Genomic DNA, 72089 nt, shown 5'->3' on the forward strand with positions numbered 1-72089 from the left:
TGCTCTGTGCAAAGGACTGACCCTTCTACTAATCTCTTCCCAGAGTCATATTAGGTCTTAATTTTTGCGGGACAAATTTTTCTTCATGATGCTACCATTAATTATTCTATATAATGTACTGGGAAGCAGGGAAAAAAATTCAAAATGGGGTGGATTTAAAAAAAAAAATGCATTTCTGCGACTTTCTTACGGGCTTTGGTTTTACGGCGTTCACTGTGCAACCAAAATGACATGTCCCCTGTATTCTGTGTTTCGTTACGATTCCGGGGATACCAAATTTATATGGTTTTAGTTACATTTTGACCCTTTAAAAACAAATCCAAAACTGTTAAAAAATTTTTTTTTGAAAAGTCGCCATATTCCGACAGCCTTAACTTTTTTATACGTGCATGTACGGGGATGTATAGGGCGTCTTTTTTTGCGGGACTGGGTGTACTTTGTAGTTCTACCATTTTTGGGAAATGTTATTGCTTTGATCACTTTTTATTCAAATTTTTATCAGAATCACAACAGTGAAAAAACGGCGGTTTGGCACTTTTGACCATTTTTCCCGCTACGGCGTTTACCGAACAGGAAAAATATTTGTATAGCTTTGTAGAGCGGGCGATTTTGGACGTGGGGATACCTAACATGTATGTGTTTCACAGTTTTTAACTACTTTTATATGTGTTCTAGGGAAAGGGGGGTGATTTGAATTTTTAATCCTTTTTTTTTGTTTTTAATATTTTTTTTACCTTTTTTAAACTTTTTTTTTGCATTTATTAGACCTCCTAGGGGTATTGACATGGGTGGGCGGTGTCGCGGATTGTCAGAGCGGTGGGGGTTGGCAAACATGGCTGCTCCGGAGCGTTAAAGAGAGCTTCCTGGAGTATCGTTAAGGTGAGGGGTAAAGTATATGTATATGTGAGTGTGTGGGGTTAGGGGTGAAGCTGCAGAGGGCAATATGAATTTTGTGGCTTGCTATAGTGCAAAGTGTGTGAGATTGCAGAGATGGTGATGTGAGTTTGGGGTTTGTGGGGGTCCTGGGAAAAACGTATGTGCGCTATTGTGACGAAAAGTAGCCTATTGCGCAATGGGGTGTATTAACTATGTTTGTGGAAAATTTCAGCCAAATCGGTCGAGCGGGTTTTGCGTGATTGACTAACAAACATCCGAACACACAAACCCACAAACATCCAAACTCACAAACTTTCACATTTATAATATTAATAGGATTCAATGTTCCTGTATCTCCTACAATATGGTCATTTGGGCTTTTCTCAGCTATTTGTTTGCTATTGTACAGTTACTTCTGGCAGATTTACAAGTAAATAAACCAACCTAGTTATAATAGAACATTATATATAAGGACTTATGCAGTCACAGAACAGACTATTCAGCAAAACGCTGTAGAGATTTTCATGAAAACTCAGGTACTCTTTAAATTTACTAAATAAAACGATAAAACAATAAAACATTACATATACACAGCATACAGCCATACTTGCACTTGTACATATACGTATTGACAAACATAGACAAACTTTGAGTTTAGTTCTGACACTCTTATAATTCTGACCAAATATTATAATATATATATATACTATCTGCTCATGCCATGTCTGTCCACTGACTAGCACTAAAACAAGACTAAGTACTTTGGCAAATAAAGCTCACTGCCTTATAGAGAGTCAGTGAGTAAGTCGTTGGCGTGTAAGCTCATTTCTTCCTTTTTTCACTTATGTTCCAAAGAACAGGTCTACTAATAAGAAGTGCATTGTGCTTCCAGGGCCCAGATCTGACTTATTTATTATGGCTAGAGATGAGCGAACACTAAAATGTTCGAGGTTCGAAATTCGATTCGAACAGCCGCTCACTGTTCGAGTGTTCGAATGGGTTTCGAACCCCATTATAGTCTATGGGGAACATAAACTCGTTAAGGGGGAAACCCAAATTCGTGTCTGGAGGGTCACCAAGTCCACTATGACACCCCAGGAAATGATACCAACACCCTGGAATGACACTGGGACAGCAGGGGAAGCATGTCTGGGGGCATAAAAGTCACTTTATTTCATGGAAATCCCTGTCAGTTTGCGATTTTCGCAAGCTAACTTTTCCCCATAGAAATGCATTGGCCAGTGCTGATTGGCCAGAGTACGGAACTCGACCAATCAGCGCTGGCTCTGCTGGAGGAGGCGGAGTCTAAGATCGCTCCACACCAGTCTCCATTCAGGTCCGACCTTAGACTCCGCCTCCTCCGGCAGAGCCAGCGCTGATTGGCCGAAGGCTGGCCAATGCATTCCTATGCGAATGCAGACTTAGCAGTGCTGAGTCAGTTTTGCTCAACTACACATCTGATGCACACTCGGCACTGCTACATCAGATGTAGCAATCTGATGTAGCAGAGCCGAGGGTGCACTAGAACCCCTGTGCAAACTCAGTTCACGCTAATAGAATGCATTGGCCAGCGCTGATTGGCCAATGCATTCTATTAGCCCGATGAAGTAGAGCTGAATGTGTGTGCTAAGCACACACATTCAGCACTGCTTCATCACGCCAATACAATGCATTAGCCAGTGCTGATTGGCCAGAGTACGGAATTCGGCCAATCAGCGCTGGCCAATGCATTCTATTAGCCCGATGAAGTAGAGCTGAATGTGTGTGCTAAGCACACACATTCAGCACTGCTTCATCACGCCAATACAATGCATTAGCCAGTGCTGATTGGCCAGAGTACGGAATTCGGCCAATCAGCGCTGGCTCTGCTGGAGGAGGCGGAGTCTAAGATCGCTCCACACCAGTCTCCATTCAGGTCCGACCTTAGACTCCGCCTCCTCCGGCAGAGCCAGCGCTGATTGGCCGAAGGCTGGCCAATGCATTCCTATGCGAATGCAGACTTAGCAGTGCTGAGTCAGTTTTGCTCAACTACACATCTGATGCACACTCGGCACTGCTACATCAGATGTAGCAATCTGATGTAGCAGAGCCGAGGGTGCACTAGAACCCCTGTGCAAACTCAGTTCACGCTAATAGAATGCATTGGCCAGCGCTGATTGGCCAATGCATTCTATTAGCCCGATGAAGTAGAGCTGAATGTGTGTGCTAAGCACACTCATTCAGCACTGCTTCATCACGCCAATACAATGCATTAGCCAGTGCTGATTGGCCAGAGTACGGAATTCGGCCAATCAGCGCTGGCCAATGCATTCTATTAGCCCGATGAAGTAGAGCTGAATGTGTGTGCTAAGCACACACATTCAGCACTGCTTCATCACGCCAATACAATGCATTAGCCAGTGCTGATTGGCCAGAGTACGGAATTCGGCCAATCAGCGCTGGCTCTGCTGGAGGAGGCGGAGTCTAAGGTCGGACCTGAATGGAGACTGGTGTGGAGCGATCTTAGACTCCGCCTCCTCCAGCAGAGCCAGCGCTGATTGGCCGAATTCCGTACTCTGGCCAATCAGCACTGGCTAATGCATTGTATTGGCGTGATGAAGCAGTGCTGAATGTGTGTGCTTAGCACACACATTCAGCTCTACTTCATCGGGCTAATAGAATGCATTGGCCAGCGCTGATTGGCCGAATTCCGTACTCTGGCCAATCAGTGCTGGCCAATGCATTCTATTAGCTTGATGAAGCAGAGTGTGCACAAGGGTTCAAGCGCACCCTCGGCTCTGATGTAGCAGAGCTGAGGCTGCACAAGGGTTCAAGCGCACCCTCGGCTCTGATGTAGGAGAGCCGAGGGTGCACTTGAACCCTTGTGCACCCTCAGCTCTGCTACATCAGAGCCGAGGGTGCGCTTGAACCCTTGTGCACACTCTGCTTCATCAAGCTAATAGAATGCATTGGCCAGCGCTGATTGGCCAATGTATTCTATTAGCCTGATGAAGTAGAGCTGAATGTGTGTGCTAAGCACACACATTCAGCTCTACTTCATCGGGCTAATAGAATGCATTGGCCAGCGCTGATTGGCCAGAGTACGGAACTCGACCAATCAGCGCTGGCTCTGCTGGAGGAGGCGGAGTCTAAGATCGCTCCACACCAGTCTCCATTCAGGTCCGACCTTAGACTCCGCCTCCTCCAGCAGAGCCAGCGCTGATTGGCCGAATTCCGTACTCTGGCCAATCAGCACTGGCTAATGCATTGTATTGGCGTGATGAAGCAGTGCTGAATGTGTGTGCTTAGCACACACATTCAGCTCTACTTCATCGGGCTAATAGAATGCATTGGCCAATCAGCGCTGGCCAATGCATTCTATTAGCGTGAACTGAGTTTGCACAGGGGTTCTAGTGCACCCTCGGCTCTGCTACATCAGATTGCTACATCTGATGTAGCAGTGCCGAGTGTGCATCAGATGTGTAGTTGAGCAAAACTGACTCAGCACTGCTAAGTCTCTGCATTCGCATAGGAATGCATTGGCCAGCCTTCGGCCAATCAGCGCTGGCTCTGCCGGAGGAGGCGGAGTCTAAGGTCGGACCTGAATGGAGACTGGTGTGGAGCGATCTTAGACTCCGCCTCCTCCAGCAGAGCCAGCGCTGATTGGTCGAGTTCCGTACTCTGGCCAATCAGCGCTGGCCAATGCATTCTATTAGCCCGATGAAGTAGAGCTGAATGTGTGTGCTTAGCACACACATTCAGCTCTACTTCATCAGGTTAATAGAATACATTGGCCAATCAGCGCTGGCCAATGCATTCTATTAGCTTGATGAAGCAGAGTGTGCACAAGGGTTCAAGCGCACCCTCGGCTCTGATGTAGCAGAGCTGAGGGTGCACAAGGGTTCAAGTGCACCCTCGGCTCTCCTACATCAGAGCCGAGGGTGCGCTTGAACCCTTGTGCAGCCTCGGCTCTGCTACATCAGAGCCGAGGGTGCGCTTGAACCCTTGTGCACACTCTGCTTCATCAAGCTAATAGAATGCATTGGCCAGCACTGATTGGCCAGAGTACGGAATTCGGCCAATCAGCGCTGGCCAATGCATCCCTATGGGAAAAAGTTTATCTCACAAAAATCACAATTACACACCCGATAGAGCCCCAAAAAGTTATTTTTAATAACATTCCCCCCTAAATAAAGGTTATCCCTAGCTATCCCTGCCTGTACAGCTATCCCTGTCTCATAGTCACAAAGTTCACATTCTCATATGACCCGGATTTGAAATCCACTATTCGTCTAAAATGGAGGTCACCTGATTTCGGCAGCCAATGACTTTTTCCAATTTTTTTCAATGCCCCCGGTGTCGTAGTTCCTGTCCCACCTCCCCTGCGCTGTTATTGGTGCAAAAAAGGCGCCAGGGAAGGTGGGAGGGGAATCGAATTTTGGCGCACTTTACCACGTGGTGTTCGATTCGATTCGAACATGGCGAACACCCTGATATCCGATCGAACATGTGTTCGATAGAACACTGTTCGCTCATCTCTAATTATGGCTCATTGATGTCAACCTATTAAGTGCTGAAAGTACCTGCAGAGAATTTATGTAAATGGCAAAGAAACTTCATATGCCAAACGGTTGGAAATACTTTATTTCAATTTTGGCTGCCCTATTAAGCAAAAGGTATTGTTTGATAAGTGCGTGAAAAGTAACAGTTCCGCCAATTTTTTGCCTAAGAGGAGACAGGAGACTTTTTTGCATGTTGGCTGTGTGGATAGGTTGGAAAACCATGCCAGGAACCCCCCATCAAAATGGTAGTAGGCGTAAAAGACATGAAACAAACTACTTTTAGGACCTTCACGCACAAAACTACCTTAGTTGGTGGCCACATATATAACCATTGACTATAATAAGCCAACCATTCAGTCCCTACAAAATCCACGCAAAGCCCTCATAACCTTCCCTATCCATCCTACTCCTCCATTAGCCAGAGCAAGGGCTTATTGAGACAAGTGTATGTCAAGTCCCTGTGCTGTCTGCCCACAGGCCCACTGTTATTTAGCATACGTTAGGTTCACATCTGCATTGGAGTTTCCGTTCTTCGGGACCACTTGAGGACCCGGGAAATGGAAACCCATAATAGACTATAATGGGGTCTGCGGAGTTTCCATCCAGTTTCCACACAAAAAATGCAGAAAATTTTTTCAAGCAGATTCGGGAATGGAATCCCTGAACGGAATCCAGGCGCAGATGTGAACCTAGCCTTACTTATATAGCAGCATATTCCGCAGCGCTTATAGGGCTCACAATCTACATTCCCTATCAGTATGTCTTTGGAGTGTGGGAGGAAACCAGAGAACCTGAAGGAAACCCTTGCAAAACACAGAGAGAATATACAAACTCCTTGCAGATGGAGGATGGCAAGATTCACTGCTTTTATCCATTTTACATCATAGACTCAGCCTTTCAAGTCTATGGAGAAGTAAAGGAAACAGAGCGCTTGTGGACAATGCCCATGAAAATTGGGTGTACCCCCTTCTGTTAACACCCAGAAGACAAATACCAGGCCCATCTCAGTCACACGGAACCCAAACAGACCTTCAAAAGGATGGTAAATGGGCACGCTCATCTGATTAATAATAATAATTATTAATTAATAAGAGCTTATTGTTTATTATTTTTCTTGCTTATATAACATTAACACGTCAGTTTGCAGACATTGGCCCAGATTTACCAGTGATAGTGGCCAAAAATGCTAATGGATGGAACTTACAGCATCATAAGGATCTATGATTTTACAAGTTTGGGATGGGATTTATGGCTGTAACTAGCTATAACCCGCGACTTCGTCCGCTGTCCCGTCACACTTGCTCGAACCACCTGCAGCGTGGCCCCCCACGGCCCTTTCCTTGCAGCCGTCGCTGGGCCCTCCCACAGCATCGTGGGCCGGGACCCCACGGCCCTGCTGCTGCACCTCGGACCCTCCCCTTTCCCCCCACCCGCGCCCCCGGCCTCCTTCCCCCCCTTTAGAGATCACAGTCACCTCTTACATCTACTCCTTCCCCCACCACCACCTAACCGTGACCCCGGTTACACTCCCCCTTCCTTTCCACATGTGCAATCTGGCTCCCCTCCCCCCTACTTACCTTCTGTCCTCTGGTGTCAAACCCCCCCTCAGCCTCCCTAACCCCCACCACCATTTTTCCTTCCTGGCCAATATGTAGGTGTGTGTCAAATTTCTATGAAATCCATTTAGCCGTTCCGGTGTGATTGAGGAACAAACATCCAAACACACAAACCCACAAACATCCAAATACACAAACTTTCACATTTATAATATTAATAGGATACACTCTGTATAATACCATTGTAATAGAGTGTAATATAATCCAGCCTGAGTGTGAGTAGTGCCTACTCCAACCTTGAAATAAAAGACCTGTATAAGATATTAAAGGAATTGTCCAGGCTAAAATATTAGGTAGGGGGGTGAAACCCCCACCCTCTCAAAACATACCTGTCCCTGATGATCCGGTGTCCACCCAGCATGGTTCGATCCTACTGCTTGGCTTTCTTCTTGCAGTGGAATTCCTCGTAGGATGTCACGTCCCCTGACCGCTGAGATAACACACGGTCCTGAGGAAGGGTCCTGGGAACGTCATAGGGAGTCACATGTGGCGGGGACTTCTACTGGAAGACAACAACGGATCTGCAGCACTGGACCGCGCTAGGAGGAGTCGGAGCACTGGGGACAGGTATGTTCTTTTTTTTTTTTTCATCTCTCCTGGCTTGATTAAAAAATACAATTTTAGCTTGGACAACCCCTTTAAGTGGGGGCTATTTTTTTTAAAAAACAAAATAGGTGTAAGTGTATTGGAAGCAGAAAGTCCACAAAGTCTCTGCGCACTTAATGTGAAAAACTGCAATGCCTTTGCGGTTTTTCCCACAGCGTTTTTTTGCTGCGGCACGCTACGTAGGTCCATAGACTTCTGGGAATTTTAGCATAGTGATGTCTATATTGCTGCCGGGCAGTGATGTGAGTCAGGTCGGCTTAGACACAGAGTAATCTTAATAATTATATCATTAAGCAATATAACACATGCTATAGAAACAAAAGCTCTGCTCATACAAGTCTACAGCCTAAAGGGATCCGACTATAATTAATGGTACAAATGCTTCAAGTCTATGAAAGTTAATTCGGGTTTAATATGGGTAACCACAATAGTCTATAAAGATGACAACAGTTGGAATGGAGAGGTGCCCACGAAATATGTAAATAGTCTCAGTAGACAGAACTGGAACGTTACATGAGCAAGAACTTTCCTGTAACCTATTCATTTCCAAATTCAGTTTATTCTATGACAACATTCAACTCGTATCTCCTTGTCATAACAACTCCAAAAACATTCTCATACACATAGCAGTAGCATTTGTAGTGCTGGGGTCCGGAATGGGCATGGATTTTGTGTGTTATCATGTTTATAAAAATTCCGTAAATTCAGCTGTCCGTAGTGTGGTGTTAATGTCCATTGTTGTCATCCTATGACAGATGACAACTGTTAGAGTCTGAGCCGAAGCCTCCGCTGTGATGCGATGATTCCAGCGCCATGTCCCGCGCTTCTGGTCCCCGGAGGGGGAGGACCGGAACCTCCACAATAGTCTGCGGCAGTTGCCAGTCTCCTCCTGGGACCGGAACCGGCGCTTCTGGAGTCAGCAGCAGGCCAGAGGCTATTTAGGCCTCATTCTAGCTCCATCCCACCTCTGGTTATTTCCCTGCCTTCCTGCTGTGTTCCTGTTTTGCCTGCAGACTACCTCTCCTTGACTTGTGATTTGGATACCTCATGACCTCCAGTGAATGACCCTGGATTATCTGATTACTCTTCTGCTGCAGCCTCTGTTACCTTGTGACCTCCTGTGTACCGACCCAGCCTGCTTGACTATGTCCTGACTATCCCTGGATACTGCGTGACCTCCTGTATGCCGACTTGGCCTGTACGACTACCTAGCGGTGCTTCCACCATCCCCTGGTGATAATCCGTTACTGCACACAACTCTGCTGCCCAGCTTCTCCTGTTTCTTCAACCACCTAGGTGAGTGGTTTTCGGGTTTTCTGGTTCGACTGCAACTTGGGGTGCACTGTGCGTGTGACATTCTCTAGACATCTGCAGTTCTGGGTTGCAGAATTAAACAATCCAACTCCACCATCAGGAGCTCTGGCATAGACTTCTGGGGCTTGATTCCACTCCGGTTTGGAGAGCGTTGGACGCTCAGTGCTGTTTTGCCTTGGTGTGAGAGGTTTTTTTTGGGTCCCCCAGTGGACCTGAAAAACAGAAAGCGAGCTCAGGTATGAAGTTAGATATTTTGTCAAATAGCTTTCTCAACATCTTAAAACACATGCACACTTAGCTCAGCTGTGGCTTATCTTCTCAAGGTAGTTGAAACTCCATATACATGAGATGACCGGCCAAAGCCACCAAAATTGGCTGACACATGGCTGACTCACATCTAATGTGTATGCCCAAGCTTCGTCTTAGGGTTGGTTCACACTAGCGCTTGTATTCCGTCCGCAAGGAGTCTGTCAAATGAATTGTGCGGGCAGTGCGCGGTAAGCACACGGAGCCCATTATAGTCTATGGGCTCCGTGTGCTTAACTGCACAGCGCTTGCATTAGCGTTGGTATTCCGTTCGGGGGGGGGGGGGGGGTGTGTGTCTTCATGCGGACTCCTTGCGGACGGAATACAAGCGCTAGTGTGAACCAACCCTTAGGGTCTGTTCCCACGATGTAACGCGGCGTTGATTCTGACACGTAAACTCGTGTCAGAGTCAGCGCTGCAAAACAGAATCCCATTGACTACAATGGGTTCCGTTTAGCGCACGTAACACATTGAAATCAATGGGAGGCTTTTTAACTTCGACACAAGTTTACTGACTCTGACACAAACGTGTCAGAATCAATACCGTGTTACATCATAGGAACGGACCCTTAGGTTCATCAATGGGATACCTAAATTTTCCGACCCTGATTTATCTATACACAGCCATGAGTGATCAGTGACTTTCTTCTAATCTGTAACCAGGGTTATTGAAGGTAATTCTTCTAGTTACTGCAGGATACAGATTCCTATAGAGAACGACTAAAGACAATATATTATTTATTAATTTCACGTTGCAATTTCTGTTCCACTATTCGAGCGTTCTATGATGGGTAATAGAAAATCTACAATAGTTCTGCGCACTCTGTCCCTCTTGCTAAATCAATGCTAGCAGTTGCACAGAGATGAAATATATGCAGAGTCATGGATTTCGCCTTCCAGCGTAGGCTGTTTTTTTATTAAAGCTCCCTTCTGCATAAGTTTCATATTGCCAGTCATGAGAACAAGTTCAGAGGATCTGGCTTTGACGGTCAGCCACAGCAAGCTGCTTCAGCCAGGCCGGAGCCAGAAGAGAGAGGACCTCCTATGAAAGCCCTCTCTGTACAAACTAGTGCGGCCATTGTGCCAGCTGGCACTCGTGTCCTGTTCATGGATTGTCCCTGACTTTCTGGTAAAAAAATGTCACATACAGTTCTCTCTTTCGAAATAGGAATGTTGGTTTACAACATATCATGGCAATCTTTCCTCTGCTTTCTAAGACCTTTATTACATTTGGGACCAACAAGGCTTATATAATAGCAACATAGAAGGCAAAAAACACAAATGTGACTGTAACAAAATATCACAAAAACATATATTACTAGGGGTTTTATTATCAGGGTATCCCTATTACTGAGGATAAGATATCACTTATTGGTCATTGTGGTAAGACTACAGAGATTTACCCCATTCGCAAGTATAAAGGTGGTTTAGAATATAAGGGTACATGCACACAATCAGGTTTATGTGCGGCTTTTATATGCAAATTTCAATGCACTTGCCTTGGTCGTGTGCATTAGTTCTTATCCTAAAACCCCATGTTGCAGAAACACTTTGTGGCTGCAGATCACTATAGGGGGCCTTAGCCTTAAGGGGTGTTCCAGGTTAAATAACTGATAACTTATCCTTAGGACAGATCATCACTGTGAGTGGGGTTCTTATACCCTGGACCGCAGTCGATTCACTGGATAAACAGGCTTCAGGATTTGGGTTAGCAGAAAACCAAGCACAACACCTATATTGTACAGCAGCTGTACATTGTATTTGAATGGGACTGAGCATTTACTTGAATGGGACTGAGCTATGAACAGGCTAGGTTACCAAATGACACTACATCACATGGCCTGTGAAGCTTCAAACTGCTGATCAGCAGAGGTCCTAGGTATAAGACCCTGCTGATCTTCAGTTGATGACCTAATCCAAAGGATAGGTCATCAATTAGTAAGTCTGGAAATTTAATCTCATTTTGAACTACCAAAAAATGGGCAAATTTATGGTGATAAATTTAGTGTGGCTAAATCCGTCTGGTGCAGGTGCAATCCGTCTGGTGCAGGGGTTCCCCTGTAAGGTCTAAGCCTTCCGTATCCACCCATTGTATGTGCACACATTCGTGACAGGATCCTGGTACGCTCTATGTTACAGGTCTGCATTCTTTAAATAAGTGTCGACTAAGACTGAGACATTTGGAAGCGGAATGTGATCACCTGTATGGACGGTTTATTTTTAGAAAGCATGCATGCTAACCCCTAAGCAATGAAGAAAATGGATACACAGGGCAATAGTGCGGAATTTGACATTCACCCCTGTATGTCTGCTTTCTGCCCTTGAAGGAAAATTGTAGAACTCGGTCCTGATACTCGGCATAGTGTTAATATATCTCTGCACTGCTCAGATATTATTATTATTATTGTTTATTTATATAGCACCATTTATTCCATGGTGCTTTACATTTACATACAATACACAAAATATACAGGTAGATATAATACTGACAGTGATCGGCTGGCACAGTGGGGTAGAGGGCCCTGCCCGGGAGGGCTTACAATCTATGAGGGAAGAGGGGTAGAGACAGAAGGAGAGGGGGAGACTGTACAGATGGCAGTGCGGTGATAGTCTTATTGGAGGTTGTAGGCTTTCCTGAATAGGTGAGTCTTCGGGGCCTTCTTGAAGCCTGTGATTGTGGGGTCAGTCTTATGTGTCTTGGTAAGGAGTTCCAGAGTATGGGGGATGCACGGGAGAAATCTTGGAGACGGTTGTGTGAGGAGCGGATGAGGGCAGAGCGGAGTAGGAGGTCATTGGAGGATCTGAGGTTACGTGTGGGCAGGTAGTGGGAGATTAGATCAGAGATATATGGAGGGGCCAGGTTGTGGATGGCTTTGTATGTTAGCGTTATTAGCTTGAACACAATTCGCTGGGCTATAGGTAGCCAGTGGAGGGACTGGCAGAGGGGAGCAGCCGATGAAGATCGGGAGGAGAGGTAAGCAGCACAGTTTAGGGTGGACTGGAGGGGGGCGAGGGTGTTAGCTGGGAGTCCATGGAGAAGGGTGTTGCAGTAGTCTAAGCGGGAGATTATGAGGGTCTGGACGAGCATCTTGGTAGTTTCAGGGGTGAGGAAGGAGTGGATTCGATGGATGTTCTTGAGTTGGAGGCGTTTGAATGTGTGACTTGAAGGATAGGTGAGAGTCCAGGGTTATCTCAAGGTATCGGGCTTTTGGGACAGGGGTAAGTGGGGTTCGATTAACTTTGATAGATGGGTCAGGTGGAGGGGCCATACAGGGTGGGGTGAAGATGATGAACTCCGTTTTCTCCATATTGACTTTGAGAAAGTGGGAGGAGAGGAAGGAGGCTACAGCTGCTAAACATTCAGGAACTCTGGTCAGCAGAGAGGTAATGTCTGGTCCAGAGATGTAGATTTGGGTGTCATCGGCATAGCAATGGTACTGGAAACCATGAGATTCTATGAGTTGTCCCAGGCTGAGGGTGTAGATGGAGAACAGGAGGAGTCCTAGGACGGAGCCCTGGGGGACACCTACAGAGAATGGAATATGTCAGCCCTATACAAGTAAGAGAAATAAAATAAATGCCTGTATATTGTCTCTGCAATGTGACATCACTGTGTGCATTATTCATATGACACTATGACATCTCAAAAAACACATCACATGATGATATTCACTTGAATAGTGTGGTAGCGGTAAAACAGCATCATATTGCAGTGCTTTGTTCACACTACATGTTCCTTATGTGCCAGTAAAGCTCCCAGTATACAGTACATACTGTACACATATACACATCCAGTCCATATATACATACTGTACACATATACACATCCAGTCCATATATACATACTGTACACATACACACATACAGTACATATATACATACTATACACATCCAGTCCATATATACATACTGTACACATACACACATCCAGTACATATATACATACTGTACACATATACACATACAGTCCATATATACATACTGTACACATATACACATACAGTCCATATATACATACTATACACATCCAGTCCATATATACATACTGTACACATATACACATCCAGTCCATATATACATACTGTACACATACAGTCCATATATACATACTGTACACATTATATATACATACAGTCCATATATACATACTGTAATACAGTGCCTATAGCGGGAGACCTGAGGGTAAATGTTGGGAGTTGTATATTATATACAGTGTTGACAGTATTGTGTATGACTAGGATTCTATTCGTCCTATTTACTATCACGGGGCACACGCGTGCTGAGAGGCCAGCCGCCTTATCTGCCGGGGTCATTCCCCTCTCTGCTCTTTGGATAGCGCCGGCTGTTTGTGGCCAGGACTGCAGACACGTTGCACGCAAGGGACATAAACAAACCGCACTGCTCCGTCCCACACACAACCATAATAATAATAACATGGGATCGGCCGGCGCTCACTGTTAACCCCGTCCGTGCCGGCGGAGAGCTAGCTAAGCCAATCACAAGGCGTCCTCGACAAGCGAGAGACTGCGGCGACAGGGTTAATCTAGTGACGTCGCTTTTTCCCGTCTCCGCCCACTCAGTGGCAGCACTAAGTAAAGTTAGGAGGGTGGAGAGGGGGAGGAGACAGCGGTAGGACGCTGGGATTGGGCGCTGTTCTGTCAGGGAGATCCCGCCCTCCCCCTTCCTTCTTTGTAGAAGTGGGCGGGTCCGGCTCGTGACGGTGGGTTCCAGTAAACTGCAGCTTGTTGCCGGGGGGGCCGGTCGGACATTCAACAGGCGGCTGCCGAGGAGTGAGGAGCTGGAGCGCTGTCGGAGTGCCGCGGATTGACGCACAGCCTCGGTGGAGTGACGCAGACTTCTTGTCAGTGTGTGGCAGGAGCGTGACGCAGATTTCCTCCCCACGCAGCGCCGCCTCATGAAGTGACTGAAACTTTTTGCGGCAAAGTTACTGCGTAGTCCCGGGACTGAGTGCCGAGTCATGGCTGAAGCCCCGCAGCCTCCTCCGCCCCCGGTGGTGGAGATAGACCCGGATTTCGAGCCTTTATCCCGGCCTCGGTCTTGCACTTGGCCGCTGCCCCGTCCCGAGTTTAACCCCAGTAATTCGGCCAACTCGTCCCCTGCCCCTTCCCTGCAGCCCGAGCCCTCCGCCGGTAATGTGGACTTCATGAGCCTGCTGGAGGAGAGCGAGGACTATGAGCAGTGCAGAGACTTCCAGTGCCAGGACGTCCTCCAGCTGCAGCAGCAGCACCCCCACAGCCAGCAGCAGCAGCACCCCCAGCCCGGGGCACTGCATGCACCCCCCAGTGTGCCTGCCCTGTCCCCTGCATCCTCCCCGTCCCCCCTGGGAGCCCAACAGCCCCGCAAGAGCAGCTCCTCCCGCCGCAACGCCTGGGGCAACCTGTCCTACGCCGACCTGATCAGCCAGGCTATAAAGAGCTCCCCGGAGAAGAGGCTGACCCTGTCCCAAATCTACGACTGGATGGTCAAGAGTGTCCCCTACTTCAAGGACAAGGGGGACAGCAACAGCTCTGCCGGCTGGAAGGTGAGGACACTTTACTTACTCTTGTCACCTGCTGTCATCTCACATCAAACTGTGATCGGGGATCTCCATGATGTCACTGTGACTAAGGTTAGGGCGACTTGGCGTTGTGACATTCGTTCAATAATCGGTGACATTCGCCAACCGTTTATGGTTGTGAGCGACTTTGCCGCACATGGCTAGGATTCTCATATCAATTGGGTTTTCTCCTTTTTTTTTTAACACCTTTAAAAAAAAAAAGTTGTACGACCACAAGTTTGATGTCACGTGATCAAAGTCGCGGCGTAGCCTTAGCCTAAGTGCATGGGGTTGTGCGGCACACAAAGGTGGGCAAAGTCCCATATTACTGTCTAAGGGGTAACCCTTCATAAGTCTAGGGCTCTGAGAGGTTACCCTTTAAATATGATGATATAGGTGAGTTGACGCATGCGTTATGATGTCACCTATCACTATGACGATTACCAAACACTGCGAGTAATGGTCAGCCATAAAGATAAGGGGTGGTGGGACCCTCTAGCCATCATTATTGGTTGGTACCTTGTGAGTCTTGGTATATAATGGTATAAATCAGTGCGCTGACACAATGCCTGATGTGTAGCCAGCAGTTCAGTGTCAGATTACCCCAGCCATAATCTGCTGCCATAACCTGCTGCGAGGTGTCAGTGCCATGAGGTAACCCAACTCCTTGTAGTGAACCTGCAGTGCCGCTTCCTGACAATGGGATGATCTTGACTAAGGGGATTGTCTGGATTGGATGAGACGCTGGGGACCACGTCTGTGTCTGCGCAGCTATTAGACGGGCTCCAAGGCTCAGGGCTGATTAGAGGAGCCATCCCCATGATAATCCCAAATTTAATATAATAGGGCTCAGAGGAGTAGCCTCAAGCTGTATACATGCCATGCTCGCATTGCTGTACACTGCTCATAGGCATAGTATACAGGATGTACACCTTGGTCGCACTGCTTACAGTCATATGCTATATACTTCATACTCTCTGATATAGACTACCTATATGTACACTGTGTATAGTCGTATTGTACAATATATACACCATGCGCACATTTCATAGTCATATGTACAACGTGCTTGCTCTGTACACTGTGTATAGTCGTATGATACAGTATATACACTATAATCACAATTCCTATAGTTATATGTACTCAATTCTCACCACTGTACATTTGATAGACATATTTCACTGTACACTACGTTCACCTTGTATGGCGTATTATACAGTATATACACCATGCTCACACTGCCTGCAGTTATATGTACACCTTGCTTGTGTGGCGTATAGTCATATTATACAGTATATACACCAAGCTCACACTGCGATATACTACTTCTAGTCATATTTTATATACTTGCTTACACTTCTATAGATTACTTATAGTCTTATGTACGCTATGTCTGCACTGCTATAAGTGGGTACAGTCATATTTTATATACACTTGCTGTAGACTGCTTATAGACATGGTTCACATATACCATGGTCAGTGCTATAGACTGCTTCTAGTATATTTTATATACACCATGTGTGATCTGCCCTGACTACTCCTGGGACTGTATGTGTGATCCTACACCGTACCAGTGCTTTCTATGGGTGCCATGCTCTGTGTTGTATGTATGGTTACTACTATGTATTTATGGTTGTTGTATGTATGACAGACTCTCTGCCATGAGTACTACTTACGGTAGATTGGTTGTATGGCATATTCTTTATGCTATGGCTAGTACTTTTCCTATAGGTACTTCTAGTGGGTTGTAAGTGTGGCAGACTGTTAATCCTTACACCGGACAGTATATACTTCTACATTGGGACTGTCTTAGTACTTGTAGTTGGTTATACGTACAAGTATAGCATCCTCCCATGGTGGTATTGTATATGTATGCTGCGCCTATGGACGTAGATCCTCATTGTGTCGTGACATTTTCTCTCCACTCTTCATTTCCTCCTCGGTATATCCTGAGGAAGAGCTCATTGTCAGGTTACACTTTTCTGAGAAACACATGGACTATACGTGGAATCAAACAACCTTTGCTGTCCCTGTAGAGGGTAGAGACACAGGCACCCAGCAGAGTCCTGTTTTTCCCCTCTCAGTAGTGTTTTATTAGGTTGTTTGTGCTACATTTGGCGGTATTATACACACAGAGGCCTTACTTGACCTGTTAGATGTGTTTGGTGTCCTGAGGCGTCTCATTGTCTCCTCTCGGACCGGTTCCCATTTGTAACATGGTTTTTTTTTTTTGATTTGTTTTTTTTTATGCGTTCATGTAATGTGTGGACTCCAACCTGTGACTCTCCTGTTATCAGTACATGCTAGGAATTGTCATTTTGCAACAAGACCCCCTACAGACCCTCATGTCAATAGCCAAGATGTGCTGCTTAGTGGTCTGGTATTGCTCCACACTGTAGTATAGGTTACTTATGGCTGGTATATCGCTTCTCTCTGATCATATTTGTTGGCACGGTCTTTGGACAACCTCCGATTACCAAGATCATGTGAAATACTTTCTCACACATGGTTGCCCCCCCCCCCATATATCTGTTTAGTTACATCATGTATTCCTAAAAGGGACACTTTGAAGTTTTAACAACCCCTCGGCAAGTGTAACATAGGACATGTACGTGCACACTGGTGACGCTTGACATGTTGGCCTTATAGCGGTACTTAGTGTTTTCTACAAATGACTTTGGTCTTGGTTCTTCATTTATAAAAACATCGTTAAAGGGACTCTCGACAATCTGACCTAATATGCTAATAACACTGGATTTCCCCTGTCACCAATACTGGATGAGTGATGACTGGCTTATGACTAGACAAGTGTGGGTTTGTTTTGCTCTCCTCCTACCTGGACCATCTGTGATGTGGAACCTGGTCTGACACCACACAAATCTAGTGAGAAGAGTCCTGAACCATCATTGAAGGTGACTCAGAGGGTCTTGATCCACCCATGAATCTGTGTTACGTTTCCTATTTTGTGATGTTTTTGGTGTAAATGTGATCTTCCAAGTGTCTCAATGACTTAGGTGACGAGTGAATGATCTACAGGCTATGCCCGGTATCTTCAGGGGGTCTTCCCTTCCAATGGCTATAAATATAGACTTTATTGGTGCCAAACAGTCCTGTTCCATAGAAAGTGACTCCTGGTGTGGCATGGAATGACTGTCTACAGTACTTGGTGCCCCTTCTTGCTGAGCACTCGCCTCGTGTCTTTTCTCCTTCCAGAGAACTCACCAGGTTCTTCAGTCAGAAGGTTCTCCTACATTCCTCCAGGGATTAATCTTCACACGCCATCCAAGAAACAAAGGCAGATTGTGTCCTCACCTTTCTTTTTTTCTTTTTTTTTTTTGCGCCAGGAGGGTCAACAGTATTTAGTAGAGCAATTAATTTTTCTGAGCTGGCAAAATGCTGAATAATTATGGCTGCTGGTCCGCCTCGCTACCTGTAATGACACGAAGATCGCATTGTAAAACCTCTATGAATGGAGGCTGAGGCTTACCCTGAAGTTTTTATAACAATAGCAGCAAATGCTCCTGACGACAAATAGCTTGTAAAAGTAATGAGGTACTAAATGGAAAATAATTAGCACGCGAGTGTGCCGATAGTGTGCGAGGTCGGTGCTTCCCCCCACCAGCCTCCTGTCCATGTCTGTGATATGTGTTTAATACAGCCTATGTATAATACTATATATAACTTATATACAGAGCTCAGGTTCTGTGTATTGCTACTGACTGAGATTGCAATGAATGGCTGTATAGCATCCTTAGTAGTGATGAGACTTGGTATCATCTGATATATCCCCCCCTGGACGAAAAAGTCCTGGATGCGCCACTTTCGGTTTTAAAACAAAGGACTCCCAACGGGCCACATTATAATCAATGGGATCCGCGGGGGTCTGTATATAACCAATATTTTAGCAGGCAGTCTGTCCATTGTTCTGGTCCTTCTCCGAACCAGAACAACGGACAGGCGACACTAGTGCGAACCGAGTGTAATAAGTGGGGCAACCGCTATTAAGTGATCCAGTTCTGGAGTGTTTTTGTTGTTTTTGCGCTTTTATTTTGCTATTTTTTTTATTCTGCCACAAATAGTTTTTAATAATTTTTTTAATTTTTTTTTTGTCTGGTAAAAATTGTGGGCAAAATAGTCTAGAAATTTTATTGCGCTATATATTTTTTCAGTTTATATAAATATTATTTATTATTATTTATATTTTTGTTGGCTTTAATTTTTATTTTATTGCCTGGACCCCAGAGGTAAGAGAAGATCACTTGGGTACATTGTTATTTTACAATTTACTGGACCTGGGTATTTGACTGTAACTAAGAGCGCCCTGCGAGGGAAACTTGTCATTGTTGGGTCTAGTAAAGTCCTGCAGATGCCGTTGAGCCCAGATGACATGAGTAGTCATGTGATCACCAGGGTTGTGGAATTAGAGCCAAGTGACTGTAAAATTAATTAGCATTATAAATATTTAATGACGATCTTACTACAGTAAACTTGTAATGACTATTATACATGAACCATTAGTGAAGGCGATGGAGTCAGACGTTTGGCCAGCTGCTGCCTTACTGTGGTGTAATCCAGGGGGTGTCTCTCCTCTGTTAATCTAATAGAAGGGGGTCAGACAAGATTATTGGAGAGCAGCTTGATTCACTGAAAAGTGGGCTGAACTGCAATGACTTGGTTCAGCCACTGCACAGTGAATGGCGCTGTCTATCTATCAGCTGTTGATCAGTGGTGGTGTCACCGGTCAGACCCCACCAAACTGAAATTGATTGCCTATGCCTAGGATAGGTCATTGATCTTTTCAGCCGTGTAAGGTTAGATTCCCGTGTGGCGGGTGTTGTATGAAGCCGATCACCTACAGAGGTGGCAGAGTTATCCCGAACCTCTGCTGCAGTGTGATATCTATCACCGAAGATGGTAAAAGCTCCTTAGAAAATAACCCTTCATTGTTTTTTGGTGTCTTTTGAGTTAAGGGATCACTGCCGCAGTTTAACCCATTGTAGAATGGTGGGTTACCTCTGCTGTATATCCTGTCACTACCTGTATATGGAGCCGGTAAAGCTTTTGTCCCCTTATCACTATTGCCTGGTATAATACAGCAGCAAATGTTGTTTTGTAACATTGCAATGGGTGGAATACAAGTCTAAATGTAAAAAAGTGTAAACCGGAGTGCGGGACCATTGCTAGTCTCAGCAGAGGAAATAGCAGGGGTGGAGCAGACTGACAGAAACCCACAAGTGTGGCAGATGTGAATAATCTGAGCCTCACTCATACTATGACTAATTCCCCAAAACTCAGATAACTGTCCCTGTAGAGATGTGAGATTTGCATAGGTTACTCACGCCAGTGTTTGGAGTCTGATAGTGAGTGTGTGTGTGTGTGTGGGGACTGCTGTGTAAGCTGTATGGTGTCCTACTGAAGGTGCTGGGGGTACTACTGACCTCTCCTGACAGGTGGATTCAGTCCATGGGGGTTACATGCTGGGGAAGGGGCTTAGACTGCTGATCTGGAACTGCCAGCTTACTGCAAGAACCCATCCAAATTCTTATAGACATTGTATCAAGTAAAGACTTGTGTACATTATATACAGTATGTATATGGTGATGTGGTCACATGACTTGAGAGCAGCCTACCTAATGGCAAAGAACGGGGTCACCTTAAAATCTGAGAGGTTCTGTTAGAGATCCAAGCCTTCTGCATTCTCGTTAGTTGTGACCGTCCTACGTTTATTGAATATGTAAAACTTTATTAAGACAATCTGTTCTACTTTAGCCCAGTTAGTGGTAGTTGTCCGTCTCGCATGACTTACTGGCGCTAAGTTGGTAGAACATCCCGTTTCCCTTTCCCGTGCAGAGTTCCCATTTCTGCAGGTCGCATGAGTTTTTTTTGCAGCCTGTTCAGTGTCTTGTCAGTCATGTATAGGACCGCGGGTCTGTGTGCACATGTACCGTATGTATATAATGTTGTGTGTTTTATAATCCCAGAGGTTTGTGGATCAACACGCCTGACTGGCTGAGCGATGAAAGATCCCGTCCTATAGCCGTGTTTGCCGGATCAACTGCTTTGTAGTGCATGCGTCATTGTGTCGGTAGTTTCTGTCGACTGTTCATGAGACTGTGTGTTTGTTGTTGTTTTTTTTTTTTTTTTTTTTTTTTTTTTTAATGGATTCCCTTTGAAATGTTAACCTGTGGATGTCTCCAGTAATGGACTGACTTGTCATCTAGCCCAAGGCGTAGTGTGTCATCTAGAAATGACCCTCTGCTTCACCTAGTAACCATTGTAGTGTTTGAGGTTTCAGGTTCAGACTGCCTATGACCTGTACCGTATGTATGTCCTGTATGGGCATCAGGCTAGTTACATGAACCTGCTATTATACAACTATGTATAGTGGATATATTATAGGTGCTGACTTGTCTGTATTGGTCTGAGTTTTGTTCTTTATTCGGCTTGGTTTGCTACTCTTTTGTAGTTTGCATTTGGTGTATACATTTGGAAAAGTTTTTGGCGTATATTCCAAGCCTATTCATAGAGCTCTGCCTACCAGATGAGGCTGTAAGAGGGTCCTTATGGCTTTGGTTGGGCCGATTATACTGTACATCAGTGTTCTCTTATACTATGGAGTGATCTGCAGATAGTGAATATTGTACAGTAGGGGTCCGTGGACCAGTATTGGGCTGCGGGGCATGTTGCACCGGTCCGCACTCGCCTAACAAACTTTGGGCAACTTCTTCTTCTGCTTTACACTTCCTGCCTCCATACTATCCCCTTGACATCCTTTGATGTCTTAATCATACCACTGTCGCAGTTCTTCTGCCATGCGTTCCACTGTGGAACGCATGCGCTACTTCCGGTCGTCGGCAATGCTGATACAGGAGGTGCTTTTCTACACCCCATGCTTAACTCCGCCCCCCATCCACACTCCTTTCCTGCCCCCAATCATACCCCTTCCCCGCCCCCACCGGGCCATAGAAAAATTGTCTTGCTGAAACTGGTCCCCGGTGGGAAAAAAGGTTGGGGACCACTGTTGTACAGCATAATGGTTACTGCGTTACCGTATATATTTATAGTCCTGGACTATATACTAATATAATAGTCACAAGATTTAGTGCTTACTGTGTTGTACCATTCTTCTCTTGTTCCTGCTAGAAACATATGAACAAATTACCGTAACAATCGCTTTAGGTGCTGCAGCAATGTCCTCAAGTCTTTTTGGGGGCTGTACGATGACTGAGGGACTCAAATCCTGGCATGTAAAGATTATCAAGACCTGCGCTGTCCTGGATAAACTCATCTGTGACTGTTGGATCCCCGCAGATCTCATATTCATAGGACAGGCTGGCTGACAGTATTACACAGGTGAAAACCCCTTAAACACAGATGTAAAATTATCTCTGTTTCCAGGAAGAGTAACGTAGGATCAAAACAAGAATTCTAAGAAATTTCCCAGAATCATTTGATAGGGATATAAATATCACTTCAGACCTTGTACTGTGGTAGTTGAAGCCATACAATGTGAAAGACAGGTTACAAGAAACCCTGTAGAAGTCTAAAATGTGTTTTAGATGATTTTCACAATCTCCTCCACATCTGTGGTGGCAGCGAATACGTCAGCACTGGGATCCATTCTCCAGGAATGAAAATGCAGAAGTGTATCCTGCGGCAGTGTCCTCAGACCCAGCCAAGTAATAAGGCCGAGAATTATGCAACATTAACCATGCTTGGAAGAGTTCAACTAGAAGGCCTCGGACTAGGGATCACCGAGTATAACAAAGCAGTTTATTCTATCCCTCGAGCACGCAACGTGGACTCGTCTGCTTAAAGGGGAATGTTGGAGTGTGCAGCGTTATAGAGCTTAAATGTGTTTCTGAACATAGGCTTTATTTTATGTACCAGGAAAGTTTTGATTATTACATGGCCCAATTCTAGGACATCTCCTCCCGTGGTTCGGAGAACAGAATGCCTCTTGGAGGAAAGGCTACATATGTGTGTCATACACGTGAGGATGGGACTGGTTATAACCCTACTCAGAATCTTACTCTCTTGTTCTCATCACAGAAGCGTTACAGAGAGAAAACCCTTAAACTGTGGGCCTGTATTTAAATGGACATGGTGTAATTCTTCATTCCTCCTGCGGGGGTGCTGCAGGGACATTTGAATGTTTCTGCTGTTTATTTTCTAATGCTCCCAGCAAGATTATTTGTGCTTAGCTTGTTGTCAATGGACCCTTCTTATAAGTACGGATTGGCCAAACCAGGGGACCCATTTAGTTCACCATGGATGTAAACATAGTCCTTTGTGTTTTTAGGCTACTCGTGCTGGTCATCTGTAGTACTGCACTAAAGAAAAAAAAAAAATTCCAGTGTTTCTCACAGTAACTAGTTGCCGTCTTGTCATAACTAGAGCCAAAGGATAGGTCATCCTTATTAGCTTAGAAAATCTCTTTAAAATCGTAGGTTAGCTTTTCCACTAGATTGGATACTGTAAAATATTGCACTTAAGTAGCATTTCCTAGTCCTATCCTTAAAGAAGCCCAACAGGTCTTGTCTTGAGGGACCTTGAATTGACAGTGTGTCGTGTGATAGGTGGGTGCTTATCTTCAGGGGCAGTCTCTGATCAGCAGAACAGAGGCTATGAGATTTGCACAGTGCCATATGTAGGAGTGTGGTTGTAACTGGTACTGCAGCCTGTAATGGAGATATCTGGCGGCCAAATTGGTCCCTTGCCCAGCATAACTTACACTTTATACTTGTTGCTTTGCTGGCTCTTCTCCTCGGGATTTGATGAAAGAAGATTCCCGGCGGCTTTTCCATTTCAGCATTTGGAGTAAGGTCACATTAACAATGTACAAATCACTTTTAGGGTGCATTCACACTGAGTAAACGCTAGCTTATTTTGTAGAGTAAAATTACACTTGTAAATTTTGCTATCCCATTGACTTCAATGACATTTTACAGGCGTATTTTTACAGGCGTATTTTTTACAGGCGTATTTTTTGCAGGCGTATTTTTACACTTGTAAAAAAATATCATTGAAGTCAATGGGATAGCAAAATTTACAAGTGTAATTTTACTCCACAAAATAAGGTAGCGTTTACTCAGTGTGAATGCACCCTTACACACTTTTTTTCCATCTATAATAAGGTTAGGGCTGAAGTTTCCAGTGCTGTTAAAGCCTCTTCATATTAGACCATTCAGCAGCTTATCGTCACCGCAGCAGCACATGACCAGCGAAGCAAATATCCTAACCTTTAACCCAAAAACTGCACAACTATCTAACACTCTTTAACTTTTCCTGAGAAATTGGCAGCTGGGGAAAATGGTCAGTAAAGAGGAAGCTCGAGCGAGTAGTCTTGTGGTACGTGAGGTTGTGCGTATAGATAGACAGGAGGGGAAGGAATGAAGTGCACAAGTCACCCGGCAAGTGAAAATGGGACAAATAGTACAAGATTTACCCAAATGACGTCTTTCTGTAGGCTTCTTATGACTATCCTAACCACTTCCATTTTGTAGACGCCTTGCAGAACTCTTGAGGTAGATGAAGAGGGCCTAAGACTCCGTACACTTGAGGCATCCCATGTAGTGTGTTCTCGCTGTATGTTGCTTGGTGTACACAAGAACTCTTAGCCAACAGCAGCGACCTCTTCAAGGAAAGGATTTATCTTCAGTTTCTAAGTGCAACTTTGTTCATTATACGTATGTTTGCTTTATTGCTATTATAGTATATAGTATATTCCATATGCCACTGTTATTTAAAATATAAGGCAATAAAAAAGATGTCTACAAAAAGAGACCTGGCCCGCACATCACAACCTTATACATTGATCTAATGCTTCTCAGCAAATTCTACAATACTGAACATGAGGTTCTTAGTATACATGTTGATCAACATAAGCCCACTAGCCACTTCACGGCGACCTCTTTATAGTGGGTCCCAACTCTACTGGGTGCAGCGCTGCACAACGGCCGCCACAAACGCAACACAGCGCCCACTGGGGGAGGTGGAAACACACTCACTCACTGGCTATCCTCTATACTGGTGATTCGCAACCTTTTCAATTAGAATACCCCTTAGTGAGAGTCCCAACGGAGTACCCCCAAAGAATAATAATATAGACCAGTGACTCTTAGCTGCATCGTATATACCACTTGAGTCACTGCTATATACCACCCTCAGTAGTGCACTGGCTGTGAAACCAAAATTGAAACATGAAAATCAGTGAAAAGTGAAGGATTATTCATAGATAACTTCTATCGGGTGGAAATCAAAAGCTTTGGGCCTGGCCTGGAACCCATAATCCTTATGTGCATCAAAGTCCACATCACGACTGGCTATTTATACGTGTATTGGGTGGGATTTGTCTTGTAACCTCAAACACTGACTTCTCATGGAAGAAATAATATTAGATAAAAGCTGTGACCCCTGGCAATGTTGGCACAGGCTTCTCTGTATGGGGTCTACTTTGCTCTGGCAGCTGCTAAACTGGGATCTGACAGCCATTATGTATATGTTCAGCTTAAAGGGGTTGTCCAGGATAAAATCTATATATTTAGGCTGGGAAAGGCGAAGGAAAAAAAAAACACACAAAAAAACAAACTACTCACCTGCCCGCAGAGCTCAGGTATTTCCCAGCACAACCTGGTCCTGCCGCTCACATGTTTTCTTCCAGCGGAAGTCCCTACTGCACGTGACTGTAGAAACCAAACGGCGGCCTTAGGAAATGGACACGGGATGTGGCACCGAACGAGGACCGGACCACGCTGGGAGCCACTGGCGCACCAGGGATATCTGAATGTGCTTTGGGATTTTTTCTTCACCTTCCTTTACCTAATATAAAAATGTTCTTTTTCTCCTAGTTATAAACTGAGCGGTATATGTAATACACACAATAAAAAGTCCTTTTAGCAGGTTATAAACAGATGTCAGGTCTTAGCTGGATAACTGTAAATCCTGCCATGCCTTAAACACAAGAATGTATGTGGTTAACCCTTTTATTGCTCGTTTCAGAAGATTCTTAAAGACGTTTGGAAAAGTGTTAACTCATCCCAAGCCAAGTTATCACCCTGGGAAGGTATTCTAGAATAGTTTCCATCACACACCAATGTTTCCCAACCTGTAGCTCTCCACGTGTTGTGTCCTACACCAAGCTGAACAGTCTTCATCGGCTCGCCATATATAGATTGGGAATGGCTACTCAGCAGGGTGAGATTCCCATCAAGTGAATCCTTCCATCTCTTCAGGGGCATCAGTAGGCTATATACTGTCTGATAACCTAGCAGAAGTCTGTCTGGTATATAAAAGCAGATGTTACAGACTTCTTACGTTTATCAACTGGTTAAAGAGACAAAGGGAAATTCCATAGAAGTAAAAGGAACCGTGTCCATTAACATGTAGCAGATTCTAGGCATGATGTGGGCCTTCGTGCTAAACTTGTGGGCTCATCGTTACCTTAAAGGAACCTGTCTCATTAAACATCCAGTCTGATCAGTCAGTGGGTTGTTATAGAGCAGGTAGAGATAAGCAAATTGATGGAAAAGACTCGGGGTAAATTCTAACGCATTGACTGCAATCTGTGCTTTTTCTATGCTTAGGAGTCCAGTGGGCGGTCCTAATTGGTGATTGACAGCCACTTGTGTATGCAAGCTTATACAGAAAAGCCGCCAATCATGTAGCAGGATCGCCCATTGGACTCCTAAAAGCAGCAGTTTCAATAAGTCAATGATAAGTTTTGACAACCTGAGCAAATCTATATCTCAGACTCCTCCTGCTTAAAGGGGTTGTTGATGGGAGAAGGTAAAAATGCCCTGCTAATTGTCTGCATCCTCCTGCAAATTTAGGTCAGTGCTTGCTACCATAAAAAATAAATACATTTCAACCACCTGTTAATCCATAAAATTACAGAGCAATAAAAGATTTCATGACGTAAAGGTCCGATATATGATTAGACGTGTCCTATCACAGCCATGGTGGTCATAGGGGTAATGTAGAGGCTGTATGGCTCTAGCTACACAGGCCCCACAACCTCTCCTTTTAGTCTCCTCCCCCACCCAAAACTTTACCAGTGGTTAGACGTCACCTCAAGCATGAAATTTAGTTTGAGAACTTTCCAGAAGTCTAGTTGGGTGTTGGTTGTGATCACTAGGTGCTTGGAACGTGGGAAAATGTTGGTGCTATCGTGGGTATCTTGTTCAATATATTTTTTGGGGGGGGGGCCATGACTGCAGCTCTGCCTCCTCCTCTTATCTGTGATCTTCAGGGAAATATTTCATAGTATCTTGCCATATTTTTAATTTTTTTTTTTTTTGCTTTTCTAGCTTTCCTAAGAATCTAACACTCTGCAGGCCATGTTTATTTGGCCATGGAGCCTTCCATCAGAGGTGCATGATGGGAAACGTTCCCCATGTATACACCCGCGAAAGGCTTCGGTATATTGTACAGAGGGCCTAATCGGCTAGTAGTGGTGGTGGCCTAAACCAGACTGGTAATAGAGCAGTCAAGAAACTCCTCAGTTTCGTAGTCCGTTTTTCTTGTTTTATTGGGCCATTGAAATGATGTTGAGACCTGGTGGCTAGTCTAGTCCAGGGGTTGGCAACCTTCAGCACTCCAGCTGTTGTAAAACTACAACTCCCAGCATACATACTTTCTCTATGGAAGTAAATGGAGTATGTTGGGAGTTGTAGTTTCATAGCATCTGGAGTGCCGAATGTTGCTGACCCCTGGTCTAGGGGATCCTGGAAAGGGCAATGTTAATCCATTCTTTAGAAGCCCCATCCCCAAATCATTGCTATTGAGGTCCCAGTACCAGGTGTGCTCCTAACTAGATATAGGTTGGGTACCTTCTTTGCACAGACATCTGTATACTCTTACAGAATGCCACGGGTCAAACATGGCGGGTGACGGCATCAAGGAACTGATGGGCCCATGCAGTCCGTCCAAATACGAATAATCTCACGATACAATTGGGTTATTTTGGTTTTTTCCTTCATAACAAAGGGTCGGCTACAAAAATAGGCAGCAGTTGTTTATGTTCCTGCGCCGATCAATTAAGTTCTTTTTGGCACCCTTATATGCTTGTTCTCTCGCTCCGTTTTCCCTCCAAGCTGTTTGTCTTGGTGTTTTTTGTTTTTTTCTTCATGTGCCGTACATTGTACTATTAATTTTTTTCTTTCCAAGTCTATACTGCGAAAACACTTCTTCGTGCGCCATGGTTTTGCCGGGGTCTTTGTTAATGAGAAATAAAATTACTGCAGCAGAATGAGTTAGTTATTTTTATATTTTCCTGTAAAAACAGCCCGGCCACCCATCCACAATAAGGCCATGATGTGTTTCCTCCACAAGCGCAGAGAATGGCCCATGTATTATTCCAGCCCTGACTCAACTTGAACTTGCTGACACCGAGATGTTTTAGAGCCTAAATCACAAGGAACAGGTTGGGGCAGACACGATGGGCGCCAGGTCTGGGATTACCTGCTTAGTCTAGCGTTCACCTGACTACGTCTCCATGTAGTCAATGATATTGCACTCTTAACACGATTTAAGCTTTTGATGTGTATATTACCAGGAATGTTTTTGTAATTTACGACGGGCCCTTGCGAGGTTGGAATCTGTAATTTTACAATCGCTGATCATAGCTGCGACGCTTTCTAGGACCCTACTGGAAGCTCATTAAATCCAATGAGGTGCCAAGTTATTAGCGTTTTACATGATCCGGGTGTGGATATTGGCCTGCCATTACTTAATGAGGAGTGACTAAGGACAATGACAAGATGATGAGTGTCGGCTGAGGAACAGGGATTCTCAGTGTGTTGGATGCAGTTTATGTAATGGTGACATAATTCTTCTCTGCCCTGTTGTGAAGCTGTCAAGTGGAACATGTGCTTAGAAGTCGGAAGTCCAGAACCTCTTTTATTTCAATTTTAATATATATATTCCTTAGGCTCTTAAAAAAAATAATCCATAAAGATTTTTTTCTATTTTTTTTTTTTTTTTTTTTCTGATAAAGGGGTTTTCTGAGCTAAAAATATTGATCTAGCCTAAAAACCTATCAATAATATCAGTTCGCTGTGAGTCTGACACTGGGTCCCCTCACCAATAAGCTGTTCTCAGCACCTCTTGCAGAGATAATGCAGCAGGAAGTGAATAGCTCTGTTCTATTTAGTGGCCGAGGCAGGTACTGCAGATGACTTTCACCAGTTAAAGGGGTATTCCCATAACCTTTACTTTTTGCTGGTATTCCCATAACCCTTGTTCACCAACCTGCAGGCTGTCTGCTCTGTACACTTCCTGGATTTCTCAGGACATTGGTGGGCGTGGTTTCACTTGCTCTGCTATGTTTGCAGTCAGTAATGAGGGATTGGTTGTAAATGCATTACCACAGTATGAAGCTGATGTAGCAGAGCTGGATTTGAGGCAGCTTGCATTACATACAGAGGTAACGGACTCCTTATCTCAGCCCTTATCAGCCAAATTAAATTGAACCAGAATCAGAAATGCTGGAGCTCTCACCTTCCCCTCCCCTATCTGAGGAGCTCCATTACTTGTCAGACATAAACGGCTCAGAGCTGCTGCTGAGCACTCAACCCCTCCCTCCCCCTGAGAGCAGGCAGCTACATCACTTGGGAACTGAGCAGATAAGTCCAGTGGCCATAGAAACTGAGTGTAAACAATGAAGTGAATAAATGAAGATAGCGGCCAAACAAAGCAGTGTATTTAGGAAAAGTCTTAAATCCACATAAACTAGCAGTATAGATATGATGCTTTTCATGGGACAACCCCTTTAATTGATGGGGAATGCAGATGTCAGACCTCCACTAATCTGAAACTAGTGACAAATTCCTCACCATTTTCCTCCGTGTGAATGGACCCTTAAGCCGGTCACCCCATCCTAGCTTTTATTCGCTTCATTTTTTAAGGCAAGGGCTACCTGATAGTATATGTGGCATAAAAAGTTGCGCAACAAAAATTTGTTCAGTATATTGTAACATACTGCTACGCAACAGTCGCAGAAACTACAAAGGTGTTACTTGCAACTTTTTTCTTCACCATAGACTTCAGCGGAGTCTCATGCAAAATGTGTGACATAACAGCCAAACATCAGCTTTGCAAAAGTAACACGGTTAAGTCACCGAGCAGAGCAGTCGCACAAGTTTGACATATGTCGCTATGTAACTCTACTATAAGCAGGACCTCCTGCCTGAAGGCTTAAATCACACAGACAGGTGTTTGTGGCAGATCAATAACTTTGTGCCTCCATTTCAAGCAACTTTTGGCTTTAAGAAAAAAACAAACCAGCAACAAAATCTATGACCAAAAACATTTTTTACACAACCTCCGCCATAGAGGGGTTGTCTGGACTCTAAAGGATCTTTCATTCACATGTCTATGGTGGGTGGGAATACAGAAACCTGTAAGGTATGGCTTATTCTTATTTAATGCCATTCTAAGCCCTTTCAGAAATCATTAACTTGGCCTTTAAGGGGAGGTCCAGCTATCTTTACAGTTTCCCTTACTGGCACTTTGTGATCGGACATGTTGGACTGTAGATGTACTTGGTGACTTATTTTCAGCCCATAGTCCTTGTGAAAGTGGATTACATCAATCCTAGTGGAGTTAGCAGATACTATAGATATATATATATTTTTTCCTTTGGTTTAATTCCTCCTCATATGGAGATAGAGATATGATCTATAATATATTTTATAGTTTAGTTTGTTTTCATCCTATGCATTATAAACTTAATTTCCTATTGCCATTTTCGATTTCCCTTAGCATAGTTAATGTAACATATATTCACATTTTGACTGGTTTCCATGAGAGCTCTGCCTAAAAGTGCTGATTTTGGCTTTAAAAAAAATTGATTGTCATATAGTTCCCAATATTGTATGATTAAAGGAGTTTTCCCAACTCACCCGCTCACCCACTACAGGCTGTGTGCTCTGTTCACTTCCTGGTTTTCTCGGTAAATTGGTGAGCGGGGTTTCACTTGCTCTGGTTAGCTCTCTTCATAGCAGTACATGATTGCAGTCAGTAATGAGGGATGGTTGTAAATAAATTACCAGTGTCCCTGGAAGATGTAGTAGTTGGATTTGATAGGTGATGAGAGTCCCAAATTTACGTCCCACAGGACCAAGAGTCAGCTTGCAATAAACTCTCTTTTCGGTCTGTTCTTACATACAGAGGTAACAGACTCCCTGTCACAGCCCTTATCAGCTAAATTCAATTAGCTGACCTGATAACTGGAAGAGCCGGAGATAAACAGCTCAGAAATACAAGCTACTCCAAGCACTCAGCTCCCCCTCCCTCCTGAGAGCAGGGAGCTACGTCACTGGGCGGAGAGATCAGACCATGCCCAGGTCCGTGGTTATGGAGACGCAGTGTAAACAATGAAGTGAATAATCTCAGCAGCCAAACAAAGCAGTTTTTCTGAAGCAATGTATTTAGGAAAAGTCTTAAATCCACTTAAGCTAGCAGTATAGATAGGATCCTTGAGATGGTACAACCCTGTTAAGGCTCCTTGCATGTGAGTGTGAACTAGGCCAGTTTGCTATCTGCCACAAAACTTATGACAGGTCCTATTCCTGTCAGATTTTGTGGTAGTGTTTTTTGTGGCCCTCATTCATTCATTCATGGGTGGACGGGCAGCATACGGATGGCCTCGTCGTGCTCAGCGGTCCTAAATCTGTAGTTTGTTACTTATTTTTATTTGGAATTCCATCATGGCTTTCGTGCATTACGCTAAGTTCACAGTAGTGTTCGGGTCCGCATGGGAACCAGAAAGACTGTGACTGTCCACTTAATAATCGGTTACACCCAGAAAACCACAGACCCCATAGACTATAATGGGCTCCTCCTTGCAGGTGTAGTTTCCTACAGAGACTCCAACTCTGAGTGAACCTCGCCTTAGAGAAGCCTTGTAGGTCCAGTCTGACACTAGCTGTCAGCTATGTATGAAGGAATTGGGGTCGGGCTGAGGCTTGGCCTAGGAACCAAACAGTCCTGCCACCCAACCTATTCCTTCCCAGTCGCTGCACATACGTATATCAGTCTGTTTATGGCGACAGTGGAAGTTTTGCAAATATTTTTCTCGCAGTGATAACGTAAGAGATAGTAAAAATGTAACCAATTACATTTTTTGTTTTGCTATTTTGTTCTTTTACACTTGTACGTAGCCTTGGGAGCGGTGCACTGTCCATAGCCGCTGTGCCAGGGGTCATTGGCAGGTAGGTTTTCGTGACATAGTTGGATAAGATCTCTGCGCTGACCTACGTAACACATGCACCGGCGACTGTTTGCTGTTTACTGAGTCCTGGTTAGAAATTCCTGACCTCTGACCATGTGTAAAACAGGTCTGTGTTTTTCTTTTTTTATTATTATTCCCCTCCAGGTCTTTGGGATTAAAAATTTTAGCCAAGGTAATCTGAACCGGAAAAGGTTGGCACCTGTTACCCTCCCGGCCCTGGTCTGTGATCAGGATCGCTCCTATGTTAGCATATGTATGTGTTCAGCCATGAAGAGTGGAGCTTTATGACCGCTCTGAATCTCTGCAGCGCTGACACATTCACTAGATATGCTAAATATCATTAAAGTAAGGTGTGGCAAGGGCTGCCTCCGTGTTTGTCAAGCTGTCATCCACAGGCGGCCATGACAATTAATTACTTTCATTTTTAATTTTTTTTTACTAGGTAATAATCTCATCTGAGCGTGATCAAAGTACGGTACATTAGGGCACTTCAGGACAGGCCGCTTTACATATGGAAAATGAGAGGTGCTCGCTGTAACGCCGGCTTGTACTATCCTCAGTGTTTGCTATAGAGATGGCACATGGATTTATCAAAGAGAATAGAAATAGTCAGTGCATGTATTGTAATATAGAGCCCAGCTTCTTCTACATAACCCTCATGCAGCATCCTGCGTATCTCTTCTGCACAGCAGTTGCCACTTTGAAACACCTTTAAAAACGCAGGTGTTTTTTTTTTTTTTTTTTTCCAGCATTCACTTTGTGGTAGAAATGACACATTACCTGTATTGAGTCGGTGTGGTTACGGCGGGCGATAGCAGATCAGATTTTTATCATGTTTTAGCACCTTTGCAAAAATTTTCTGTCATCCATAGCAACTTTTTTTTTTTTTTTTACATTTCCATGATGTAATGGAACGCTAAAGGGTTAATAAGGCACGGCCATATCACACATCTGTGGTGTTCTCATCCTGAACGTATAGTATACGGTGTGTGGTGCTGTTCTCCTATGGAAGCGCACATTACATCTTATGTTAAGGCTCTCAAAAGACGATATGTTTTGCACAGTAAATTTGGGCCGGGCGATTTTTGCCACATCGGAGCTTGGAGGGCAGTTGGCACAGTGGTCTGTGTAAGTCAATGTCTCCTATGGGTGAAATGTTGCCCAAGGTGTATCTGAGGGTCTGTGGGTTTTAAGGTAATATGTGCCGTGGGTAGGAAAAAACAAAACTTAAGTGTTTGATTTTTGTTGCTTTGTATGTCAGGTCTGTTCCATAACAGGACTCAGTCAGAAGATCTGCTTATAGGGGTTAACAGTTTAAAGGGATATTTCCCTTTTGGAAAAAAAAGGGTTGTCTGTGCGGTGCGAATACAGTAGTAACAGTGCTGACCTTTTCTTTTTGTTATCTCAATAATATCCTGCTTTTTAGTGGCCAATCTCATCATCCAGTTTCCTTCCTTTCGGTCTTTTTACTGCAGATCTTCGGTGGAGACATCAGCCATAATATTGTATGAAGTGTGTTATCTCTAAACTAAACCAACATTGCCCCGCTATACTCTCCCCTTACCATGGGCACTGCGCTCACATTGGCCCGTTTTACTGCTATGAAATGCTCCCTCTCCTCAGTAATATTGTCAGGCTACTGTAAATCTTTGATTTCATGTGACCTGGAATTTCCTTGGTCTCGCTGTGAAAGTTTGAGGTCAGTACAAGGAACTACTTTCATATCTATATAGTAACTGGCAATGGACTGTGGTGAGCTGTGGTGAGTATTTTACAGCAAAAAGTTGGTTCTTGAACGTTACGCTGCCCATACAGCTTCAGTAGTCAGCAAAACCTTATTTGGCCAAAAGGGGATTCCTTTCGCCATCCCTATACACACTCATGTTTTGTTGAACCAGAGTTTCCTGCGTCACTTTTGCACTTTCTGTTTTGTTTGTAGTATACATTGGTTTTTATGCGCTCATTCTGAACAAGTTTTATGTTCAGAATGAGCGGAGCGTATACTCTGTGTGAAGGCTCCCTTAACTTTGCTAAAGTTCTCCCTAGCAAGGCTCCAACCTTTTCTTTGCATCATTGTCTCCCATATTCATTTTGCCAAATATCCCAAGAATAATTTTTTTTGGTAAAAAACCTTCAGCTATTTGACATGCTATATCCTATCTTTACATCCTAGCCATACACAGTGAATACTGACAGTTCTCTTGTTTCGTTAGTTTTGCTAGGTAGAACGTTGGAGCCTGTTTTCTACTAAAAAGGAGTAGGCCTATAAAGTATATTACAAAAATGTTTACACACCGACCGTTACCCTAAGTGATGTCAATGGGGAAGGGTAATATGTGCCAGACACCCAACAGCCAATCCTTGCTGGCCTGGCAGGTGCAACAATGGTTTCTAAAGCCACTTTCTTCCATGACCCATGTTTCAGCTGGAGATGACCACTGTATGCATGTCGTGTGACTTCCCTGTGGTCATGAAAGGGTTACACTGGATGGCTGGGACAGTCATAAGTCCTGGTATTACACACATTGGGCTTTGCTTTGTTTTTGAGCCGCCACATTCTTTGTACCAGTAGGGCAAAGGTTGCGAGGAATGAAACTTCAAAGGCCGGTTCTGATGTTAATGCTGACAGGAAGCTAATGAGAGCGAACCGGGCATTCCATAGCTGGATATACATCGCTACGCGCTGCTCCCCACCCCCATACAGGGGGCACAGGAACTTTTTAATGAAGAAAATATGCTAAGAAGGTGGACGTCACTGGGGCAGGTCTCTAAAAAGTGTCTAAAAGTATTTGCTGTATGTGGTAACCGGTCACAACATGGCTCTTATGTTTCAAATGGTTTTGTTTTTTTTTTTTTTTTTTTTCCATTTTGTGCCCCACTCGCCACTTTTTGAAGAACTGGGCAAGGTAGAAATAAAATAAATAAAAAAATAAAAAAAGGATAAGTGTTATATTTATCTCATATAATTTTTGTATGTATATAGTGATATTGTCACTCCTTAGGGAGAGACCACCATGTAGGTGTGTGGAATCTTACTAAGCCATTTACGCTCCACTGTGAGGGATCATGGGAAGAATATGCAAGTCTGTCTCCCATGATGTAATTAGGGAGACAGTGCCTCAGTCATGCTGCCCACTAGGGGGAGCTCCCTTTAACATCATGCCTGACCTTCCCAGAGGCCTTTGCTGCAGTGTTGTGGGATTTTACCAAGTCAGTCTCTCTAAGGAGTGACAATATCCCCTTAACCTGGTCTAGAAGCCTCTCACCTCTGCTAAGTCAGTCTTCTCAGAGCCTGGCTGAAGAGATCCAATCAGATAGAAACAGCTTTCCTCTGCTGAGAGGCTGACTTGGTAAAATCCCATATCGTTGTAGCAAAGACCTCTGGGAAGGTCAGGCATGATGTTAAAGGGTGACAGACAAATTTGCATATTCTTCCCATGTACACACACACACACACACACACACACACACACACACACACACACACACACACACACACACACACACACTTTCTGTCTGCCTGTTCTTTATGTACGACCAAACGACTAGACCGATCTTCACCAAATTTGGCATACAGGTACATCAGTTGTCCGGGAATGTTTTAGACTGAGTTTCTGCTCTCTCTGACATACTGTTCCTGAGATACAGTATTTCCAAAAAATGACCTACATCAGCCAATATAAGCCTGCAAGTCTTTTACTCATATTCCAACAAGCAATGAGAAGACTTTTATAATGCTGATTCACCAGTAAACCAAGTGTACTAAGGCCTCATGCTTACAACTCCGATAACATAAAGTATAAGCACCCAATCCCCAGTACTTTTGCGGCCGTCGCCCTGTGTGGCTGTATCCAGAATGTTCTGTGTGTTTGTTTTCTTTGTCATGTTATTGCACATCACATTTCTAGTTCAGGCCTTTGCAATGTTTTTGCCTGTGAATGACTTTTGGCCTTATCCCCCATACACCCACTCCCTCACGTTTTTAAGGTGAGGGGAAATGACCTGTTTGGGTTATTGATCCCTTCATGAACTTTGTGCCGGGACAATTTTGTAATATGTTTTTGTGTCAAAATGTTTTACCAGTGAAAAGTGAAAGCAGATATTTGTCTCGGACTATATTGACCTAGATGAGGTTTTCATTAATAAGTATATGGGGGGAGGGGGGCTCGTCCTGTCAGTCAGAAGTTTTCGTTCCTGTTTACAACGGTCGCTCTGTCGTCTACACCTGCAGATGTATTTTTATGTCGTCTGTTTGGTCATACATGAGTGACCATTGGTAGCGGCAATGTTTATCTGGAGAACAGCTGTCCAAGGATGAATGAACTTCTGGAAATAACTTAACTGAACTTCTTAAAGTATCACAGCTGTGTTTTTGGAGGGGACAGAAAAAGCAGAGATACTATATTGTGATGCAATAGAAATGGGCAACTCCCATGTATATAATTTGCTATGGGGAACTATTGTATCATGAATTGGCATTATTATATTAAAAAAAAAAAAAATCAAAAGGCAAACCTTGTATTTAGACAGGTAGTCATGTACTGGAGGGGAAAAAAAAAGAGAAATATATATATATATATATATATATATATATATATATATATATATATATATATATATATATATATATATATATATATATGTGTGTTTCTTTTTTTTTTTTTTTTCTTTGGAAACTTTCAAACGTACACATCTAGTAGGAAGTGAATAGACAGATGAAAGTGATTTCAGGATCAGACTAGTGTTTTTTTTTTGTTTTTTTTTTATTTGTAGTCTGTTACTATGGCAAAAGAAGTCTGCAAACCCACTGTTTCAAGAACCCATAGGAATCTCTTAATATCTATTTGCAGCCTTGCTTTATTTTCCCTGCAGTAAAAGCACTTTCCAATGATTTTTAAAGCTGATAAAGTCTTTGAAGATCCCATGACTTCAGTAGGACTCCTTGTAAAGTGCATTTTATGGTACCTGCTTTCAAGCCCAAAACAAGGCAGCTAAAGTACATGGCGAGGCCCCCACCAAGCAGACTGCTCGTGCCTGCGCTTCCTGGATTCCTTGGTGTGTCATACAGGACAGCGACCCTTGGTTATTGTGGTTATATGCAGTCGTGCTTAATGTTATTTGCTGGTGTAGTTTGATGCATAAATTTGGTTTCCAATGATGTGGTTGTGTTTGTTGTGGTTTCTTATTGAGTGTGCGGTTTTGTGCTCTGTGATATAAAACTTGTATCCAGGTTTCATTCTGTAGAAATGTTGGACTGAGTAGTCAAGGTTTTAGGATAAGCGAGAGGCTTAGCCTACCCGTATTTCACATGTATATGGCTGTGTTACCTAGAATAGCTAAGTGTCTGTACAGACTGCTTTCAGGAGCTCAGCAATGCCCCCCGAGATCTCAGGTCTGTGGCGGTTTCAGCATTTTCAATGTATTAAATAAATCCAACCATAGAATGGCTTAAAGGGGTTCCAGGAGTTTCATAGTTCTGTCTATAGGAAGGAAATGTGATATAAACAACCTGCAGCTCAAATAGTTCCCAAGGGTCTTACCCTGATGTCACCATTGTCACCATACATCATTCACTTCACCGTAGTCACCACTGAGGCCAATAACTGACTGCCCAGGTCACAGGACTGTATTCTAGTATAATGTTGTGTAACATATTCTAGTATCATGTAGGTTCTATAACATTAATTTAATAGTAATTCTAGGTTTTACTTATACTTAAAGGAGTTTTCTGAGACTGCGATGTTAAAGGGATTACTGATGACCTATCCTAGGGGTAGGCGATCAATATTAGATTGAGGGCACGCCACCCTCCCCTCCCCATATCAGGGGTTTTAAGAACTGACAGAGCTGATCTGTGTAGAGGCAGAACTGAGGCCCCGCAGCCTGGCGTCCATTCAGGTGAATGGGAGCTGAACTGTAATACCTGGTGTGGCCACTACACAGAATGGAGTGGGAATCGGACAGCACTGTACTGGATCAGCTGATCGGTGGAGGTGTTGGTTGTTTGACTTTCACCAATTTGATACTGATGTCCTATCCTTAGGCAAGGTCTTCATTATATTTAGCGGCTATGCTTAGTAATGCAGCTCAGCCCAATTCATTTCAGTAGGACAAAGCTATATATTGGCCTTGTGGTAAATAAACGTGATGTCACCGGCCTGCGAAGTGGGCTGATCTAGTTAGTTGTTCTGTGAGTGTCATGGGTGTCATACACCCATAGATTACATATTGATGTGTTATACTATGAATAGAACATTGATATTTAAAGGACCCCAATCCTATTAGGTTTTCCTGATAATAAGCGGACTACAGATTGTCCCAATTTTCAGCAATCCATTATTATCTGACAGTCCAGCTGCAAGAGGTCGGTTTTCCTGCAGCGCCCCCAGAGGAAGGATGAAGAGTTACTTGGCTCTCTTCTCTGTCTACAATGCCTGATCTTGCTGGCTATTAGACCAGGGTCTTGGTTGTTTTGGCCTTGGTCTATTCTTTGGCCGCCTTCTTAAGTTATTCCCAGCTTCCCGTGACAGAGGAATTTCCTGTGCGACCCTCACTGCTGTGTCAGGCACCAATTCTGCATTTAGGCTCACGGCACATGTCACTCTGTTAACCTGTGGGAAGGATCCCGAATTCTTATCTCAGTACGACTTACGAGATGTTTTGATGTTCTTTCAGCTTGTGAATTCCTTTGTAACTAATGCAAAATGCTGATCCTCAAGGTCTTCCCCTTTTGTATCCAGTCTGCTTTTTATGTTTTCTGTCCCCTTGTTTACTGCTGATCTCATGGTTACTAGGGTAGAGGATATACAGTGCCGAATACAGGGTCAGGGGGTGGCGCAGGCCTTGGTGTTTGAAGTGTAGCAAAGGTGAAGTGGTGGCCTGTTGAGGGAGGCCGAGCTTACCAGCTGAACTTTGTGCCCTGCCAAGGACGCTTATGTATGAATATAGGTAAAAAATACATTGTTGTGTAGAGATATTATATATATATATATATATATATATATATATATATATATATATATATATATATATATATATTAGTGTGATTGTATGCTGATGGAACTGATCTTTTATACAAAAAGTGTGAAACTACGTTATGATGAATAGTAAAAAAAAAAATGTGAAGGAGTTTTGCCCCAATATTAAAGGATAACCTAAAAGAAGCATTGCCCCTGTTTTGATGATCACCAAGTTCCCCACCAGCCTCTCCTTCTTGGCCAATCACTAGAGGAGGGGGTCACCAGGGCAGCCAGTGATTGGCTGAGCTGTCACTTCCTGTTTGTTGAGAGAGCAGGAAGTAGAGACCAGTGGTTCTCTGGTAGTCCTCATATTGGGTGGGCTGGAGAATCTGAGGGGGGGTGCTCCTGTGACCCCTATAAGATGACTTCTCGTATCTGGTGCCCTCCATTGTGCATTATAATGGAGTTTATCAGGGTGTATTCATGTATGTATGTATGTGGTGTGTGTGTGTTTTGCTCTTCCTCTTCTTCTCCCTGAGCTGGGAAGTTCTATGCAGCATCCATAACCAGCCTGAGAAGGTTGTAGCTACATGTCTTATCTCGATGAGTAAAGTATAACCTAAACTTTGTCCAAGTTTTAATTTTGGGACATTAATGTAATATACTGTACAACCTACATGTTTATTAACAATCTCTATGACCCTGAAACCACCCATGTCCTTCTTCCATATTCACTACACAATGCACTGACATACCTAGTACACGAGGCTGCATCACGGAGGACCCAAATACACAAGGTTCTATGTAGCAGGGAGGTAAATGGTTCCCAGGAAGGGAATTGCTCCTCCGTCATGGGACCAAAAATTGCCAGTGATTTTTCTGCAAACCTTGGGGCTATAATAGCCATTCAGTTCACTTGGCTATCTAGTTCACCCATGTACAGATTTAGTATAGGGACAGGGACGCTTATGTTAGCTGTCTGTTGTTCTGGTCTGTTGGAGGACCAGAACAACGGATAAGCAGTCCGCTAAAATAGCCAGTGTATACAGTGCCCAATGGACTCCATTGGCTATAATGGGATCTGTCGGGTGTCCATTGTGTTTGTGTGCTCAGGACTTCGTTCTCTGCCAATTTCATGCTGATGGAAACTCCTGCACAGATGTGAACACCACCTTAGAACCACCTACGGCACTCCGTGTCCACTTGACCATTCATTGTGTTTTCAATGTCATTGCTGTCTTCAGGTCACAAGATATCTCTCTGCAGAAAGTCAAGTTAACTACATCTGTAAATAAGCCAATGGTGCTGCAAATGTAATTTTGCGTCATCCCAATTCTATTGGAAAAACTTTTTTTATTAATTTTTTTAATTGAAAATATGTCTCAAAATGACATTAAATGACCAGTCCTGCGAAGTTGAGCAGCAGTAAACCAGTCATACAATATATACAGACGGAGCAGTCCATGGGTGGCTTCAGGGTCTTGTGATCCCAACCCTCGGTGAAAACACATTTGTTGACAGAAATCCGGTTTTAGCAGATTTCCATAGCCAGTGCATGGAGAATTTCACTAGCAAATACGGCCAGGCCTGAAGTCACGCTGGAAGTTAAACAAATTATTAAGCGCTCGGTAAAATTATCAGTGGATTTGTTTGAGGTGTCGCAGCATATGGCTACTGAGGAAAGGGTGTCTTGGGTGCAGTAGCATTTCGTGCTCAGTGCTTCGCTGGTCCTGGCAGAATTATGCTCAGGAATGTGTGAAAGAGCTAGAAAAAAAATACACCAAATGAATAGAGCTTTCAGCTTGTGAAGCTAAATCCAGCAGCCTTGGCATTAACCCTTCATGACTGCACCGTACAGATCTAGCAGAGCTGAAGGGATCATTCTTTATGGGGGAATTTTCGGTGCAACACTGCAATAACATAAATTTAATGGTTTTCTGCCTGTAGTGAATTGTAGATGGGTGGTGTATGGGTTCTTTTGGATAACCCCTTAGTGTCCCTCCAGTTATAGACCACTTTGCATACATGAACATTACAGGTGAAAATAAGAACCGTTTAGCATTAAAGAAATGTTTTATTTTCCACATGCAGTTACTTTCTACATGTCAGGTGGGTGGACAGAAAAATTCTGCTGTGACTCTGCATAAGAAAGGGTGCTGTGGGTTCTGCAAAAGTCATAGTGGCTGGGACCCATTAATGTGCCCTGTAGTATATATGCTACTACACAGAATTGTGTGTGTGTGTGTGTGTGTGTGTGTGTATATATATATATATATATATATATAAATTTAGACTCTCTTGCTGTGGTCCAGATGTATATTCCTCATTAGATATTTTTAATAACCTGATGTCTCAGTATGAAAACAGGAATTTCTATAATGAGCCAAGCAGACGCTTTCCTGTTAGGAAATTTAGTCTCTTCCCTCCTCCAAAATATTTTTATTTTTTGGCTTCAGTGTGAATGTGACCCCAGGTGTTCTAGCTGTAGTAGTTCTGTTTTAGGATACGTGATGAATAACTGGAGACAATGCTGTAATGGAGGTCGTATGAACTGGCCGCACATGGGAAGGGGGGCGCTTATTAAGACTGGCGTTCCCCATGCCAATCTTAATCCACCATTTGGTGTCTGGGATGCCAAATTACGGTATTATTTTAATAGCTCTGGTGCATTTTCAGGGGTCCCATGCGCCAGTGGCTGGCATAAACTTCAGGTTTTAACTGCAGTTAATTTTCTAGTGCAAACTATAGTAAATGTTGGGCTGAGGTGTCCCCGGTATGCCTCGATTCCCTCCCAATATTTTAAGTGGTGAGCTAGGAAGAAAAAGGATAAAATAGCGCAGTTTTGGCTCAAATTGAAGTAGTGTTCCAAAAAAATACACCAGAAAACTTGGACAAGTTGTCATGAATAAATATGGGGGTTGTCTGTTCTCTACCTGGATGAAGTTGGCCTCATTTATAAATATAATCTAATATATTGGTAGTATTTAACTGAGAATGGTTGTCTGCTATATGACCAGATCTGCCCCTTTAGGGTAAGTTCACACGGGGTTTTTAAGTCAGGACTTTGAGACTGTTATCTGCCTTTAAAATTCTCACCAAAAAGACGGCTCCCATTGAAATCCGAGAGGTGGACTGCTAAAACAGCGGTTACATATGGAGCACGGCAGGCTCCATTGACTATCATGGAGTCCACCTGGTGACCGTCATTTTTTAAAATTGGATGCGGTGGAGAAAAGTCCTCGTGCTGGACGATTTTTAAGCAGTCTCCAGCAGAACTTCGATGCAGATGTGAACCTAGCCCTAATTCCCTGCAGTAGAGATCTCATTGGATATATATCTAAAGAATTCCATAGTGCTTGAAAACTCTTCACTATATGTTAGGAACAAGTATATAGGTAAAGTGTATTTGTAAACATAAGCCAAGGTGAACTGACATCTTAACTGTGAGTGTTCCCTTAGAACGAAGAAGCCACAATCTAACTTACTGATAAAATGCAATAAGGACTATGTGTGCATGTATATACGAAGATATATTGATTGTTTATGTGGCTTATATTTTACAGAATTCAATTCGGCACAACCTATCCCTTCACAGCAAATTTGTGCGAGTACAGAACGAAGGGACTGGCAAGAGTTCATGGTGGATCCTAAACCCAGAAGGTGGAAAAAATGGTAAATCGCCAAGAAGAAGAGCTGCCTCTATGGATAACAACAGCAAGTTCGCAAAAAGCAGAGGAAGGGCCGCCAAGAAAAAAGCCTCTCTACAGTCAGGGCAAGACGGCAGCGGTGATAGTCCGGGGTCCCAATTCCCTAAGTGGCCGGGGAGCCCTAGCTCACACAGCAATGATGACTTTGAAGCGTGGAACACGTTTCGCCCAAGAACCAGTTCCAATGCGAGCTCAATCATGCCAGAAGAAGATGATCTGGGAGATGGTGATGTCCACAGTCTTGTGTATCCTCCTTCTTCTACCAAATTGGCATCTACTTTGCCAAGTCTGTCAGAGATTGGAAACTCTGAGAATATGGAAAATCTCCTAGATAACCTAAATCTGTTATCTCCAAACACCTCACTGACTGTTTCGACACAGTCCTCACCCGCCTCAATGATGCCACAGCAATCTAGTTATTTATTTACTTCACCAGACACAAGTATGGGGTCACCTGATCCCGAATTCAGAAAATATTCCTATACTCAAGCTGGCATGAACTCCATATCACAGATGTCTATGCAAAGTGTTCCAGATGGTAAAATGGCATATCGGCCTGTGGGCCCATATAACGTTCCAGCTGGACTTCTAAAGGAACTGCTTACTACAGATTCCCCACCACATAATGATTTGTTGGCCTCAGAGTCTGGAGTTCCTCAAGGCAACAGTAGAGTTCTGAGTCAGAATGTATTGATGGCATCTAATTCTGGAATGTCTGCCTATGGCACCCAGCCACCCCACAGCAAAATGAACACCATTGCCCATACACATCAACAACATACTCAGCAGACCTCCATGAATGGTCGTGCCTTGCCCCACACTGGGAGTACCATGTCTCACACACCTGGCATTAGCCGCCTATCAACATTGAAAACTTCATTGCAAGTGCCTATGACTCAGCCCCTTCACATGTCCGGCATGGGGTCTTATCCTACGAATAGCTGTAATGGCTATGGCAGAGTTGGCATAGTTTCCATCCACCAGGAGATGCTGCCTAGTGACTTGGATGACATGTTCGTTGAGCGCTTGGACTGTGACATGGAGTCCATTATTCGGAATGACCTCATGGAGGATGGAGAAGCAGATTTTAACTTTGATAGTCTATTATCAAACCAAAGCTTTCCTCACAGTGTCACAACCACCACACACAGCTGGGTATCGGGATAGAGACCGAAAGTTGTAAGTATGGGACTTGTATATGGTGGTTTTAATTATATTAGAGGTTTTTCCCACAATTCACATTTATTGCCTATCCACAGGATGGGTACAATGTCTGATCCCGGGAGGAACTCCTCCATAATGGGACTCCTATGGTCACTATGGTAGTCCACAATCCCCTTGTTCCTCCTGCCCACAGTAAGGTAGTATTTGACATTATATAGCCTGGAAAAGCCCTTTAGATAAACAGGCAAACCAGTAACAATGTCGTCCAATCTATCAGTGTCATATCATAGAGCAAGAGGGGGTTGAACAGACTTCACCAAAACTATGTCCAAGATTCAATGTAACTATGGCGGCCCTACTTGGTGTTTGAGTCTACATACAGAGAAGGCCGTCGATCCCTGGTTAAGACCAACCACAGGCCTCTTAAACCGAGACTGGGCAAAATACATGATTTTCTGAATCTTTTCCCAGAAAGTTGGGTATCAATCTGCTAAATTTTGACACATTCCCATTATCATCAGTTGGGTTTTAACAACCCAGTTCTCTCTATCTATCTATCTATCTATCTATCTATCTATCTATCTATCTATCTATCTATCATCTATCTATCTCATCTATCTATCATCTATCTATCTATCATCTATCTATCTATCATCTATCTATCTATCATCTATCTATCATCTATCTATCATCTATCTATCATCTATCTATCATCTATCTATCATCTATCTATCTATCATCTATCTATCTATCATCTATCTATCTATCATCTATCTATCATCTATCTATCATCTATCTATCTATCTATCATCTATCTATCTATCATCTATCTATCTATCATCTATCTATCTATCATCTATCTATCTATCATCTATCTATCTATCATCTATCTATCATCTATCTATCTATCATCTATCTATCTATCATCTATCTATCTATCATCTATCTATCATCTATCTATCTATCATCTATCTATCTATCATCTATCTATCATCTATCTATCATCTATCTATCTATCATCTATCTATCATCTATCTATCATCTATCTATCATCTATCTATCATCTATCTATCTATCATCTATCTATCATCTATCTATCTATCATCTATCTATCATCTATCTATCATCTATCTATCTATCATCTATCTATCATCTATCTATCTATCATCTATCTATCTATCATCTATCTATCATCTATCTATCTATCATCTATCTATCTATCATCTATCTATCTATCATCTATCTATCATCTATCTATCATCTATCTATCTATCTATCTATCATCTATCTATCTATCATCTATCTATCATCTATCTATCATCTATCTATCTATCATCTATCTATCTATCATCTATCTATCATCTATCTATCTATCATCTATCTATCTATCATCTATCTATCTATCATCTATCTATCTATCTATCATCTATCTATCATCTATCTATCATCTATCTATCTATCATCTATCTATCTATCATCTATCTATCATCTATCTATCTATCATCTATCTATCTATCATCTATCTATCATCTATCTATCTATCTATCATCTATCTATCATCTATCTATCTATCATCTATCTATCATCTATCTATCTATCATCTATCTATCATCTATCTATCTATCATCTATCTATCTATCATCTATCTATCTATCATCTATCTAATATCTATCATCTATCTATCTATCATCTATCTATCTATCATCTATCTATCTATCATCTATCTATCATCTATCTATCATCTATCTATCTATCATCTATCTATCATCTATCTATCTATCATCTATCTATCTATCATCTATCTATCATCTATCTATCTATCATCTATCTATCTATCATCTATCTATCTATCATCTATCTATCATCTATCTATCTATCATCTATCTATCATCTATCTATCTATCATCTATCTATCATCTATCTATCATCTATCTATCATCTATCTATCATCTATCTATCATCTATCTATCATCTATCTATCATCTATCTATCTATCATCTATCTATCTATCATCTATCTATCTATCATCTATCTATCTATCATCTATCTATCTATCTATCATCTATCTATCATCTATCTATCATCTATCTATCTATCATCTATCTATCTATCATCTATCTAATATCTATCATCTATCTATCTATCATCTATCTAATATCTATCATCTATCTATCTATCTAATATCTATCTATCTATCTATCTAATATCTATCTATCTATCTAATATCTATCTATCTATCTAATATCTATCTATCTATCTAATATCTATCTATCTATCTATCTATCTAATATCTATCTATCTATCTATCTAATATCTATCTATCTATCTAATATCTATCTATCTATCTAATATCTATCTATCTATCTAATATCTATCTATCTATCTATCTAATATCTATCTATCTATCTATCTAATATCTATCTATCTATCTATCTATCTATCTAATATCTATCTATCTATCTAATATCTATCTATCTATCTAATATCTATCTATCTATCTATCTATCTAATATCTATCTATCTATCTATCTATCTATCTAATATCTATCTATCTATCTATCTATCTATCTATCTATCTAATATCTATCTATCTATCTAATATCTATCTATCTATCTATCTAATATCTATCTATCTATCTATCTAATATCTATCTATCTATCTATCTATCTAATATCTATCATCTATCTATCTATCATCTATCTAATATCTATCATCTATCTATCATTCTATCTATCTAATATCTATCTAATATCTATCTATCTATCTATCTAATATCTATCTATCTATCTATCTAATATCTATCTATCTATCTAATATCTATCTATCTATCTAATATCTATCTATCTATCTAATATCTATCTATCTATCTAATATCTATCTATCTATCTAATATCTATCTATCTATCATCTATCTATCATTCTATCTATCTAATATCTATCTAATATCTATCTATCTATCTAATATCTATCTATCTATCTAATATCTATCTATCTATCTAATATCTATCTATCTATCTAATATCTATCTATCTATCTATCTAATATCTATCTATCTATCTAATATCTATCTATCTATCTATCTAATATCTATCTATCTATCTATCTAATATCTATCTATCTATCTAATATCTATCTATCTATCTAATATCTATCTATCTATCTAATATCTATCTATCTATCTATCTAATATCTATCTATCTATCTATCTAATATCTATCTATCTATCTATCTATCTATCTATCTAATATCTATCTATCTATCTATCTAATATCTATCTATCTATCTATCTATCTAATATCTATCTATCTATCTATCTATCTATCTAATATCTATCTATCTATCTATCTATCTATCTATCTATCTATCTAATATCTATCTATCTATCTAATATCTATCTATCTATCTATCTAATATCTATCTATCTATCTATCTAATATCTATCTATCTATCTATCTATCTAATATCTATCTATCTATCTATCTAATATCTATCTATCTATCTAATATCTATCTATCTATCTATCGTCATGGCTTCCTAAGCTCCATGTTGTAGAGATGCAGAAGGTGCCGATGTACTGCCGCCCTTACAAGAAGCAGCAGTCAGGATTACCAGAACACCCCAAACACCCTTGTCTTTATGAGCCATGATGCAATAGTGACCGCTCCTCTATGAATCACACTTGTCCCAGTGATCCAATCCTGCCTCATGGTATTGTATTGCATTGCTTCATGTAATACCTTCTTACATTTCAGCCATGGTTGTAGGTGTAAGATGTAATGACACTTTTAACCACTTTTTATAGATTAAATCTTTGAGAAGTTGAGGATATTTTATTACATCTTTGTGCGGTTTTCTTGATACAATTAATGATGATGATTTTCTCCACGTATATAGCTGCTTTCATAGACACTGGTTAAAGGGACTTTCCAGCCACATGAAATTTTTATGATAGTCTAAAAAGGCAAAAATACCTACCTTCTTATACATCGCCCTGCGGTCCATGCTTAGTCTTCCTAAGTCTTCTACTGGTCTGTATTCACCCAGCTCAGGGATACTGTGGAAATACCAAGCGACTGTAGAGAGTTGGTCTGGTCCTTTTATGGCTGAGACCTATAAGCTTGCCAGGCAGGGAACTTAAAGGGATTCAATCATTAATTTTTTTTTTTTTTTTTTTTGTACCTAACACGTAGAAATAGCCTTAAGAAAGGCTATTCTTCTCCTACCTTTAGATGTCTTCTCTGTGCCGCAGTTTGGTAGAAATCTCGGTTTTCTTCTGTATGCAAATGAGTTCTCTCGCAGCACTGGGAGCGGTCTCCAGCGCTCAAACAGCACTGGGGGCGTCCCCAATGCTGAGAAATCTCCAGTGCCGCCTCCATCTTCAGGAATGGCCTCTCCCCGCGTCTTCTTCCAGCGCTGACTTCAATAAATAAACGAAAATCATGGACAATCTCTTTAGTCTTATGTCCCCTGAATATTGTCACCACAGTGGGACTTTTTTTTTTCTAAGATAATGCCAGTGAGGTTACAAGTGCCTTGAGGGAGCTCTGAAGCCGACCAAATCATCAGAAGGCTCTACCCTTCTGATGTGATGTCTCCATCTTTCTTCAGCATGACTTTCCTTTATATAGAAGTCATGTGTGCATATGCAGCGTTGACATATATAAGGATATGGTGCACATTGGTTCCCCTGAACAATTCCTAAAACATATTGAGTTGTATTGAATGGTCTAAGTTCTTATGACTTGTCTCTTATGTATAAATGTTAAACTTTATCAACATTAAAATTCCCTAAAATATATTATTTGTGTTTTTTTAGGCAGCATCGCCATAAAGGACAGCGGAAGAAACCTCCAAAGATGCTCTTCTCTGGCCAGTTCTTTGTTCAAGCCCGAAGAAATCTGGAAATGTCCCAATGTTTGCCAGTTCTGTGCTGCTCCTGGACCTCTATCACTATGAAGTGCCAAACTGACTTTAAAAAAAAAAAAAAAAAAAAAAAAAAATCTACGGGGGAAAAAAAGAAAAAAAAACAGCAGCCTGTGTCGTCGTTGCCATTCGGGTGCTTGTATGAGCAGTAAAGAGATGATGACTTTCTGGTGTCGTGTACCCGCTTCTTTGCTCTAGGTGCTTGCTGTGGATGTGAGATCTGCTTAGCAATGGGGCTTCTTGCTACAATTGCTCTCTTGTTAAGACTGGAAGCTACATAAGCCCTTAATGCACTAAATGACCTGCGGAAGCATAAAGTGCTATTGCCAGCAACATTTTTTTAATGCTAGTCGTCTCTTTTGGTAACTGCCAAATGTATGTTTAGCGGCAATGGTCTAATTTATTTACATTCCAAGCTAACGGGGGCGCTCCCTGTTATTGGACCAATGTATACATAATCCTGGGTTGGTGCTAGTATTTTGTTAAAAAAAAGAAAATTTAAAAAAATAACTTTTCTGCCCTACAAATTACAGAACTGGAATGTGTTAACCTGGGCACAGAGTTTTTAGTCTGCCTATTTACGTGACACATATGGCGCTGTAATGTCGCCATCCCACAATGCCAGAGAGTCCTTGTTTGGGTTTTAATGGGGACTATAGGTTAAACTGTACAGGAGACTGACTCATAGCAGCTGCTTTCATTTCCAACATGCTTTTGGAACGTATTAAAGCCTATATGCACTATGGTGTCACCTGTGCGCAATAGTTTACTGCACCTTAAAAGCTATGTGTAAAACCAATAAAATTTAAAAAAAAAAAAAAAAAATATATATATATATATATATATATATATATATATATTTTAAAATAATGGTCTAGAGCATTTAAGGGCTTGATCACACGGGGCAAGAGGGGGCAGATTTTGGCGCTGAATCTTCCTCAAAATCCGCCCCCTCACAATAGAGGTCTATGCAGACCGCTAGCAGTTTGTTCCCACTAGCGGAAAAAAGAAGCGAGCTGCCCTTTCTTCAGGTGGATTTTACAGCTGATTCAGCCCCGGCGTCCGCCTCACAGCAGCACCGTCCGGACTAGGCTCACTCATTTGGGCCTACTCCGGAGCTGCAGGCGCATTTTGGTCCTATTCTGACGTGGCTTCCCGCGTCAAAATTGGGGCCAAAATACACCATCTTGTGCCCCGTGTGAACTAGCCCTAATATTTAGCAACCACAAATTTTGTCTCTACAGCTCTGTACCGTCCTATCTCCATGATAACAGACCACAAACAAGCCTTGTGTAGTCTGAGTCCACGTTAATATTCCCTTTTTTTTTTTTATCAATATTAAACTTTTTACTAATATACTTTTGGCGAATTGGTAAAAACGAAGCGGATAGAAGAAAATCTGGCAGCAAGATCGACTGCACAGGGTTTGTCTGGTACTATGGAGATGCAGAAGTCTGCTGTGGAGATGTGGACACAAAACATTGGGAAATCTTTTCCCTCCATTTTATTGTAGCTACATTGGAGCCATAAGGTATAGTGGATGTATACATAGCCTTTAATGCAGACTGTAGAGGAGTGTCACTCATCGGGGCTCGCTGGTATTTTGGGTTCGTCCACATATAGTGCCTGGATTGTATAGCTCTCTGCCTAAATTCGAGCACATCTTGAAACCAATTGAAGGGTTCAGCCTACAAGCAGTCAACCATAGAGATAATGGCTTATGTCCGATCTTGTACAGAAAGTGTTTTTAATATGTGTGTATACTTGTTTTCTCTCATAATTTTAATTTCGTTTAGGTAAATCATTATCAATAATGACGTCTGTCTGAACTGTGCCAGCATTGTAGAATCCCTCATAGCACAGGAGCGTTCAGTATTTCATTGTGTGCTTTGTACCAGCTTTTGTACCTACAGGATTTTTTTTTTCCCCGTGTTTTAATATTTTCATGGAAGAAATTGTGTAAATAAGAAGTAGATATTTCTTCATTTTGCCTAAAAGAAATGTATAATTATTTGTACCGCTTGCTTGGGAGAGAATCAAGACTTTTTTAAAAAATAATTTCCATGTAGAAACCCCCTCCCTCCAAGCTTCATAATACTGCTATAATAGACGGGCCGCTCACAGCCCCTAACCTGCAACATGGATGATCCTGGCCAAAGAATGTGTAAGTGGTAGGCACCATGTTGGTGGAGAAGTGTTTGCCATCCATTGCTGTCATAGGTTTGGTATATTTCCTGGAGGTCGTATTGTGGTCTTGCACAGCAACGTTATTCAGATGTCTTCATGGTCGGAGGACAGTAGATATGTGCTGCCTTATACACTGGTGGCCTTTTAATCTGCAGGTATACTAGTCATATGCTTAGTCTCATTATGGAATATTTATCCCATATCTCACTGCATGGTATTTCAGTTTTTCAGCTATATCCTATCGGAAGGGACCAGAGTCTGAGCAACCTGCTGAACAGCAGTTTAAAGGTCCTTGGTCTCCATTTTGTTCGCAATGGTCCATCTATCTGCATGCTGTCTACTTTGATTTGGTGGTGATGACGATATTTCAGCTTCGTCCCGTTCACTTGAAAGGGAAAGAGATGTAATATCCTGCACCGTTGCGTCTTAAGTGTTGCAGGTACATGGATTCAACAAAGCAATGAGGCCGCTGCACTCTCCCAAGCACCTTCATCCCTTCAGGCTGGTGATCGGTGCGGTTGCTCAGGTATGAAACCTACCAATCTAATATTTGTGGCCGGTCCTAAGGCTTAGGCCATCAATAATGGAAAGCAGAAACCCCTTTAAGGCAAGGGACACACTGGGTGACTTTGCGGTGGGTTAGCTGTGGTGGATTCGCTGGCAGCTAACCTGCTGTGTTGTACGTTTCAGCAAATCCCACCCATGCGCTGCCAAAAAATATCAATTATTGCCACGTGTTGGATGCAGTTTTTAACCTTTTACCATCGTAGTTGGAGGCCAAAGAATTGTGGAGGCTTTTTCTGTGGCAGAGTAGGCTGCAGGATCTCCACTGTGGGGTGTATCCAGCCTAAAGATGCCCTGATACTGGCGGCCAATGTAAGTGGTGGTCAGGAGCTCCACAAATGCTCTTTATGTCCAGGATTAGAAAAAATACATGTTTCTACCCCCCTCCCCACAGGTAGCCCACGCTTGCCCACTGGGTAGTTATCCATATAGAGGATTAGTTCCACATTTACTTGAATCAGAATTTTTGCTTATTCTCAGAAAAATGCATTGACCATGTGATAGACTCTGTCGTCAATGGACTTGGGCTTCTGCCCTATTTTTTGAGGGGGAGAATACCCTTTTGATAACTGGAAACGATTTTGTCAATGTCTAGAATTTACCTAAGTTTAGATTCACACTAGTGCTCGGTCTCTGCCCTTCAGGCCAGAAATCGGCGGAGAGAAGTTCTGCTCTGCCAGTTTAAGCCCGGTTCACATTCGGGTTTCCGTGCCGAGAGTCCGCTTGGGGATCCCCTAAACGGAAACCTATCCACAAAAAAAGTGTTTACCTAAGGAAATCCGTGGACCCCGTAGACTATAATGGGGTCTGCGTAGCTTCTGCTCGCTTTCCGCACCAAAAATGCAGAGAGAAGTGCTACTTATAGGACTTTTCTCTCTGCATATGTCATGCGGATAGGGGAACGGATTGCCTTGAACGCAGATGTGAACTGATCCTTAAGTAGAATCTCGGGTGCCTGAATCTAGTGTAAGATGTATTCCCATATACAGTAAGATTTCCTCCTGCTCTTGTGATACATTTGGTGCTCATTCTCTTTCCATTTATGCAAAAAAAACACTAAACCTGGATCTTTGGGCATATGACAGTAAAACTTTGGCTCAGATACATTATAATAAAAGCCACATGACCTCCAGCGTACAAAACCCGACTTGTGCCCAAACTGACTGAATCTATCTATGCATCATCTCTCTGCTCCGCCTGTGCCGTTCTGATGTTGTTCCATTGTCGGTGGCGTTGTGTTGTTTTCTTAGTACTATGTATAATGTTTAGTTAGGCCTATATCGGTGCAGTTCTTGATGTTTTAGTAGGCTGCAGTCCTTGCTTTAACGCAAGCTTGTTACCTACGTTAACTTATTATGTGGCCATTTAGCGATCATGCCTGCCGTACCTCCTGCTTGTGCAGACATTTGTGGCTATCTCGCCAGTAGTTTGTAACTGGACACATTGTATAACGTGCAATATATACCGTAAGCAAGCTGTTCATTTTTTGCACCAACTGGGTGGGCTTTAGTGATGATGCTTGGGCGATAAGAGATCGGGGTCTGGGCAGGTTACACTGCTGATCTTTGTCTACAAGGATCTAACTGCTTCAAGACCTTTAAAGCCTGACTCGAAACCTAGAATTTCATATATGACTGGAGTTAAGCACAACCCACTGGATTTGTAGAGGTTTTACGAAACTGAGATCTACGGTGCGGTTTGCAGATTCGTTGCACTATATGGCTGCGTTTGCACCTATTCAAAATCAAAATTGTGTAATTTTTTTTTATTTTTTTTTCCCGCCCATAGAAGTTTTAACATGCACTATATACATGCACCCTAATAGTATGGTGCCCCATGGTGTTCAAAGTATATAGCAATATGCATGTCCATCTTCTGAGTGTTGGTGGACACTGTCCTCCTCCCTGCAGCCAGGTCCTTGCATAGTGTCTAGAACAATGCATCAGGTCCCTTTCCTGCACAGTGGACCGTTGTAAGATACTGCACAATGGTATAGGTCAGAAATATACATTGGGATACTCCTGATGTATACCTGTAAGGTCTAGGCATTGCATGAGGTCACCCTGCTGCACCAAACATGGGGACAGAGGAATGGATGGCTTGTAACACACCGCACCATAGATCTCATGTCTAAACCTCTGTGAATAGCTTGACTCAAAATATTTAAATTTTTTTTTTTTTTGTTCCAAAAATAAATTTTATTTAGGCTCTTAAAAGATCAGTGTGCCCTTTCTTACATGTTGGGGACCAATATATAAAAACAAAAAAATCTTACATTTGCACTTGTTAAACCACTGGAAAAAAAAAAAAAAGTTATCAGTGCATTAGCTGATATTTTATTCATATTTTAGATATAAAATTGTTTAAATCCCTTAATTTATGACTGATTTATATTAATTTTAAGTTGTATATTCCTTAGAGGCTACACAGCGGTTCATGCAAGCAAAACTTTTCTGACGTTTATTTTTTTCCCGGTTTTTCAAACATCATCCATTCAACATGAAGTCAAGAATTCAGCAATATGTGTAATATTGGCATGTAAAAACGGCTTTCTTTTGTTGTATTGCAGCATTTTCACGTTTTTATTTTTTTTATTTAGTTTCTTAACAATTCATGATTCAATATCTGCAGACAAGTGCCTGATGTATTTACAGACACAAGAACAATCTGTTGTATGAAGCCATAAATGTATATAAATTATGCTACAAATGACTGTCCGCTACTTGTTTCGTGTCTTTATTTCCAACAAAACCACCTCATTAATAAGGTTAAAAATTTTCTTTGTATGTAATAGTTTAAAAAAACCTTATTCTAAATGTATAGATTTGGTGGGGTTTTTACAAAAACATATAATTTTTTTTTTTTTTTTTTTTTTAAGGAAAGATCTGAGTATTTTGCTTGTGGAATCTGTGACCAGAAACCCTTAATCAATTAGCCTCATTAAGGGCCCATTCACACTGTACTCTATCACTGACTCTGCTGCTTCCCATTACACACAATGGGAGGCAATCGGAGCAGGATGCTGGAAATAGAAGCCCCCTGTTTGATGTTGCCATTGATTCGATCACCGTATCACCAGCATAAGGGTAAGTTCACATGGAGTTTTTGGTCAGGGTTTTGAGGCCATATTCACCTCAAAATCCTGACCAAAAAAAAAGTGTTCCCATTGAAATCAGGTGCTCATTCTTCAGGCCATTTCACCTCACGATTCGGCCTGAAGACACGCCCTCCTCCGGACTAGGCTCATTCATTGAGCTTAATCCGGAGCGGAGTGTGTGGCTGGATGCCACTGCAGTGCACCGGCTGTCAGTCGCGGCTACCCGGTTTTTGGCCTCCGCCTCAGGTTCTGGACCAAAAAACTCCATCTGAATTTACCCTAAGACACGCTGATGGTTAAGCCAATTCATCTGGGTCTAGTCCACAATGGAAAATCGTAGTTTTGCTTTTTAGTGGTCCACCACTGGGAGCTGAATAAGGAGCAATCGGAGGCAGATCTTTCCAAAGTTTTCTAGAATTTTATAACTTAACTATGACAAGGGGAAATTCTTTACATTTAGATAAAAAAAATGTTTTTTTACAGCAACAGCTTTGGAGTAGTGGAACTCACTGCCACATGATCTGGTGATGTCTGATCACTTGTACGTCTTCTAGAGGAGCCTGGATAGGAGAGAATGTTGATGTAGGAAATCGGGGAGGAATTTTTCCTTTGCTGGGGACAATTACTGTTCACCTCATGGGCATTTTTTAAAAATTTTATTTTCCCACCACTGGATCAATGTTTTCAGAAACTCAACATTTCAATCTCAGCTGTGTAACTGTTAGGATTTTCTCTATGGATAAAAATTTGGTTCATGGTCATGTGATACAGGTCCGCAGCTCGTTAGCGGAAATCACTTTGATTACTGTGCTGTGACTGTAACAAGCTGTGCACATGTGTTCATCACATGACCGTAGACCGTACATCACATGACCATTGTCTGATTTTTATCCACTAGATGTAAACAAAGAACAGCAGCAAGCAGAGATTTAGAAAACCCTGAGGAGTTGATCCAAGTATATTGGACAATTGTACAGCTTTCCATCATAATAATACAAAAAAAACCCCACTTATTTGATGAAACTGGAAAACCCTTTTAGGGTACATTCATACGGAGTAATACGGCACGGATTCTGGCACGATAACTCATGTAAGAATCAGAGCTGATAAAAAAAACAAAACTCCCATTCACGTCAATGGATTTCGTTTAACGCGTGAAACACATTGAAATCAATGGGAGGCTTTTTTTAAAAAAAAATGTTTATATCGGCGCTGATTCTTACGCTAGTTGTTATGCCAGAATCAGCGCCGTATTACTCTGTGTGAATGCCCCATGTTGCGGAAACGCAGCTTTTTTTTTTCTCCCTTTTCTTCTTTCTTCTTCTTTTGAGCCAAATCCAGGAGTGGACTGAGCAGAAGCATAAAAATTTCCTATATATTTCCCATTCCTTTGTAGACATTCTTGTCTTGGATATCCCCTAGCTAAAACTTAAAATTTAATAAATACTATTTAAAGATGGCGTACAGCCAAAATGGAAACCAAAAGTAGATAGTAGTTATAGCTGTGGGCGTACTCCCTCATAACTGGAAAAAAAAAAAAAAAAATCTGTTCTCCGTGCTAGCAGCCCTGGTATCTAATAACTTTTCACAATTGTCTCAAAGCACCCACAATCCCCATAATCTTCTCATAAAGATGGGGATCAGGGGAGCAAAGATAAAAGAGGACAAACCTACAAGGGACAAATGATAGTCATGATACTACAATTTCAAAGACCTGACTCAGTACTCAAAGGAGGTAACCAAAAGTACCAGTCTGCAGGAAATTTGGCACCATTGATCAAGGGGTTAACACTTTTGCAGGCGTATCTCCACCCTATTGCTCACAATATCTGCTTGCCTGTTCTAGGTACTCAAATATAAATGTCAGAGCCACTGAATATATGGCCATAAATTCTAATGGAACCTCAGCAGTGTCCCTTAAAGATTCTTGCATGTGAATAAACTGTAGTATAATAACTGCCCCCATACACACCACTGCCAGCTCAGTATATTGACTAGGCTAGCAGGGCATTGACACAAAAGAAGTGGATTGTATAATTAAACTGGAATGAGGCATTAATTCACACCAGTCAACGCACGTTTCACTAGTTAGGCTTCTCAACAGGATAACAAAGTTGATAAATTTGCAGTAATAACTGCATTTCCCTGAGTCCTGGTGGTGGATAAGGACTCCTGGAAATGCAGTTATTCTTATTGATGGAATTAGCGGGATTCCCAGGAGCTTGGGAAATCTTCAGATGGAGAGTGACACACCCAGTTCTCTTAGCTGGCTCCATTTGTGACAAAAGTTCTTGGGTCTCATAGAATCATAAGCTTCTGTGTAGTCACACCTTTCTTGCTGGGGTGCCCCCCTCCTCTTACTCCCTGATGTAGGGAAGACCAGCTAATCTTCATCCTAAAAATCTAGAGCATGAATTGTTTCACAGAGCTGAAGTCAATGACAGATAAGCCTTCTCCATGCCTGGCTACCCAAGAAATAACAAAAAGTAATAAAATTTTGCTGGCAGGAACAATCCTTGTATACATAAAATCCTTTATGGCGCATTGATAATCATGAGATCACAGACGTCCATGTAAGCACTGTGCGATGCACATTACACAAGTCTGGAATCATTGCCCGAAAATGGTTATAGAAGCCTTGAGTTCAATATTGTCTTAAGAAGCATCGGCACAAGTTTGCAAAAAAAGTACAAAAAGTGGACAGTAGAAGTGTGTGATTTGGAGCGATGAAACAAACGTCAATAGACTGGGCTCTGATGGGTAGAAATGGGTCTGGAAAAAAGTGAAATTGAAGAAACTGTCAAGTTTTGGTGGAGGAAACCTGATGATATGGGATTGTTTCACAGCTAAAGCTGTTGGTTACTTGATCAGTATCAATGGTGGTCTCAATTTTTTCAAGTACTATGAGTATGAAAAAGATGGCATAGTGTTCCAACACTACAACATCCCGAAGCATATGTCAAGATTAATGAAGAAATGGTTCAGTGACAATGAAGTAGAGGCGATGGATTGGCCTACACAGTCCCCAGACCTCGACCCAATTGGAACCTTGTGGGAAGATTTGAAGAAAAATCTGTATTTATACCCAATTGAGTTGACCAGTGTGCATCAACATTGGGAACATGTAGAAGAGACTTGGGAACAGATTTCGGTTGAGACACTTCTGAATCTGATGAAGAGCATGCCCAGAAGGCTTCAGGCATTGGTGAAAGCTAAAGGTGGATATACAAAATAATAAAAAATCAAAATTTTGAATTTTTTCAGAGCAAAACCGTAGCAATGCAGTGACATGACAAGAGTCTGCAGAACTCATTATATGCTAAATCGTTGCTAGTCAAATTTAAGTATGAGATAGCCAAGAGGATTGTCTATAAATGATGGTAGTCACACGTACCAAGCTATAGTGGATGGTGAGATACGGGACTGAATGATTGGCAGTGTATATGAATTATTAGAACTTGTTCCATTGTACTTTACTGCGAGCCTGAGATTATATCAGACAAGATGCAGCCTGAAAAATTCTGCTAAATAAACCATAATGTCTACTCCATCCATATCTGGCTCATTATACATACCCAGGTCTACGGAGGTGGATAAGGATCCTGTCACCCAGTAGGAGAGTTATGAATAATGATGGGGACTTTGGTGTTACCTATCACTGTCTTATGAGTCCCCTGAATAGTTTGATCAGATGGCTATGTTATGGGCACGATACCGGGACCTCTCGTGAATTACACTTAGCTTGTCATGTACATATGTCCTTTTTATTTCACAGTCCTCTTTATAGTTTATGGTGCTCTGGTTTGTGGTTACGTCACATTTAGTTTATGTTTCTAGTGAATTTCAATGCAGTTTAGACCTAGACTTAGGACCACGCTGAGTTATAGATGGTCTGTAATAGGCGTGAAGAACTTCAGTACAATGTTGGCACCGGTTCTTAAAAAGAAACCATTTTATGACACATGAAAAAGTTCACTGGAAGGAAAATCTGACGGACAGACGAGCAACCTGCGTCATTGGGAGTTCTGTTTGTCTTCTCTGGGATGAGCAGAAAGGACATTTGGAATCGGATGAACCTAATGGGGTTGGAAGTTTTAAGCTTTTCATATCTATGCAATTCTTTATTATATTTCTAATAAGTATTTTATATATATATATATATATATATATATATATATATATATATATATATATATGAAGAGCTCAACGGAAAAATGGCCTAAGTCCACATTTTGTCATATTTCAAATTATTACCTAGAAAGCTTCTTTGTACCTCGTTCTATGCATTGGGTTTACAAGGTACCTAGGATTAATGACCTAAGTCCATATATTTCAATGCAGAAGAATTTACATTCAATGGAATAATGGCCTAAGTCCAATACAAACTTACTTCACAATATTGATTTTTGGACTTAGGCCATTTTTCCGTTGAGCTCTTCATATATATATACAGTCCTATGAAAAAGTTTGGGCACCCCTATTAATCTTAATCATTTTTAGTTCTAAATATTTTGGTGTTTGCAGCAGCCATTTCAGTTTGATATCTCTAATAACTGATGGACACAGTAATATTTCAGGATTGAAATGAGGTTTATTGTACTAACAGAAAATGTGCAATATGCATTAAACCAAAATTTGACCGGTGCAAAAATATGGGCACCCTTATCATTTTATTGATTTGAATACTCCTAACTACTTTTTACTGACTTACTGAAGCACAAAATTGGTTTTGTAACCTCACTGAGCTTTGAACTTCATAGCCAGATCTATCCAATCATGAAAAAAGGTATTTAAGGTGGCCAATTGCAAGTTGTTCCCCTATTTGAATCTCCTCTGAAGAGTGGCATCATGGGCTACTCAAAACAACTCTCAAATTATCTGAAAACAGATCATTCAACATAGTTGTTCAGGGGAAGGATACACAAAGTTGTCTCAGAGATTTAACCTGTCAGTTTCCACTGTGAGGAACATAGTAAGGAGATGGAAGATCACAGGGAGAGTTCTTGTTAAGCCCAGAAGTGGCAGGCCAAGAAAAATATCAGAAAGGCAGAGAAGAAGAATGGTGAGAACAGTCAAGGACAATCCACAGACCACCTCCAAAGAGCTGCAGCATCATCTTGCTGCAGATGGTGTCACTGTGCATCGGTCAACAATAGAGCGCACTTTGCACAAGGAGAAGCTGTATGGGAGAGTGATGAGAAAGAAGCTGTTTCTGCAAGCACGCCACAAACCGAGTCACCTGAGGTATGCAAAAGCACATTTGGACAAGCCAGCTTCATTTCGGAAGAAGGTCCTGTGGACTGATGAAACAAAGATTGAGTTGTTTGGTCATACAAAAAGGCGTTATGCATGGCGTCCAAAAAAACAGCATTCCAAGAAAAACACTTGCTATCCACTGTAAAATTTGGTGGAGGTTCCATCATGCTTTGGGGCTGTGTGGCCAATGCCGGCACCGGGAATCTTGTTAAAGTTGAGGGTCGCATGGATTCCACTCAGTATCGGCAGATTCTTGAGAATAATGTTCAAGAATCAGTGACGAAGTTGAAGTTACGCCGGGGATGGATATTTCAGCAAGACAATGATCCAAAACACCGCTCCAAATCGACTCAGGCATTCATGCAGAGGAACAATTACAATGTTCTGGAATGGCCATCCCAGTCCCCAGACCTGAATATCATTGAACATTTGTGGGATGATTTGAAGCGGGCTGTCCATGCTCGGCGACCATCAAACTTAACTGAACTTGAATTGTTTTGCAAAGAGGAATGGTCCAAAATACCTTCATCCAGGATCCAGGAATTGATTAAAAGCTACAGGAAGTGACTAGAGGCTGTTATCTTTGCAAAAGGAGGATCTACTAAATATTAATGTCACTTATCTGTTGAGGTGCCCATACTTTTGCACCAGTCAAATTTTGGTTTAATGCATATTGCACATTTTCTGTTAGTACAATAAACCTCATTTCAATCCTGAAATATTACTGTGTCCATCAGTTATTAGATATATCAAACTGAAATGGCTGTTGCAAATACCAAAATATTTAGAACTAAAAATGATTAAGATTAATAGGGGTGCCCAAACTTTTTCATAGGACTGAATATAGATTGTGAACCCCATATAGGGATCACAATGTACAATTATTTCCCTATCAGTGTGTCTTTGTAGAATGGGAGGAAATCCACTGAAACACGGGGAGAACATACAAACTCCTTGCAGATGTTGTTCCTGGTGGGATTCAAACCCAGGACTCGAGCACTGCAGTGCTAACCAATGTGCCACCGTGTTGCCCCTATATTACTAATAAGTATTTTAACTGTTGTTGGCTAGTTTGGATTGATGGATTTAGGAAACTTCTATTGAGTGACAAGCACAGCACATTGATAATAATTGACTATATACAAAAAATTTTTGAAAAACATACAGTAAGGTTGGATTATACAATTTATAACCTTTTATTCATTAAAACTTTTTTTTATAGTTAAAATCTCCTAGAATCTGAGTAAAATAAGTCAACAGCGGTAATCAACTCATTTCTTAAAGTGAGTCTGTCCACAGATAGATACGTTAGGGTCACTTGAATCAAAAAGTGTTTTCCCGTTGTGAATCAGGGCTGCCGTTGCCAAGAAATCGGTATTTTTGTCAATATGCTGTTTGTCATTAATATGCTGTTTGTCATTGCTTCAAAGAGGTAAGCGACTATACCTTCAGTGGTCCAAAGTGCCATCAGTGGTTAGCACTGCAGCACTGGAGTCCTGGGTTCAAATCCAACCATAGACAACATCTGCAAGGAGTTTTTATGTTTTCTCAGTGTTTGTATGGGTTTCAGAAAAGAGAAAAAAGAAGAGACACCGAGCGCCACTAAGTGTAGTATTAAACAATATGTGGTGGATTAATGTATAGTAATCACCCAGATGGCCTCTCACCTTTGGGGGTTGTGAGTTCATCACAACACCTTTGTCAACATAACATTGGTAATCCAGATGAGAATGGAAGCGGATCACCCTGCAGACACCGGCGAACCGGAAGGATACAGTGGACAGAGAAAGACCAAGGGTCTCAAAACAGGAGATCTGTGCTTACCAGGATATAGCACAACATGAACAAGATAGCCCGAAACGCGTCATCCTGGCCTTTTTGACCATTGTTTCAATTAAAGGATTTTGGATAAGAATTTCTGGATTGTGTCGTGCTATATCCCAGCGAGCGCAGATCTCCTGTTTTGAGACCCTTGGTCTTTCTCGGTCCTTTTTGTATGGGTTTCCTCCATATACTCCGGCTTCCTTTGAAACTCAAAAGACATACTGATAGGGAATGTAGATTGTGAACCCTATATGGCAGGGTTAGGGAACCTTTGGCTCTCCAGCTGCTGTGAAACTACAACTACCATCATGCTTCATTCACTTCCATGGGAGTTCCCAGAACAGCAGAGCCAGTATGCATGCTGGGAATTGTAGTTTTGCAACAGCTGGAGAGCCGTACGTTCCCTACCCCTACTATATGGGATAGTGACTGACAATGTCTGTAAAATGATGCGGAATATGATGGAGCTCTACAAGTAAGCTAATTGTATTATCTATGCTGCTGTAACTCACTGAATTTTCCCATGGTGGGACTATTAAAGGATTATCTGATCTTAAATACATAATATACTAATAACTTATAAATAACCAAAATCCTAGCAGTGCTGTACTTAGTTGTGCTAATCTGCATTAAATCAACTCATTTCCTATATGGATTTAGCCAAAACACATCAAAACAGAACACATAATTAATTCCTTTTATTTAGAAAATCCAACAACACTAAGTAATAAAACCAATTAAAAATGATATTTGAGATGAAGGTCCTGTCCCATCCCCAACATGATCAAATACATCCAGTAAAGTGCCATGTGTCCCAATCCAATAATATACAAATAAAAAGAAGCAAATGAGGGTGGGGGAGGTTCATTTGAAACGCTTATATCTTGAGCATTATAAATAATAGAAACTTGCTTTTGGTATCAATCTATATACAGCGACATATAAATATCCCAAACCCAACAGTGTGTTCAACCAGTAATATCTCTGGAAATCATACAGGTAGAACTGCATCCTTAGTATCATATAAAGCACAATGATTTACAATGCCCAAGATAGAGACTTTTGAAGCGACATTCCCCCATACTTCACACAGCCCCCTACTCTGTACACAGTAAGAAAATGAGAAGCCGCTCTTAATAGAGAAGCAAGGGAAAGAGGAGAAAATGCAGAAATTTTAGAGATGGACGCCAAAATTTGTATGTAAAGTATATTACAGAATTTATTTACTGCCAGAAAATCCAAAGTTTAGTTACACTTTCAAATTTAATGCTTTAACATAGTTTTTATCATTCTAGATCAATGGCTATATTTTTTTTTTTTTTAGGATTTATTTTGGGTCAAATAAATTTGTCAGAAGCAGGATGAAAAATTATTATAGTTCTCAGACCCCAGAGCATAATAATTTCACTTCTGCAGGTAATGACCTCCCAAAGTTTCAGGTTCAGGTCAAACCCAAAACTTTTCAAAAATTTGGGTTGAATCTGGTTTGATCTGAACTGTTTCACTTATTTATTAGACCACAATTAATTCCATGGTGCTGTACATTTACACCCAATACACAAAGCAAGTACTAATAGTGACCAACTGGTACAGTGGGATTGAGGGCCCTGTCCACAAGGGCTTACAGTCTATGAGGGACGGGTGACAGTGGTGACCACAGATGTATGACATCACTGTGGACATTGAGTGAAAGTGTCACCAAGTGACACCATAAATAAATTTACCCCCGTCCGATCCGTATACTTCCTTCAGAATGTCTGTCCTTGATGTTTGGAGAGAAGTAACTTCTAGAAGAATGATTGTCTGGAGAAGAGAAGAGAAGCACTACCATTAGCCCTGTGTTACGCCAACAGTAGAGACCCTGAGACCATTCATGGTTGGGTTGCTTTTCATCCATAGGAATGGGCTCACTCAATCTTGCTTGAGTGCCTTGTACTTGTATCTAAACATCCTCCAAGAGCAACTTCTTCTTACCCTCCAGGAGCAGATTGATGGAGGACCATGTCATAAGGCAAGAGTGATAACTAAGCAGCTCAATGAACAAAACATTGAAACTTTGGATCCATAGCCAGAACTTGTGGTCAAAAAACAGATGGACAAACAAAAACTCAAAAATTATGATAAACTCCAAGTACTAACTAGGCAAGATTGGGTTGTCATCAGTCCAGATTTGGCCTAGAAGTTGATATCCAACATGCCGGGGTGAATAGCAGAAATCTTCAAAAATAAGAGTCAACACTGGAAATATTGAGTCTTTGTACAAGCTTAATGTATTTACTTATAATAGTACTTCAGTATCCACAGAGACATCCGACTAAAATATCTAAAAACAAGGAAGCAGCATACTTTGTGAAAACAAAGATTTGTGTCTGTCTCAACTTTTGGCCATGACGGTAATGTAGGAGTCTTTAGTATCTCAAGTTACCTTAGTGGTCAGGCTACAAATCACTGTATCAAATTATGTGTAGACAAGAGACAGCCAGGAATAATAGGAGATCTCACCCTTGAAGTCTGAAGATTTGTAAATGCAACTCAAGACAATCAAAGTTAATCAACTTTATATTTAGATCTTATAAAAATCATTAAAACGTGGAAATCAACACTGTAAAATATTTCTGATTTCGGGATCTGTTATATAAAGGGTATCATTTCCTTATATATTCTGCATTTTATCATGGTCTATAACAGGGGTTCTCAAACTTTTCAAACAGGGGGTCAGTTCAATGTCCCTCAGATCATTGGTGGGCCAAAATATAGTTAAAATTTTTTTTAAGACTATATGCTCCACAGTATCTCCCCCCACAGTATTATATGCTCCACAGTACACTCCCTCCCACATAGTATTACCTGCTCCTCAGTACACCAACACACTGTATTATATGCTCTTCAATACGCCCCCACACAGTATTATATGCTTCTCAGTATGCTGCGCTCCCCTCCACACACACAGTATTATATGCTCCTCAGTGCGACCCCCCCACAGTATTATATGCTCCTCAGTAAACCCCCCCACACACAGTATTATATGTTCCTCAGTGTGTCCCCCCCACAGTATTATATGCTCCTCAGTAAATCCCCCCCCCACAGTATTATATGTTCCTCAGTGTGACCTCCCCACAGTATTATATGCTCCTCAGTAACCCCCCACACACACACACAGTATTATATGCTCCTCAGTATGCACCCCCCTCACACACACTGTATTATATGCTCTTCAGTATGCACCTACACACACTTACACTTACACACTTATACTTACCCATGAAGATACGCCTCCTTCAGATTTACGTCATCGCCTGCATTGGGGCAGAGGTCACACTCTTCAATCAGTGTAGGCCACGGTCAATTTGAACTGGACCAGCTAACTATGTATGGGATTTCTGATGCAGATGAAGGTAGTGCTGGTAGATTTGTCAGTAGATAAGTTACCTCCAAATATGTCTAGGAGTTGGTTACTCCCTTCTTCCCCTTGAAAAGACATGCACACTCAAACTGAGCAAATATGTATATAGGGGGAAAAGTTCAGTAGGAACAGCTGTCAAGCCAATGGTTATTTAGCCAACAGCCCCAGCTTTTAAGGATGCATTGCCTCCTATCTCTAATATTAACCCCTTAGGTCATAAGTTTGACTACCATCTGTTTTTGACATAAGGACTTGACACAGTGTATACGGGCCAATATCAATATACATTCACCTATAGACACTCAGACACTGTATATATCTGCAGGGGAATCCTCTATCCAGGCCCAGACCACCATAAAGACTTGCTCACAACATCTGTCTGTACGTAAAACTTCCTATTATTATTATTTATTTATATAGCACCATTAATTCCATGGTGCTTTACATTTGAGGGTTTACATACAATGCACAAAATATACAGGTAGATATAATGCTAACAATGACCGACTGGCACAGTGGGGTAGAGGGCCCTGCCCGCGAGGGCTTACAATCTATGGGTAAGGGGGTAGAGACAGAAGGATAGGAGGAGACTGCACAGATGGCAGTGAGGTGATAGTGTTATTGGAGGTTGTAGGCCTTTCTGAATAGGTGAGTCTTCAGGGCCTTCTTGAAGCCTGTGATTGTGGGGGTCAGTCTTATGTGTCTTGGTAGGGAGTTCCAGAGTATGGGGGATGCACGGGAGAAATCTTGGAGACGGTTGTGTGAGGAGCGGATGAGAGCAGAGCGGAGTTGGAGGTCATTGGAGGATCTGAGGTTACGTGTGGGCAGGTAGTGGGAGATTAGGTCAGAGATATATGGAGGGGACAGGTTGTGGATGGCTTTGTATGTTAGCGTTAGTAGCTTGAATTCAATTTGCTGGGCTATAGGTAGCCAGTGGAGGGACTGGCAGAGGGGAGCAGCTGATGAAGATCGGGGGGTGAGGTGGATTAAGCGAGCAGCGCAGTTTAAGATGGACTGGAGGGGGGCGAGAGTGTTAGCTGGGAGTCCATGGAGAAGGGTGTTGCAGTAGTCTAAGCGGGAGATTATGAGGGCCTGGACGAGCATCTTGGTAGTTTCCTGGGTGAGGAAGGGGTGGATTCAGTGGATGTTCTTGAGCTGGAGGCGACAGGAGGTGTTGAGGGTTTGAATATGTGGCTTGAAGGATAGGTCAGAGTCCAGGGTTACCCCAAGGCATCCGGCCTGTGGGACAGGGTTAAGTGGGGTTCCATTAACTTTGATAGATGGGTCAGGTGGAGGGGCCATACAGGATGGGCTGAAGATGATAAACTCTGTTTTCTCCATGTTGATTTTGAGAAAGCGGAAGGAGAGGAAGGAGGCTACAGCCGCTAAACAGTCTGGAACTCTGGCCAGCAGGGAGGTCATGTCTCGTCCAGAGATATCCTCTTGGTGCCCCCCACATAGTAATCACACACCCCATTTCTACCACAGTGCCCCCTCAACCCGCAATCCTTCCTTGACTCTATTTTGTTGACCAAGAACTGGAGTGAAAGGGTTACTTTTCTCCTTTCCGAGGAAGGCTGCATATTAGAAGTCTTCTCACTCCAGTGCACCAGAGGAAAGGGGTCATAAATTTTACTAAGCACAGACTGCCAGCCATCAAAGGAAATCAGAAAGGAGATCAAAGAAGTTTGTTAAACTGCTGCAGCGTGATATCTTATCACAGAAGACAACTAAACCCAATGGAAAGTCATTGGAAATACATTTCTTGAAGACTTTTCATTGGTTATTGTTGTCTTCTATGATAAGATATCCTGCTGCAGCAGTTTAACCGATGGCAGAAGTTGAGGATAACTCTGCTCCATCTCAATAGTATAAAGATAGTAATAAGCAAATACAGATTTATAGGGCCGTGTCTTCTCCTGTTTCAGTAAAGCACGAGACTGGACGCCCTCACGTCATGTTCTTCAGACTGTAGCCAAATCTTCTTGAGCGTACTGATATAATGAAGTCAAACATAGCAGTGAAGTTGTGGCATCTGTCCAAGAAGAGGCAGCGGAGATGTAGGAGATACGAGCAGATGAAAGATTTTGTCTGTCAGAGCAATTCCTTTGGCTATTTACTTATAATATTCTCATTTATCACACAATTGACAGATTTATAGCTATCTGCAGAAGATTAGCTGACAGAAGAAGATGTAAGCTCCTTATACTCCTTGACTTAATATTAGTTATGCAATAAACAAGGATGACGGATATGTAATTAATTGTCAGGTCTTGGATGTCTTAACATATCACGTTAGCCAGTATTGCCATGTAGTTTCAATGCCATACTTCTAATAGGGTAAACTTTTAACAATGTGTGCATATACACAACTATGCTATACAGTGGTGTAACTAAAGTCTTATCGGCCCCGGTGCTATATTTTGTCCGGGACCCCTACCTCATCCCTAGAGCGAATTCTTGATATTGATGGTTACGGGTGCTAAGGAGTTTCATCATCCTTAGTGTGGTTCGGGGAATCTGTGGGTCTCCTTGGCTTATGGGCCAGATGGAAGCTGCAATCTCAATACTGATGCCAGTGCTTATGGGCCCCCTAAGGCTCCAGGGCCCTGATGCGACTGCACCCTCTGCACCCTCTCAAGTTACTCTCCTGGTGCTATATATGGTGCAGATGTGATATGACAGCCAGTTGGTGATTCCCTGGTCAGAACCCTAAGACAGAATCGATGCTATATGGCATAGTCATGTCAGATGAAAAACCGCCAGATGATCTTACATTCATAGATAAAAAAAAACAGTATTTGGCGGTTTTTAAACTGACCATCTCCCTTGTATTCTCCACAAGGCATTGGTTCCTACCACACTCACGGACGAGGCTTCTGATTTCTGGGATGGTGTAGACCATCCATCCAAAGGACACCATGTACAAACTGCTTGAAAAGGGCCCGAGGGCTCTCCTATGTATAAAAAGAATTTGCCACTTGTGTAGTGAAAGTACGTAACATCAGATGTGCACAAGTAACTCCTTGTAAGTGCAACCAGTGTTCTGCGTCTACATGTTTCAACTGCAAAGGAAACACAGCAATATAAGTATGGTTTACCAGCAGGTACACAGTACATACGGATAACGGTCAGAAATGAACATACCATTGAATAAACACCATTACTTTGGGTTTGCTATCCTGTCTTGTGAAGGGTCGGTGTTGGTGTTGGTGGCCATCCACTGTCTCCGACTAAAGTTGCTTAACTAAGAAGTTTAACCTTCATCTTCTTACATAGAGACCAAAGTCATACCTGTGCCCCTACTTCTGAAGAGCCCATAATCCTTGGTACTACATACAAGAATTGGCATTGGTTGGTGAGAGGTGCTCTTTGTACCCGCTCTCCATACTGACCAAAAGATGAGGGACCTAAACAAGGACACCTTTTTCCCTATTAATTTCGAATTCCCAAAGTGGGTACATGAGTTCACTGCTATCCAGTGTGATCTCATCCCAATAGCAGAAAGTTCTATCAGAACCAAAATGGCTTCTAAATCACATATACTGTTTTTAGGGGCTGTTAGTGACATAATAAACATTAGAGATGGGTCAATTTCTCAAGATTTGTTTTGTCCCAGGTTTGGCCCAAAGATTTGTCTTGGTTGCGACCCATTGTCATGAGGCCCAAACATAGGCCTCAGCAGTGACACTGGGTTGCATGATGTTCAACCCAACAATTTTGGAAACTTTATCTCAAATCCCATTTGGTCTGAGCTGGTTTGCTCATCTCCAGTGACTTTATTATAAAAACTTTATACAAAATATTGCTTATAGGTAAGTTTGCATGAAGGTGCCTTTGGGTGTAAAATGCTTTGTGACAATATTGAAATACTATGTGAGATTATTTTTTTAATAGTTCAGATTTTAACTGAGTCAAGTGCAAAACTCTTCTGGTGACCATAGACCCCAGGTGTTCATAAACCCTTGGTAAATGGGTTCAGCCAACCCCAAAAAATATCAGTTTAGGCTTAGGCCCCATGTCACAGACAAGCTGCTTTTTCATTGCAGGTTTTGCAATGCCAAGTGTGACTTGAAAAGGAATGGGAAATATATAAGAAGCTCTTAAACTTCTCCCTTCTACTCAATCCATTCCTGGCTTTGGTTCGAAGCAAAATATGCAAGGAAAAAAAGCAGCTTTTCTGCAACGCGGGGCCTCAACCTTCAGCGATTTGTTTATTTCACACGATCCTTTTATACACAACAGCAGATATTGTGTCATGCTATACTTTGAAGCTGGAGATCTAAAGTTGAAGGACATTGTGAAATTGGTTTGATATGAAGTTGTCCTAAAAGGCCCTATAAGAAGGGGTCATTAGAAGGGTCAAGCACTTGGATCATTGGTCCTTGTTCTGAGAAACGTATTGTTATTGTGCCTTTATCGAACAGCAAACTTCCATGTTCCTTTGTCTTTATAGATAAAGGACTAATCCTGGATCACTGAGCTATTAACTATTAAACCGGAGTCGATAACCTGATTTCATAATATTTCTTGTATCTACCTTGTACTTCTAGATTATGGAGAGATTACTGCATGAGGAAGATAAGAAGAGCATTTCTGGAAGGTGTAAACAGTCCTCTATACACAAGATGTCCATCGCTGATATTATAAGATCCCAAATATTTATATAGATCTAGTAGACACTACTTAAAGTCTAGCTGACGGTAGGATAGGTTAACTATATTTGCCTTAAGAACGTGGGGACCTTGTAAATACAAGCTTGTTTAAGTCTGTGCTCCTTGCCTTGCTCCTTGAAGACAAGAGATATGGCTGTATCTAGGATGATAAGCGAATAACTTTAGAGAGCATGTGACAGGTTTAAGTAGTATATCACATCTCTGTATAAACACCTTGTAAATGTAATTGTATCAGTTAAACATACAGTATACTAACAATGTATAGAGATATAATATACCAACTTGTTGTCTCCTTGGAGATGCAGAAAAGCCTTGATTCTTTTCACATTGTCCACTTCACATTCACAAAAACTCTGCAATGATAACACTACAACAAATTTTAGAAGTTTGGCCTACTTGTCTTAAAGGGCCAGTAAAGCTAAAAAGGGGTTGTTCCATTACAGATACTAAGGGCTAGTTCACACGTGGGCAAAGGGGTGGATTTTGACAGCGGATTTCGCTTCAAAATCCGCCCCTTTACAATGGTGGTCTATGGAGACCGCCAGGCTTTTTTTTCCGCTAGCGGCGGGCTGCCGCTAGCGGAGAAAAGAAGCAACCTGCCCTATCTTCAGGCGGAAGCCGCCCGGCAGCACCCTCCTATGTCGGCTCATTCATTTGAGCCGACAGCGGAGGGGAAAGCCGCGACCGCGATGGTCGCGGCAGGCGGGTTTTGACAAGAGAGAGTCGTGGCTCGCCGCGTCTCTCTCGGTGTCAAAACCCGCGCAGGCAGTTCACGTGTGAACTAGCCCTTATACACCATCATAGGTAGGGACGCTAGTGATCAGGAGAACAAAGCACCTAATGTCCCCCTGAAGATTCCCTGTGAATGCAGGTTCAGTATCCTTGTGTGACCGACGTTCCATTAACATTGATGGCGCTGGTGGAGATTGCAGTCCTGGCAACCCCATAATATAATAATAAATTTTATTTATATAGCGCCAACATATTCAACAGCGCTGTACAATTTGTAGGGTTCAAATACAGACAGACAGATACATTACAAAGAAAGTCATTTCACACAATGGGACTGAGGGCCCTGCTCACAAGAGCTTACAATCTATGAGTAGTACCCAGTAGCATAACAAGAAATGGCAGGGCCCCAAAGTGAACATTTGACACTATTTTGCGATGCATAAGAACACAAGCCCAGCCCACGTGATGTCTGTGACGTCACCAAGTAGGCCTGAAGCCTGCCTTAGCACAGGAGAGGTAAGTAATAGCGTTTTTTATGTTCCCTCACCTCTCCTAGCCCTTCGATTATAATATTTGGGGTCTGAAAAAACCCCTGGGTATAATGATAGTGTTTGTGGGGTTTGTGGGCTGGCTCCGTAGAAAGGGAAGTGCAGGTGACTGTGAACATGAGCGGGGAATCGGAAAGTAAGGGCCTGTTACCTGCTGGAGTTACTCCAGCAAGTAACGCCTAGTAATAAAAAATAAAAATTTGCAGCGATAACGGCTGCTGCCGGGCGCCCTAATGTCCTGGGTCCTGTGGCAGCTGTTACCACACCTACCCCGGTTGTTACACCCCTAATAGTGCCTTTAATAGCACAACCCCTACCACACGATAGGTAATAAATGTCTGATAACTGAGGGCCCCAGTGAGCACAAGAATAGGAGCCCTGTGTACCTCATCTTGAGTGAAGCAACTGAGATGGCGATAGCTGTACTGTACTCGGATTCTCTTGGACAATCCCATAGAGCTGAATGGAGCAATATGAACGAGCCTCATGCTTGTGAACAGTGGGGGGTGCAGTGGTGGGACCTCAGTGATCAGACACTTGTCTCCCATACTGTTCTTTGGGAATACATTCATTTTATGGAATATCTCTTTAAAGGGGCTTCAGTTTAATTGGTAAGAACCCACAGGGGTGTGATCATTCTCAACGGGATTTACAATTTTAGCAGAAATAATAGTGAAAAATGCACTCAAGTCATAGGCAGTAGGACTTACAGGTGGTCATGAGAGTAGAGGTATGTATCATTGCCTATGATTATACTGGACTCCTATTGCCATTGCAAGTGCCTATTATTATAGACTCTCTTTAAAGGGATCCTGTCAGGTCTCATATAATAGTGCTGTGTAGGGGCCTTTAATAGAAGCAGAAATATACGTTTGTGGCCACGGCCAAATAAGCAATACAGAGATAATATTGTTTTTATGGACATGCAGTTCAGCCTCAAGTGCACTGGGGGTGGGACTGCTTTGCCGGATTCCCTTACAGATAGCCCCAAGTGCTCTG

The 72089-nt window shown here is 42.2% G+C and overlaps 1 protein-coding gene across 1 annotated transcript; it reads left to right on the forward strand.

Moving 5' to 3' along the window:
- Positions 1-14024: 14024 nt before the first annotated feature.
- FOXO1 (forkhead box O1) lies at positions 14025-54271 on the forward strand. Its single transcript, XM_075265915.1, has 3 exons — positions 14025-14801; positions 42572-43894; positions 48697-54271. The coding sequence occupies exons 1-2, from the start codon at positions 14238-14240 to the stop codon at positions 43880-43882; spliced, it is 1875 nt and encodes a 624-aa protein (XP_075122016.1). The 5' UTR covers positions 14025-14237; the 3' UTR covers positions 43883-43894; positions 48697-54271.
- The last annotated feature ends 17818 nt before the right edge of the window (positions 54272-72089 follow it).

The sequence above is a fragment of the Leptodactylus fuscus genome, chromosome 2, assembly GCF_031893055.1.
Source record: "Leptodactylus fuscus isolate aLepFus1 chromosome 2, aLepFus1.hap2, whole genome shotgun sequence".
Lineage (NCBI taxonomy): Eukaryota > Metazoa > Chordata > Amphibia > Anura > Leptodactylidae > Leptodactylus > Leptodactylus fuscus.

Excerpts from the sequence above, each read along its gene's own strand:
- FOXO1 (XM_075265915.1), top strand. The coding sequence starts at position 14,238 with ATGGCTGAAGCCCCGCAGCCTCCTCCGCCCCCGGTGGTGGAGATAGAC. Across the intron at positions 14,802-42,571 it reads ACAGCTCTGCCGGCTGGAAG|AATTCAATTCGGCACAACCT; the intron begins GTGAGGACACTT and ends TATATTTTACAG.